Source organism: Alexandromys fortis, unplaced genomic scaffold (genome assembly GCF_014885135.2).
Source record: "Alexandromys fortis isolate MF-2015 unplaced genomic scaffold, M_Fortis_MF-2015_v1.1 scaffold_21, whole genome shotgun sequence".
NCBI classification, from domain to species: Eukaryota; Metazoa; Chordata; class Mammalia; order Rodentia; family Cricetidae; genus Alexandromys; species Alexandromys fortis.
This window is the reverse complement of record NW_026067905.1, coordinates 8088345-8160433: the sequence shown is the minus strand read 5'-3', so window position 1 is coordinate 8160433 and position 72089 is coordinate 8088345.

Genomic DNA, 72089 nt, shown 5'->3' with positions numbered 1-72089 from the left:
GGGAATTGTAGGTATCTGTGAGCCACCTCAAATGGGTACTGGGCATCCAACTCCTGTCCTCTGAGAGAGCAGTCTGTGCTCTTAACACTGAGCATTTGCTCCAGTCCAGATACGCATTTCTCTTTCTGAGTCTCAGGTATAAATCCCTACAGGAAGCTCAAGAGTGTTAACTCCTGGGACATGTTTTGCTTGGCTAGAAAAGTTAGGTGTAGGACTGTCTCCTCAGTGGCCTGGATGAAGCGGCATACTCCGTCCTTACAATTGGCCCACTGAGAGGCAGTCATCAAAGCACACAGTATTTCTATTTGCAGCCATTAAGTCTCCATGGGCCAAGGAAAAGCATCACTTCCGAGTCCGGTGGGCAGAGCGCAATCACTGAAGATTGAGCTAAGCCCGGCACGGAATGCTGACCAGGTGAGAATGTGCAGCCTGCTGTGACTAACTATGCCAGCTCACACAAGACAGCCAGCCTCTGTGAAGGGCAACCAGCGCAGCTTAAACGCTAGCATCTTACTGCCCTCTCCTGGGCGAGGGGTCAAATCCACAGACGTGTGAGTCATAACTAAATCAAGAGCGTGAGCCCCGAGAGGTGGCCAGTCTGTAATCCAATCTTCTACAAACCTTGGCGGGGGTGTGGGGGGGAGGAATCTGCCTTCCCCATCCTCCCTTTGCAAGCCTCTCTCCCTACCGACCCTCACTTGAGCTCTAGCCTGGTTCTGCTGTCACAGTGTCCACTGATGGACGCAGTGGGTGGGGGAAAAAGCCTGGAAGTTCCCACCGGGAAACTGGACGGGATAGATGTCAAGACAAAAGTCCTGCATACCGAAACATCCCCCAGAACTAATTTTTATGCAGCACCCCCTCATTGTTTCTCAGCCTGCAACAGTCCATCTGAGTAAACACCTCCCGATCGGTGGTGTCCACCATGTAAAATGCCTGCAGCCATAGCCCCATACACGGGCTGTTTGAAAACTCACCTCTCCAACTGAATGTTTATAACTTAGTTTAAGTCATGTGGTTTGTTGGTTGTTCTTTTTAGTTATTTGAATATTCAAGAGCTAGACCACCCGTCAAAATTGGTGCGAACTCCATTCTATAGGAAGTAATTATCTTACGACTTTTAATAGCTATACAAATAGCACTTTAAACAGGGACACATGAGAGTATTAAGTAAAGCAAAATGAAGCAAATTAATTAACAATGCCCTGATATGCCTAAATTAGTTATTCCCCATTCTTTATTTTATTCAAAGTATAAAGTTCAGCACAATTTTACATAAATGAAAGGAAATGGATGGGAATTTATGATACTGTGTCTTTAACAAATACAATGAGAGCTTGAAAGGAGCTTTTCATCCTCAACAAATATTGACCCAGGGCCTACTGAGGGCACGGTACTGTCCCTGGGAACAGAATGCAGTCTCACTGAAGTCTCCTTATGAGGTTAAATCACAAAGCATCCGTGGAGCTGCTGTCAGAGCCACCTCCCTGGAACTGCACTGTGAGCACCACATCCCGACCCCTCAGGTCCCTGCAGAGACCCTCCCATCCTGTTCTATAGGGGAAAAGTCTCCCTTAAAAGGAGGTAATATGAGACTGGGTGGAGCCAAAGACGTAGGGAGGGGCCTGGGCCTGACTTCTCATCTTGTAGTCATCACTCTCCTCTCACTCTGACAGACTGGTGGCCTCCGGTACTTCGAGAATATTCATTTCAACTGCTAGCACTCTCAGGGAGTTGTTTTTTTTTTTTTTAAACTTGACACTTGACAATAGTAATAGTCAGGGCTATTATCACTATGATGAAACACCGTGACCTAAAGCAACTTGGAGAGGAAAGGGTTTATTTGGCTTACACTTCCACATCATAGATCATCACTGAAGAAAGTCAGGACAGAAACTCAAGCAGGGCAGGAGCCTGGAGCTAGGAGCTGAGGCAGAGGCTGTGCAGGGGTGCTGCTTCCTGGACTGTCCATGGCTTGCTCAGCCTGCTTTCTTATAGAACACAGGACCATCTGACCAAGGGTAGCCCCACCCAACAAGGGCTGGGCCCTCCCACATCAATCACTAAAAAAATGCCTTACAATTGGATCCAATAGAAGCATTTTCTCAATTGAGGTTCCCTCCTTTCAGATAACTCCAGCTGTGTCAAGTTGACATCACACCAGTCAGCATAATACATTATTTTTATTTATGTATACCTAGCTTTTTATTTATTTGGAGTTTATTTATTTTTGAAGTAGGGTCTTGGTGTGGGAAGGTCATTTGTCTATCTGTTGATTTCATTGGTTAATAAAGAAACTGCCTGGGCCCTTTGATAGGACAGAAAATTAGTTAGGCAGAGTAAACAGAACAGAATGCTGGGAAGAAGGGAAGTTAGGCATATGCCATGCCTCTCCTCTCTAGGGCAGATGCCATGGACCTAGCCACCAGATCAGACATGCTGAATCTTTCCCAGTAAGACACCACCTCATGGTGCTACACAGATTACTAAATATGGGTTAAGCAAGATATGAGAGTTAGCCAAGAAGAGCCTAGATATAATGGGCTAAACAGTGTTTAAAAGAATACAGTTTCCGTGTTATTATTTCGGGGCATATGCTAGCCAGGGGGCCGGGAGCCAGATGGCAGGAACGCAGCCCCCTGCTCCTTCTACAGGGTCTTATTATCTATTCTCAGTGACTTCAGCTCAGTATCTAGCTGAGTTCATGGTCACCAGGCCTCCATCTCCCAGATACTGCGGTTAGAAGTAGGCACTACCATACTCAACTTGGGTCAATCCTATCACTCCAGTATTTGAAACACAGGAAAAGAAAAGTGCTCAAAATGTAAGTATTTTGCTCAAAGTTGCAAAATCCATACAAGTATGATGGGACACAAAGCCAGTTGGAGTGAGATGTAAGGCCAGACTTTTATCTCCTGAGCTTGTTGGCTTTGTTCATTCTTTACATTAGAATCAACCAATCACACTTGCCATGCAAATCAGCCAGAAATTCAGAAGAAGGCACTGTAGGGGATAACTGATTACATAAAGGCTCACTAAGTCAGCTATGCTATACCCCTACTCAAAATCCCAAGTTCTTGTCATGGCCCACAAAGTCCTCCACGGGCTAGTGGGACCTCAAGAGTCTCACCCCTGCATCCCTAAGCACCCCTCCACACACAATCTTCTTGCTTTGCCTCAGAAACAATTTGTTCTTGCTTAGGTGTCTTTGCCTGTGCCATTTCCTCCGTCACTATCCACGTGACACTCATCCTCTCGCCATCAATGCCTGGCTGTTCAACCCATAAGGCCTTTCCCAGCAAATCTATGGAAAGCCAAGTCTTCCATCCCTGTCTAACTCTTACCTGGTGTCAGGTTTATTCTCAGCCTCTCCCAGGCGATCACATCATCGCCTGCTTTCTTTACTGTCTCTGCTGTAGAAGGGAAAGTTTCGCAGTTTCTATACCTGAACTTACATCACCTGCTCACCGCTGTATCGCTGCTACTACAACAGGTTATAGTCATATCAGACCCCAATAAATATCCGCTGGATCATGAATGAATGGATAAAGTATCCACATTTGCCCACGTTTCTGTGACTTTCAACTGCAAAGCAAACTAATGAAGGGAAACCTCAGACTTATGAGCCTACTCAAATATTGAATCATTTGCTCTAGACACATTTATGTTTTCTGCCACTCTCTAAACCCATACTCTCTGCTCCAAATTGTCACATATCCATAAGTGCTTTCAGTGGTTCCTGAAAACCATCTTTTACAGGGGAGTGCTGAGGAGAGGGGGTTATATCAAGGCCACTGCCTGAGCCACAGAAGTCAACAATTTACAACCTGGATTAATGGAATGGGCAGTGTGGTGTTGCTATACGCAGGATTCTTGGTCCTGCCCTCTTATAGAGGACTTATATTTTCCCTCTTATTTCCATGGCTGGACTCTAGCATGACTCTGTTATAAAGGAAGCCCTAAATCGTGCTTTGAGAGAAAGGACAACAGCAGCACCTGGTCCCTGGGCTTTGTCCATTACTCTCCCATTTCCCTAGTCCTTCCAATTTTGCATTCTACAAGTGGGAACAGTTGAGTCTCAGAAAATGTAAAGACTTAGGGGCGGTGAAGTGAACTCAGCTCTAACTTAAAACCAAAGGAGAAACATTTCTCGTAGTCTTAGGTAAACATGACATCTTTCTTCTAATCATGTAGCCAGTCTTTTTCTGTACTGTCAGCTCACAAAAATCAACATGAAGACGTATCATTAATTATGAAGGCAGGATGTTAGCTTAGGCTTGTTCCTAACAGGATCTTAAAACTTAACTTAACCCTTATCTGTAAATCTGCATTCTTTTAGGTGGTTTGGTTAACTTTACTCTGTACTGCCCATCCTGCTTCCTCTCCATCTCATTGGTGACTCCACCTTCGTCTTCCCAGAGTTCTCTCTCTCCTCTGAAGTCCTGCCTACACCTCTTCCTACCTAGCTATTGGCCACTCGGCTCTTTATTAAACCAGTCACAGTGACACATCTTAACATAGGGTAAGAATATTCCACTATATAATCAAGTTTTTTTTCCATGAAGTAACCATAAATCTAAGAACATGACATGTACTGTAGCTTGGTTTCTCCTACTGCGATGAACACCATGAAAAAAAAATCACAATTTCAGATCATACTCCATCCCTGAGGAAAGCTGCAGCAAAACTCAAAGTAGGAACCTACAGGCAGAAACTGAAGCAGAGGCCATGGAGGAGTGCTGCTTCTTGGCTTGCTTACCTTGCTTTCTGACACAACCCGAAACCACATGCCTGGGAGTGGTACTACCTCCAGTGGACTGAATTCTCCTACATCAACCATTAATGAAGAAAATGGCCCATGGACTTGTCTACAGGTTAATCTCATGGACATAGTTTACCAATTTACGTTCCACTTCACAGACAACCTATCTTGTGGAAAGCTGACAAGAAAAAAAAAGCATGCAATCTAGAATATGGGATATATGTATGAGAAGGAGAGACACAGACCTCTCTGGACTCTTGGTCAGACTCATTCATGTGGCACTTATAAACCACTGAGTTCTTCATCCGCAATGACTACACTTCTCCAATGGCTGTGACTAGATGAATAGGTTTCTCATTGTGTGTGTGTGTGTGTGTGTGTGTGTGTGTGTGTGTGTGTGTGTGTGTTACCAAACAGAGTTATTTAGTTTGGTTTCCCAGGTCAAATACAGTGATGATAAGAGACTGGAAATCCAAGTTCCTACAACAAACAGGGACAAGACAGAAGTCTAACAACAAAACAAAATAAATCCACAGGGTTGGCTAAGCACCTGCTACTCTTCTTGTCTGAGCTGCTTCACCCATTGAAAGTACTGTTTCTATGACAGCGGGAAGAGTAGAAAGGAAGAGTGGCAAGCATCTTTAGGAGGTGTTACAATAACTTACCTCGTCTCCACTCCCTTCTAAAGGCTGTTTCCAGTATCACCGCAGGTTCCTGTTACACTCCCGCATGTGGCTTCTGGAGTCTGACTCTGCCTGGGTGACCGTGGCAGAGCTCCTTTAGGAGATAACATCAGCTGCTAATGCCAGCATCTGCATCAGACCTGCTAGAACAAGGGCTACATCCCTCTGAACACAAAGATAGCAGATTCTTCTCTACGTTCTCTCTACCTCTCTCCCTCTAGAATTAGCTCTGTCACGGAGCCCAGGAGGCACACCAGGACCTGGGTGCCTGGCCCACAGTGAGATCTGCTGTCTGGGAGTCATCAGGGCTATCCTTTCTACGCTGGTGGTAGAAACACGATAGTTACTATCGCCAAAGACATGGATGTGAGGGGCCAGAAGCTGTGAGTTCTCTGCCTGCTTGATTTCAGAGACACAGAAAGATGCAATCACACTGGAGTATGAACCATCGACCAGTACACTTAATTCTAAGGAATGACAGCAGAGTCGCCAAGCAGGGCAGCCTAGGACACCAAACACCACATTGTAATAATGCAGCAGCACAAAGGAAGTGATGTCCAAAACTAATTTCGGAATGAGGACATCACCGCTATGGGTCATTCTAGAGGATGCTGTGGACCACTCCAGGAAGGCACTGGGCTCAAATACTGGTCAGTCAACAGAAGAATCAAGGGAAAGGAGGTTTGAAAGTTACTTTATACCAAGTCTGGTGACTCATGCCTTTAATCCCAGCACTCAAGAGGCAGAGGCAGGTGGATCTCTGTGAGTTCAAGACCAACCTGATCCACAAAGAGACATACATAGAGATCATGTCTCAAAAACAAAGGAAGTTACTATAGGTAGATCCTACATGAGCACCTTAGAAAAATAATTTCAACACCTCCCCAACCTTGTCCACCCAATGTCTGATTTTTTTTCATTCATCAGATCTCAGCCTCTCTGTGTTTATCTTGAAAGGTTTACCACACAGGAAGCATAGTAGCTCACACCTGTAATCCCGGCCCTCAAGAGGCTAAAGCAGGGGACTTGTGAGCTTGGAGCCAGTCTAGGCTACATAGTGAGTCTCAGAACATCCTGGACTATCAAGTATGACCTTATCTCAATTTTCCTTTCAATCCATGGCCAATAGTACCCCATTTGACAACTTGCTCGTTTCCTACTCATAGACTAAACTCCCTGCTGATGACACCAAACACATCACCATGGCAACTAACTATCATTGGCATACCTTGTCTGGTGGAGAATGAAATACGTGTTCTCCAGATTGACTCCATACACTAAAGTCATGAAACCTACCCTCCCTGGGGCTGTATGGTCTCTCCCAAGTCAGGGAAGCAACATACTTTTCAGTTGAAATTATTCTTTGACTCTCCTCCAGAATGTTCCAAAAAAAAAAATCTGGGCAGAGGTGGGCATTGCTTAGATCCCACAAAGCCTAGAAGTGCATCTCAGTGAATACAAAAGTCAAATATAGTCTAGGGAGATGGCTCAGTCAGTAAAATGCATACAGGTAAGGACCTGAGTTCAGTACCCCAGAATCCATATAATAAAATGGGGCACAGAGGCTCACACCTGAAACCTCGGCACTGGGGAGGTGGAGACAGGTCGATCCCCAGAACTCTGTGGCCATCCTATCTAGCCCAGTTAGTGAGCTCTTGCTTCAGCGAGAAACCCTGTCTCAGACATTAAGGTGGAGAGTGATTAGTGGAATTCTGATGTTAACCTCTGGCCTCTGCACATTACAAGCATGCACGCACATCTGCACAGATATGTGTGTACACCAGCCAAGTGAACTCTAGTTAACTATGGAAGAACATGATTGAGATTCACGAGGAAAGCGTAGGGAGGGAGCCTTGACTGTATATTTTTACTTAGAATTTACAGCTATTGGGTCTCCCTGGAGCCAGCAAAACTATCACCTTTAAAGATGAAAGAAGGGAGAAAGGGAGGAAGAGATGAAGGGAGGGAGGGAGGGAGGGAGGGAGGGAAGGAGGGAGGAAGAGAGGGAAAGAGGGAGGGAGGGAAATAGGGAGGGAGGGAATGATGGACAAAAGGAGGGAGGATCAGAGTGCACAAAGAAGAAGCTTTTGAGAGCAAAGCTCACCCAGACTTGCAGGGTCGCCTGGAGAAACAGGCGTTTTAGTGACGGTTTTAAGATGTAGGTGCCTTCTATCTCAGACACACATGTGCCACACTGACCAGCACAGATCACATCCCTGAGATCCTCAAGCAGATGACATTCATCAGAACTGAGCCGAGGTCATGGTTGAGGCAGCCCTTGCAGGTGGCTGAGTGAGAGAATTTAAGCAAATCTACTTATTGATGCAATGTTAGGGAAGGACGAGGTAGCATTTAAAACTAGTACATGGCCCAATGCCAAATTGTTGTTGAATGGACATAACCAAAAAAGGATAATGTTCTGGGGCAAATATAGTCACATTGCCTCATAGAGGGAAATTTTGTTAAAAAAAAAAAAACTAAAGAAAATCTCTGCTAGGGGGGACCCTTGGAGGTGAAGTGCTTTCTTTTCATAAGGATCAATCCAACCGTGCCCCACATGTCCAAATTCTGAATTCAAAAACGCACCTCGATGAAAGAACAACAAACCTTTGTTCTCCCTCCGGGGGAATAAAGATGCTGAAGTGTGTGCCTTGCTGAGACAACACCGTAAATAGCAAAGGAGCCCTACTTTCCTTTGTGTGCAGACAAAGCGCAGCCCTACTGATTTGGATCTTGGGGGATATATAGATTCGTTTTTGCCAGAGTCATCCGGTTTGGCTCTGATGCCAAAGATTTTAACACCGTTGGTGGCAGCAAAGCCAACACTGGTGACTTAACAAAGAGTGTTCATTCCAAAGCCACATCTCTAAAGGAATAGACCTGGATTCGACAAGGAGAAAAGCTCCTCTGGTTCCAGCCTTTCTAAAGATCCACCCTAAATGGAGGTTACATCACACCCACATTAAAGATGGCACAGTCAGATTTAGACTCAAAGGCCATGGTACTCGGGCATCAGGATGTAAAGAAGATTGCTGGTGAGTAGATGCGATTCTTTGGGCAAATGGACTGTTTAGAGTCACCCTGTAAACCAATCGAGAGTGGCTCAGGAAACCCAGGGCCACACGCTAGTCAGAACAATGCAAACCGTAGTTTTCTTTGGAAGATCTAAGTGCTCAGGAAAGGAGACGTCAGTGAACTTACTCCTTGGAGGGCACCCAGAGACCAGCACTACCTTCCTCTATCTCAACTCCCCAGCACCAACTCATATCTCGCCCCTGCAGCAGGCAATGTGACAGTAAGGTCTATGTGGGAGGGAACTCTATGAAGTCCTTACTTTAACACCAAGAGCCTTCCAGGACACAAATCAGGACTGAGTCCATTGAGTAAAAGACCCAAGATTTCCAGGGGACAGAGAGGAGACGCTGGTTCATTTTCTCTCTCCTAGACAGCAAGCAAACCTCAGCATGGTGAAAAGGAGTTAGCAGAGGAGTTAGCTCAAGCACCCAGTCACCATGGAGAAATCTCCAAGCGTTTTCAGTTGTCTGCTGCACCTCCTAAGTTCTTCCCCATCTTCTGGGATGGGTGGTGACAACTTCTCGTCCCTTTCCTGCCCCCTTGCTAGGGCAGCTGAAGGTTTCTGAGCCTCAAGCTGGGCTCAATAGGAAGCACAGCAGGGTCCCCTGATGTCTCAAAGCTGTGTGGACATTCTGCAATTAGCCCCTGATCAAGAACATTGGACATGGGGTGCCTAGGGGGTGACAAGGGGCTGTGTGGTCTTAATCTTCCACAATAGCCTTGGCATATAGGGTATTAGACATCCAGTAATGGTTACAAGAATAACAACATTTTATTGATATGCTTCTTCTAGTGTTATATGGTAGGATCACAAACTGCCAGGTTTCATTCAGCCTAGTGAATACAGATAAGCACCGAAACAGGATACAGCTTGAAGGAAATCGACAAGAATAGTTCAACTGCAGATGTTTTCAGGCTACACTGCTTGAATACAAAAGCCTATAACAGACAAACCAATCGAATCCATATGTATTATGAACTCTCTACATGAAAGGCATAGGGTTCTTATTATATTAATTGAGGAGAAACCCAGAAGACAGAAACAAAAGGCACCAACTCTTAAGAGGTAGGCACTTGAATTATCTTTGATCATGAAGCTGATTTCAGAGCTCAAGTGGAAAATTGGAGAGGTGGATGGAGAAAAAAAATAGGTGTTCCCATCCTAAAGGAATATATCGATCGGTTTATGATTTCTATGAAAGCTAAGGGGTGTTTAGTGCTGCAGAAGAAAATATTATAATTATATGTGAGAAGCAGATTGTGAAAATAGAGCATCACACACCAGAAGTTACTAATTAATGAGATTGTAAAGCATCCCTGCTTGATAAAAATAATTATTGAAACAGACTAGATAAATCAACCCATGAGTGTTTCCTGGGGCTCCAGTCAAGCCCAACCCCATGCAGTCCAGAGGTGAAAGCGGGAGGTGTCTGGTCTGGCTACCTTGTGTTCACATTCTAACTTGCCCACTGGTAGACTATAAACCTTATGGCACATAATCCGACCTCTTTTTAACTTGTTTTTCCTTTTGGAAAACTAGGGTGATAGCAGAGAGTAGTAAACACCTAGTTTAATTGATATGACGTTTACCTGAGAGCATTACGTAGGAAGAAAATCAAGCCCAATGCTATCATTTGGAACCTGATCCATGAATCAGTGCTGCTGCTGATGCCCATATTTGCCTCCTTTCCATCTACATCTACAAGTTACTTGCCTGGGGATCCAGTTGCCAGGTCAGTCAACAAGGAAGAAATATGGGAACAGGAGTGCCAAGATTCCAGCACAACGGAAAATGCCTCCGCTCCCTAAACCGTAGGCCATCAATCTTCATAAAGCATTTCCCCTTCAAATGTATGGGCAGAAAGAAGTTTAGGTACAATATCACTTTGGTAAAGACAGTTCAAACAAAAGCCAGATTTTTTGTATTGTTGTCCAATACCAGAAACAAGCTTGGCACCGCGGTTGTGATTGATGGGCTTGGCGACATGTGAGGCTGGGGGGAAAGGTCTAACTTTGACCAGGACAGAGAAAAATGGATGGAATTTAGAAGTAGTTTCTGGAGATAATAATTTCAAATAATTTCCGCTCCCTTGTGAACACTACAAGAAGAATGAGGTCAAAGAGAAGGCAGTGGCAGGGTTTGCCAGTTAAAACTAGAGGACAGCTGGATTTTGAATTTCCGTGAGAACAACCAATGAGGACTTTCAGGACAGGTATGCAAATGTTACAGTATTTGCAATGTATACAAAAAAAAAAGGTGTCATTAGAAATTCAATTTTAATTGAGTGTTTTAATTCACTAAGTCTGGCCACTTTACAACAACCTCAATGCTGACTGGTTATACTCAGTAATGAAACTGAAATATTGCGAGAAAACACAGAGCGGGCCCCCATATGTCTCTGCCTAGTAGACAGGCTTAAATAACCCATCACAAGGAAAGATGAGAAGCTGGGAGCCAGAATAAAAAAAAATCCAATAAAAAAAAAAAAACGTGTACCCTTACTATAAAGGGGTAGAGAGGTCTCCTAGAGCAAATTGGTTTGTCTGGTTACAAAGATGTTCAAGTCAGATGATCCAGGCTGTTTGTGGAAAGTTAGCTATATTCAAAGTCGAGCATGTGCTGTTCATGGTTGGTAGATTTCTATAATTGATGCCATTTGTCACAACCCTTGAAGACGTCACAGAAACTAAGTTCACACAGCACATGCTCCCCAGAACACTAACTACATCATCGTGGCGCCATCATCCAAGATAGAGTAGCAGTCTGTCTATCTGGCTTTCTAGCCCATGAGCCTCTCAAGAGACAGGGTCTCACCTATCAGTGAAACCCCAGGCCAAAACTCCTGTCTTGCTATTAGACAATCCAGCAATGAGAAGCTACAAATTGACTTTGCTGGCGAAAGGACATATGAGAAAAATATTTTTGATTATAATATAATAATTTATTATAATAATATATTTTAAGGTGGGAGAGAGAACTTTCTTCTCAGTCATTTCCCCCTCAATAAATCTATGCTTATCTGTACAAGTTTTATACAGCATATACATGTATGTATGTTGTGTGCATGCATGCATATATAGTGTACATGTAGATGCATGTATGGGTGGTGTGTGTGTGTATATGATACACAGTTATGTGTGAATGTATGTTTACATGTATGTTTCCTTGTGTGGATCTGGGAAAGAGGCCCAGAAGTTGATGTCAAGATGTCTTCTTCAGCCATTTCTTCACACTTTTTCTCAGACAGGGTCCCCCAATAAACCTGTAACTCTCTGCTTCAGCCTGACTGACTGGAAAGTGAGCCCTGATCTACACCCTGCCCCAGTTCTGGGTTACAGGTGAACACGGCCATGCTTAGCTTTTTCAAGGGGTCCTGGGGTCCTTAGACTTGGCCAGCAAGTGCTTTACCCACTGACCCATCATCCCAGCCCCCAGACCTTTCTTTTTAACAATGGTAGATCACAGTGCATATACAGCGGGGGGGGGGGGGGGGGGGGGGGGGGGGGGGGGGGGGGGGGGGGAAGCCATCAAAAAGCATCACTGGGTTTTCTTTTTCTTTAAAAGTGCGGGTAACAGAAGAGGCCCCTATGTGTGCCACAAAATAAAAATAAAGCATGTTTTGAAGCCAACTTTATCTACAGAGCAAGTGAGAACAGTCATGACTATACAGAAAAACCCTATCTTAAAGAAAGAAAGAGAGGAAGGAAGGAAAGAGGAGGGAGGGAGGGAGGGAGAGAGGGAGGGAGGGAAGAAAGGGAGGAGGGAGGGAGGGAGGGAGGGAGGGAGGGAGGGAAGGAAGGAAGGAGGGAGGGAGGGAGGGAGGGAGGGAGGGAGGGAGGGAGGGAGGGAGGGAAAAGGGAAGGAAGGAAGGAAGGAAGGAAGGAAGGAAGGAAGGAAGGAAGGAAGGAAAAGGAGGAAGAAAAAAGAGAAAATACTCACAAGTATATGTCAGGTACACACATGAAACAGACTACAGCTTCCTTAAATTAAATGATAAGTATGAGGAGAAAAGTCAGCATCGTCTCTTTCTAAAAATATGCAGATTTCTGAGGCACTCAATTATAGAATCAGCTTTTAATAACAGTCACGTGGTCCTAATAAAGTTGCAACACAACACCCCTACATACTCACTCGTTTTTATGGTGTCCACAGGAAAACTGAAAATTGAGATCTGGCCAATCTTCCCATGAACAGCACCACTGAATAAAACCAACTTGTTCTCAAAGCCTGGTGCAGTGTGGGAAAGTCTCCACTCTCCCGAGGAGGCCCTTCTCTGCCTCACAGAACGTTCCATCCTCTCCATTTACCTTCCTGACCTTAAGGCATCCCTTCACAAAGCACCTCCCCAATGTTCCAGCCCTTACATTTCCTCCCATCTTCCTTCCTGACAGACTGCTAGAACAATCACTGACTGATTCACACAGGGTGGACCATGGATCTAAAGTGTATGATGTGTGCTCTCCAGTATGACTGGAACTAGTCATGGATTAGAACAAATGAGAGGTTCTGTTCACTTTTAATTTTAGTACATCTATTTTTGATATCTGTTTTATGAGTGTTTTTATAGCATGCACAGACTATTAGAATATATATATATATATATATATATATATATATATATATATGCATTGAACAACCATCCTGGTCACTGGGGCTACAATTTTGTAAGGCTGCATTAAAAAAAAGACAGTGACATGAAATACTTGCTTGTTATGCTCCCCCAATTCTGCAGGTTAGAATCTGGATGAGGACACAACCAAGTGGACTTGATTAGTTTCATGGCTTTTCCTTAAGTAAAGAAGCAAATGTCTGAAAATAAAGTGGCCCCAAGAACTGGGTCTTGAAAGTATCTTCTGCTATTTTGAGGAGTGAAGGTAAGAGCTGAAATAGACTATGATGTAGCCTAGGCTGTCCTTTAACTTGTGAGGTAGCCAAAGCTTACTTTGAACTTCTGATCCTCCTGCCTCCATCTCCCAAACATTACTAAAGGTGTGTGCAACCAACCCCACATGGCTGGAATGTTTCAACTTACAGACATCTGGCCCCAACTAAGACCAACTGTGGACCTACATACGGTCTAGGAGGTATCTCACAGCACAATATAAGGAACATCTGCAGGCCAGTAATTGGAAAGAATCAGGTGAGCACTTTATGGCCTCTTGAGACATGAGCACAGAAGTCACCTAGCATGTCTCTCTCTCCATACTTTACTTGTCAAAGCAGTTTCAAGGCCACCCAATGCAAGGATGAGGAGTGTCGCATACCTTGGAAGAAGAAAATGTGGGCTGAGATGTACCGTTGCTGTTGTCTTCACAAGTGTATCTGCTCCCAGTTTGCCTGTCTGTTCTGAGTTCTGTTCCCCTGCCCTTTCTCTACATTGCTACGTCTCTCGGGTAGCAAAGGCCCTGAAGATCACATTGCCAGGTTCCCTTGCTAAGTAGATTCTTGGTAGCGTTAAGTAACACATGGATTCCAACAGGGTTGAGGAGATATAGAACAGAGGAACAACTAGAATCAAAGCTATCCTTTCCCTCTGATTTGGCCAGTGTCTTCCCAGTGGCTGCCTCTTCCTCATTCAGTCTGTCTTTGCTCAGCAGCCACCAACTGCCAGGTTCCCAATGGATAGCATCTGCCTTGTTCTCTCTGACCCCAAAATTTACATTGTCTCCTCGCTCTGCAGATCTGGGGTTCCATATGTGGTTAGCCATTAGCTCTTCTGATCCCTTTATTGGACAAATCCCCCAATAGTTTTCTGGTTCCATAATTTAAAAAAATACCCATTTGGGGAATAAATAATCCAAAATGTTTTAGTGAAAAACAGGAGAATCAAGAATTATACAGACCTATACTGTTGTTTAAAGAGACCTAGAGTGGGAGTCAGTTGCCTGAGCTCAGCTATAGAGCAGGTATTGGCTATGAGCTTCCATATTCGCTTAGTCTGAGGGCCTGCCTTTGTGTCCTCAACCACCTGGTGAGTTGTACCTCTGAGCACTGACACACTCTGACTGCCTTTCATATATAATCTGTCCACCAGATTCAGGTTCAGCCTACATGACCTAACATCTGAACATCTCGCCTCGACCTTCAAAGTCATTTGACACGAGCAAGCAAACATAATTGGCTACATGGTATCACAAAGTGCGTTGGCAAAGCTAGGCGGACGTGGAGCCAGGTTCCTGGGTGTGGCTAGTCTCTGATGTCTCACCTGAGGTGGAAGCTGAGGACAGGGCCCACACACGAGGTTAGCAGGAGCGTTCCATTCGCCCGTCGGAAAGCTCTATTGTCTCGGATTCAGATAAAGCCACGGTCTGCAAATGAACCTGGCCAGCTGCGACGGAGACCCACCCAAAGTCGGGGCTGCCACGGAGGCACTGCCACACCACACCCCCAAGAAGAACTTCTTGACAGGAAGAAAAGTAACTTAAGACGTAGACAAGCATAACTTGTTACAGAAATAAAACTGGGCAACTGGGCTAGCCCATTCCTTCAAGGTATGCAACGTGTGGAGAAGGGGATTCATGTTGGTGTCCCTTTTCTGTTCCGTGTGTGTGTGCATGTGTATGTGTGTGTGTGTGTCTTGTCACCCAAACTACCCATGCCCAAAATTCCTATGACTCCTTCCTGTTCTAGGTTATAGATTGACTGTGGGCATCTTGAAATATTTGAAGGAAAGGAAATACTATAATAACTAGCAATAATGTGAGAATATACTTTTAAACACAAAACATCTGCTTAAGGATAAGAGAGATGGCTCAGCAGGTAAAAGCTCTCAGTGCACACACTTGATATGAACTCAATCTCCAGAACCCGCAGTGGAAAAGAGAACTAACTCCCAAAAGTTGTTCTCTGACCGCCACATGTGCACCACGAGATGTGTGTGTGTGTGCACATGCTCACACACACACATACACTAACATACGCTGATAACAATTAAAATAAAATTTCTGTTCAACCGTATATTACTTGAGGGTTTGTAAAAACACCATAGCTCCTATTCAGCAACACAATTAAGAAAAGCCTATTTCAAAACCGATGCCTTGAAGCTACAGGAAGGATGGCAAAGATCTAATCGAAGGACTGGATTCTCACCATGTGCCTACAGCAGGCCTATTTGACTCTTGCCTAAGTTAGCTTGGCATTTTGCATGCACAGTAGATGCCATGAGGCATCAAAATCCCAAGCTTTCTTCTGACGATGAGGAAAAGTGAGAAAGGAGCCGAGCTTTTTTCCACTGAAGCAAGACACGGCTCCCTGCTTATCTCATATTAGATACGCATCTGGATGATACTGAGTTAAGCCGGGTGGAAACCATCTCAATCTCACCCTTGAGCCTGCACTTAGCAAATGATACCTGGGAACAATGAAGAGACAAAGGTGATCAGACACCAGGCTCCGTTTGCAGAGGACAGTTCCATCCAGTTCACTCCCTGTATGCAGTGGTCTCTTAGAGATTCCATACATGGTGCGAGGATGGAGAAGGCAGCGCCCAACCCTAGGGGCCATTGTTGTATGGTCAGGTTAGAGCACTCTATTAATAACTTGGAAAGAAGACTGAAGGGTGATGCATGCCAAGGACAGCACAGAGTTGGAGGCCCAGGCCCAGGACAGGGGAATTCATACCGTGTTTGGAGGACATGGGAAGCTTCTTTGGGGAACTGGAATCCCAAAAGGAGCTTGGAGAATGACCGGCACTCTGACAAAGCCAGGGAAGAGGCCCTGACAATGACTATACCTGACTAAAGACCCAAGCAAAGCCAACGGATGCTGTCAAGGTCATGGGCATAGTACACAGAAGAGCTCGAATGCAGGCGGTGGGACAGAGCTGTGCAGGGAGCCGAAAAGACCTCTAAGAAGCATGATGCAATACCCAGGCACCTCTCAGTGGGAAGCAGGACTTCCCTCCACGCGCGATGATGAGCTATTAAAGCTTCCTGAGAAGACAGATATGATTAGATCTCTGATTTAGAAGACAACTCATGGCACTTTGAGTTATGTTTTTCAAATCCATATTCCACAGAGAAAATTGTGTGTGTGTGTGTGTGTGAGAGAGAGAGAGAGAGAGAGAGAGAGAGAGAGAGAGAGAGAGAGAGAGAGAGAGAGAGACTCTTATCAGGGCAATAACTCTCTCTGTCACAGCAGCCCTGGATGTGCCTACCCTAGCTCTGTTTTAAAATGCCTCGGCATGAAAACAAGTGCTTTAATTCTCCAGGCTGCTGCCTCCAACTGTTCCTTCCATTTGGACTCTGGGTGCACTGCATGCTAGCACATCTGTCTGCCCAGCGATGAGCTGCAACATCAGGAGCCACCCTGCAATGTCTCCTGAGACCCTGCTTGCACCTTCACAAACCGTGCAACTTCTACGTTCGTAGACTCATACATGGCAATGAAATTCAAAAGGTTCCAGGATTAAGTGGGGGAAAGCTGCATCTGTGCCCTTTAAATGGACGTTTCAAGGCTATCTCATTCTGGGGTCTCCTGAGCTTGCAAAATCACCATCCAGAATCTTCCTGCCTGAATTGTAAGTAGAGACTGAGTTTCCAAGAGATCCTTCCTCTACCCTTAAAGCACTGTGTATGAAGAAACTCGATTTATCTAGGCTAAAGACATCCCACTGGCAAAGGAGAGTTCAGCATCTCTTGCCTTTAGAAGTCATAAAAATGAGCTAGATTAAAAATCCAGATGGGCAGAACATATGAACCAAAAAGAAGAAGAAACTAGAGAAGATGAAGGTCAAGTCATCTCATGCCACAGTGCCACAGTGTTCAGCTATTGCTGACATCGGTTTGGTCTTTTTATTCTGTCATTTTTCTAAGGAAGCAACAGGTAGCTCGCTGAGGTGCTCTCCTGAGGAGCCAACCCCACCTAATACAGTAATTGGTACTTTTGAAGTCGTGCAAGCTACAGAAAGAAGGACATACATACCACATGTGTGTGTACATGTTCACACACGGATACACACAAACACAGGAGAGCGAAAGACAGGGGAATAAATGGGTTCAACCACAAAGTGCTTCTGAGTTACCTCTCCGTAGAAACTCAAGGAAGAGACCAGTGACCTCAGCCACGCTTGTTAATAATTTCCCACTGTGGCCATGGAGAGGGCCAACTGTCTCCCCACTACCAGAGAACCCCCTCTTTGTGCAGTTGGGAGAAGAAGACCCACACCTTCTCAGGTCCAGGCGCCTCCCTCCACAGCCAGTCTCTCTGGAAAGATGGAGATGATGACCACACACAGGTGCTGGGACTGAGCTTCTGCAGGACTGTCAGCAGGACAGAGGCCGGGGCTGGTCCTCTTGCCCCCACAGACGTTGCTCACAATGCCAAGTCCCCAAGGCAGCAGCAAACTCTCCCTGCTCCCTTTTGCTATGGTTTATTACTTTTTAATTGACAGATGAAATCGTATGCATTTATTTGTGTGAGGCATGATATTCTGATGCATATGCCCACTATGGAATGGCTAAATTGAGCTAATTGACCTCAGGATTATTTCATTGGGTTATCATTTTGTGCTGAGAACACTTAAGATCCACTCTGCATTTTCAATACAATATGTTGTTATTAATTATAGTAATCATATTGAATGCTGAGCTCTTAACCTAATCCTCTCATCTGACTGAAATTTACGTCCTTAGCCAACATCTCCCCACCAGACAGTCACCATACTGCTCCCTGCTTGTAGGATCAAGAAGTCTAGAGATGCACCAGATGTAATATTCTTTCTGCATCTGACTTGTCCATTTAATATGTTCACTCTAAAGGGGGTGGTGCTGGGCGGGGGGTGTGACTTACTGGTACAGCACTTACTTAGCACATATAAAACTCTAAGTATGATCCACAACACGGAGAGAGGAAAAGAAGAAAAGAGAGAAGGGAGCAAGGGAGGAGAGAGGAGAGGGAAGGGGAGGGGAGGGGAGAGGGGAGTAAGAGGGGAGGGGAGGGGAGGACAGGAAAGGAGAGAAGAGGGGAGGGGAGGGAAGAGAGGAGCGGAGGGGAGGAGAGGAGAGGAGGGGGAGGGGAGGGGGAGGGAAGGGGAGGGGAGGAGAGGAGAGGAGAGGGAGGCAATCCTGTCTTTTGCAACATTGGTGAACTCTTCTCTCCTCATGGCGCTCCTGGCTCTGCCGATGCCCATCTTCAGGATGCTGTGCCCTGAGTATGTTGCCATGGTTCTGCTCTATCCTGACACATCCTAGTCGCCCAGCAGGAAGGGAAATGTGGAAACCAACATTAGGCAACTTTCTAACTCCAGTAATTACGTCACACAACCCTGGTAGGCTAGAAAGGCTACACATGACTGTTGACATTTAAGTCAATTCAAGTTCTCTGGTCTTGATAATCTCCCTGGCACCCACTCCCCCTGGCTCCCTCTCCAAAGCTGCCACTTCCAGTCCAGCCAGACGTTGCCAGTTCTTCCTCAGAATGGGCGCCTCTGAGTCTTCATTTCCATCTCTCGTGGGCAGCACAGGTCTCCAGATTACACCAACAAGATCTAGTTGTACCTTAGATTAGCAATGAAAGAGAGTGTTTGCAATAAATAGAGGAGAGCACTAATTGGGATTAATTTCAGGCCAGCTTTACTAATAATGGGCCAATAATGGCACCGTGTCTGTAAACAATGGCATTGAATGAGACAGGTGATCCCTAAAGCCTTGCTGAACGAAGTAGGAAGAGGCAGCTGGGTACACTGGGAAAACAGGGTCCCTGAATCAAACATCAACTTCGTCCCGGGGCCCAAACGCGGGTCAGTTAATCTCCCCTGGTCTTCTTTTCCTCAGTCAGAACATCTACCTCATAAATTAAACCCCAGTTTCAAATCGTTGTTGGTGGCATTGTGTTAAGCAAGAGCTAGGCATTGCCCTCAAAGGTTATAGCGTGCCAAAGGAAGGCACTGGCTCCTAAGGCCACTCTTCTCTTAGCCCTAAGGAGTGGCTCCCGCAACGGGCACCCAGGATGTAGCCCTGCTCTGTTTTCCTGTTGTCACACCTCTGCTCCTGCTGGCAAACCCTTCAACAGAGTCCTTTTGCTGCCTGTGTTTGGCAAGCCTAGATTTGTATCCCCCTTCTGCTCCCCCTCCTCCCAGTGCCAACAGCATCGCGGCAAAGATGCTCAGGAAACATGCTACAGGTTCTTCCTTGGCTTTGAGAAGGGATAATTACAAGGGCATCACTTACTGCGGTCCTGTTTTATTCAGAACAGTTTGCTTAAATTTTTCTTTAAAAGAGAGGTAGTAACAAAAAAGAAAGAGGAGAGGAAATAAAACATACATATTCGGAGACATTTTTTAAAAAGATATTTAGGCAGCTAGGGATGCCGTTGATGGTAGAGTGCTTGACTAGCAAAGGTAAGGTCTCCAGTGTCATAAATAAACAAATAATAGACTTGGAGCTTCTTCAAATACATCTGGAATAGTAAATTAGGCTAAGTGGAGTCCAAATATAAGCCTGAAGAATAACAGGGATCATGTTTGTTATTCGGGACACCCTCCCAGGAGAGCTGAACGCAGGGCCCAATACTGAAAGATGTGATGGGTATGGTTTGACAGAACAAGAGGGAAGAAGAGCTGATATCACTTCAAAATGAAGAGAAGAGGCAGGAAGGAAGCATACAGACGGGTGAGTGCTGGGAGATGCTGGCTAGGGGCTAACACACAGGAAGAGAGCTGCTGGGGTGTGAGCCTGGTCAAGCAATGAGGGCTTGGTGGGAAATTTCCCTTTCCTAATAAGCAGTATGGCGAGCCACGGTGGATTCTTGAACAGAGGAAAACAGTGTTTAATGGAGACAATTCTAGCAGCTGTGTGGAGGGCAGAGGCAGGCAGGGAAGCCAGCGAGAGCCTTGTGCTAAGCAGGCGACCATAGAGATGGAAATGAGACTCAGAGGCGCCCATTCTGAGGAAGAACTGGCAACGTCTGGCTGGACTGGAAGTGGCAGCTTTGGAGAGGGAGCCAGGGGGAGTGGGTGCCAGGACAGTGTGCCTTTGCAAACAGTAGAACCGCTAGGAAGCGTGTGGCCATTGAAACAGAGCAGGGAGGAGAATGCCGGGTCTTTTTTCTCCTTTACTAGTTTTCAGTTCACGGATATCGTGCCAGGGGAGATTTTTTTATAAACCGCTGGAGGTATAATCACATGCTGGAAATGCAGATTTCAGTGCCCTCAAAATCAGTTCGTAACTGAAACCATGTGAGAAAATGAGACCTCTAAGGAACGGGGGGGAGGGGGAGCTGAGCAAATGGGAAATGGGAACTAGATTGCGTCTTGAGAAAACAGTGGATGGAAAGCCAGGAGGTATTGCTGGTTTCCTTGATCCCATGATCCCACCATAACCATTGGGGGCTGGTTACCTCTTTCCTGCGGGCACTACCCTGGGCAGGCTAGGATGTGTGTCTGCATGATAGTCTCTGCTAGATTGTTAGTCCTCTCCCTCTCTCTCAGTTGTGACAACCAAAAAACATCTCCAAATATTGCCAAATGGACCCCAGCTAAGAGCTACTGGCGGAGAGGCGATTATGGCTTTCAATTGTACCCGGCACTGTTCTGAGCGCTTCTGAGGTATTCATTTATTTAATTCTCAAAACAGCATGTTGAAGCAGCTGTGGCTGTTATTATTCCCCATTATTCCAAAAGGACGTAACCAAGAACCAGAGGTTAGGAGCCCTTCTAAGTTCCAAATACCAAGATCCGGCAATGCCAGGCAGTTTGTCTCCACGGCCCATGGTTTGCTCTGGTTTGGTTTGTTTTGGTGTTGCTGTTTGTTTTTAAAACAAAAAGCTCTACTGCCTTTTCTGTGAAGGTAGGGATCCTCTGTGAAGACAGGACTCTCTAGAACCAGGCTGAGTCGAGGGTACTCGGTAGATGGGTGAGATCCCAGAATCATGTCTGAGGAACTGGGACGGCAGGGTCCTGTGGAGGAAACGAGGACTCCAGAAAGAAACTGAATTGTGGTTTGTATCAGTGGGTCTCAGGGGAGAGTGAGAGGAGCTGTAATCTAGGGAAAGTCCTGGCCTGGACAGCTGTAAGGAAGAGTAACACCAACGGAGAGAGGACACTTCCCAGCCTGCAAGGGGCTGGTGTGCAAAGGAAGTGTGAAGGAACTCACAAACTGAAAATATTGACTATCTTCTTTGAGGACAGAAAACAAAATAAGGAAGAACACTGTTGACCATTTCAACTGAATAACTGAATAAATAATCACTCTATTAAGATCAGACAAAGTCCTTCCCTCCCGGCAAGCTGGGCTATCCGCTTAGGATGAAAAATCTAAGAACAGTTATTTCCCCAGCATGAGGAGTTGTGTGCATAAAATTACAGTGCTAAGAGCATTTATTTCATCAATTCACAAAATCTTCAAGAAACCGGAATCTAGGGGAATGGAGTCCAAGTGTGGCTGGGAGTCACAGGAACTCAGAGACTATCCTCCTCCATCACAGACATGGCAAGTGTGGACACAGGTGATGCCTGACTAGTCCACACCAGGGCAAGGAGCAGGTCAAGAAGATCCGAAGAATCGTTCTCAAGTCTGACTGGGTGTCTGACCTGGTGCATACACGGAGAGCACACATGCCGGTATCATGGAGCTTAATGAGCATGCTGTACAGTTTCCCATATCCTGCAAAGAAAGGGCCTCTCATTCATATCATCATGGTCTTTATCTTTATACACACACTCACACACATGCACACTCTCACACATGCACACACTCATACATGCGCGCTCTCACACATGAACACACACATACACACTTTCACACAAGCACACACACAAGCTCACACGCATGCACACTCTCACAGGCATGCACACCCTCACGCATGCACACAACAAGCACGCACTCACGCATGCACACTCTCATACATGCACACACTCGCACATGCATGCACTAACACATGCACACTCTCACGCATGCACACTCTCACATGCACACACTCACACATGAACACTCACGCATGCACACTCTCACATGCACACACTCACGCATGCACACTCACGCATGCACACACTCACGCATGCACACACACATGCACGCACTCACGCATGCACACACACATGCACGCACTCACACATGAACACTCACGCATGCACACTCTCACATGCACACAGTCACGCATGCACACTCACGCGTGCACACACTCACATGCACGCACTCACACATGCACTTTCATATGCACACACTCACACATGCATAAAACAGGCTCCTTCACGGAGAGCTACAGGGAAGAAGACTTCATTTAAACATTGCCCTCCTGCTGCATCGGTGCTGGAGCCCAGAAGCAGGAAGGAAGCAGGCAGACAGGAACAACGAGGCTCCTCTTGACTCTGCGCCCTCCTTGCTCCCATCCCTATTCTGGATACAAAGGGAGATCTGGACTCAGTGCCTGAAACATCTGTTCTCCAGTAGAAAGAGAAAGGTTGAAGGATTCAATCAAGTCCAGTATTTCCCACCAGCCTCTGGCTATTAAACTCAGAGTGTAACTAACTACACTCATTTTGTATAGAATAAGCCCTGAATTGCTTGTGTTCTCTAGCAGGTGCCCTGCCTGATACAAATAACCTAAACCAAAGCATTAATTCGAAAATTGCCTTACCGTGTGCCTTTTGAATATTTGACATTCTGTGACTTAGAAAATGAGCATCTCTGATCCCTTTCTAAAATGCCTATTTGCCACCATTTACAGGCAGAAATAAGACAAAGGGATTTACACCTACCAGACCTCCGCTCTGGAGAAGACTGTCCTGGATTGTCCCAGTGATGGCAACACCCAAGCAAGCCGGGAGGGGCTGGCAGCAGGCAGGCTGGCTGACCTCCACAAAGAGGTTGCAAAACCTCCCTGGACTGAGCTTCCCAGGGCGGCAGAGCAGCTGTCGCACGCTGACTCTCCCCCAGAAGTGTGCCAATCTTGCCACTGACTTGTGGGCTGGGGGAGGATGGAGCAGCAGGAAAAGGACACGGCCCCTCCCTGGGGATCACAGCTGGCCAGGCATTCTAGCCACTTGGGGGATGTCTAGAGGGGGAACATTTCCTGACAGTTCAATCACCCTGCATCTCTTGCATCTCCCTTCCTCTTATTTTTTTCTCTCCCCTTCCCTAATTTTTTTCCACCTTACCACAAGAAGGGCCAAAAAGCAAAAGGACCTATCACCCTAACCAACCCCCTCTTTCCTTATTTCTGACACTGTCTAGTAATTCAAGATACCAAGGCCTCAAATCTCTTTGCATAGGCCACCCCCTATTCCCAGATACTCCCATCACCTCCTGACGCGATGGAGTTCCGTGGCTTTGACGTCTCTGTCACAAGCAAGAACACACATCGATATGGAGAAAGAAAAGAAAATGCAGAACACCTCTAAGGGCTGTTACTCTTTTATCTTACCCTACTGAGAGCTCTAGTCTCTTACTCACAGGAGGTGGACAAGACAGGCAACCATGCTGAGTTTTCAATGCATAACCTGACCTCGTCTAACCTTCACCTAACCTGCTCTGGCTTCTAGCCAAAGAAACAGGTTCCCTACCCAATGTCACTCACGGGTTTAAAAAAAAAAAAAAAAAAAAAAAGCAGATTTAAGATTCCAAACTCAAGTTCCTTTGGCATCAAGTCCCTGCTCCTGGCTCTGGGGATTGGTACAGTAACCATCTTGCGCGCTAGATCCCAGCTTCTAAGATTCCAGGTTTGCCTTGCCAGGAAAGCTGCAGCAGGCCCAGTCTGCATGCAAACCCTGCAGACATGGAGTAAAACAGTCCTGGGAAGGCACAGGCTGGCCCAGCAGAAGAGAGGCGTGTCATCTTTCCCTCCCCGTTAGAAGGCAGCCGGGATCCCAAAGGTGTCTGAACTGCGTATCGAGCTTGGGGAGAGAAAGAAGAGCCTATTGGAAATTTTAAAATTCCTCTCTCTGGGGTCCCAACGGTGAATGAATCTTCATCGATGACAAGAATTTGCTCTCGAGTCCTCGGGCAAGAAGCACAAGGATGCGCACTGACGCCAAGAAGAGACTAGGTCAAGCCAATATTCTGTTGATTCCCATATTATCTGAACCATGTGAGCCCCTCTCAGGATCCTTCCTCCCAGCGCCCTGTGTAGCTCTGTCGGCCCGCTCGCCCTCCTCCAGGGTTGGCCTCCACACCTTCCGATACACCGTCTTCTCCAGATATGTCTTCCTGAGTCTCAGTCCTGGTCCTCCAGCTCTTGGAAGATAATTATTAACCCTGACCACCCTGCCCCAAGAAAGCCACTGTCATAGGTACTCCACAAAGAAACGCACAGGCTGCTTAGTTTTATTTAAAAAAAAAAAAAAAAGCCGTGGTTCCCAAGGAAAACTGCCCTCAACACCCTCCTCACTTTCTCAACCCACATAACCAGATGCATAGCTACCAGCTGTGCTCTGGGCTCATGTTCTAGAACCACACTGGCAATGAAACTCAGGGATTCCAAATCCCTTAATATTCCAACTGGAGAGAAGTCTGAGCCTGGTGGGAAAGTGGCCTCTTCTGGAAAAACGATCCAGAACGTTCATTTTAGGAGCTGCTGATCAACTGGATCTGTGACTCACAGGCAGTGGTAGAAGTGAGGGATGCCCGAAACAGAGTGGGGGAGGTCGGGGGATGGTGGAGTAGCCCATATAGGCGGTATGCTAAGCTACCCTCAGCCCCCATGGCTGTGCTCCTGGCTAGCAGCATGCACCCCCTCCCATTCTGGGGGCTCAGCCTTCTCTTCAGAGAGAGCGCGGTGCTTCAGCTGTCCCTGGTCACTACAGCCTGGACTCTTAAGAGAGGGTGAGCTACAATGCCCATCACCCCAGGAGAAGAACCAGTCTGATACTAGGTGCTCTGGGAGCTTCAGCGACTTAACTCTGCCGCCTCCAGCCACCCTGTTGTCCCCGCTAAGAGGTAGCATAGGGGAAACCAGACCTAACTGCTTTTATTTCCCCTTGATGTCGTAGGTCACTTTCCCTGAAGCCCCCCCCCAAACCCGGCCTCCTAGCAAAGTCATGGATCCCTCAGGATCTCGTCCTCAGAATTTTACCATTTTGATAGCTGCCATGCCCTGAGCTCTTCAAGGTGTTGGTAACTGACTGACTGGCTCCACAGATTCTCAGGTAGCCATTTGTGCTAATGATTTCGTAATTTCCAGTCGCCCCTCTTTTTAGAAAGGGGACATGCTGGTCTTTGGATATGTTTTCTCTGCCCTATGCAATTTTCTCCAGTGACTTCCTCTGGCCCTGCCATGGTCATTTGTCTGCTAAGACAGTTTAACATCTGTCACTAAGACCCGAAGCTGTTCATGATTTTCTCTGAAATGAATGTTTCGAATTCTTTCTAATACTAAATTGGTGGGTTTTGTTCCCTAACTCAAACTAGAATCTAAATTACCATCACACACACACACACACACACACACACACACACACACACACGAGGCATCATTATATATCAATAACCAGTTCTCAATTTTATTTCTGTTTTAATTTTATTATGTTTTATTTATTTAACTTTTCAGAGGACAACTTGTATGAGGTTAGTTCTGTTCTTCTGCCTTACAGATCCTAAGGCTCGAACTCAGCACACCAGGCTTAGCAGTGAGTGCCTTTACCCACTGACTATCTCACCAGCTCCCAGTTATATTGTTTTATGTTTTTGGTCATGAGCCTAGTTTTTAATGGCTGACCCATCTCTTCAGGCCAACCCCAGTTATATTTCTAAGAAATTAACAATAGTGCATTTCGTACCCTTGCTCTGTGGAGACAGATTTTGCTGTCTTGCCTTTATTTAGCTGCTAACATAATTTTTTTAATTTCCTAATTATTTTTTCTGAATATGAAAATAACAATCCTGTATTGTAGAAATTTTGTAGAATAAAGAAAAACATGAAGAGGTAAAATGATAATTATCTAGTTCCTAACCCTTTACATCTTTTAAATTTTCAATTCCATTTTTGAAATTTCTATTTATCTATGTGTACTGCAGGGACTCTTGCATGTGGAGGTCAGAGGACAGTCTGCTAGAATAAGGTCTCTCCTTCCACCATGCGGGTCCTGGGGTTTGAACTCTGGTCCCCAGGTTTGGCAGCAAATGCCTTTATCTGCTGGGCTGCCTTACTTGCCCAGTTCTTGTGCCTTTTACCTGGAATGCTAAACTTGTCTTTGCAGGTTTTACGGCCTTCAGCATTTCTGACTACGTCCACCAGCCCTCTGATATGGCTTTTCTTCTGACAGTAAGTTCTTTGTGCACCGGAGTGGACACCACCAGGCATGCTGGTCTACGGTGACAAAGGGCTCTCCTAAACTAGTGACAGGCACGGGCAAAACAGAGGGAGCTTAGTAGTGAGAGTGGAAGGAGCTGGGCATGAAATCCAGCCACTCCTCCTCCTTGGCTATGCAGCCTTCACAAACGTGATTTCATCCCTTGGTCTCCTCATGGGTAAAATGGAAATAGTAGTTGATGTCCAGGACTCCTTGTAAATAAAAATCATAATGTGCAAAGAAAGACATTTATAAGAAATTTATAAGAAGCTGCAAATGCTAAAGAAAAGCAGAAGTAAGTCCTGCGGCTCTCTCTGCCCAGTGTGCTTCGTCTTCTCCAGAACTTCACTCTCAGAAAAACCTGCCTTTCTATCAGTTTCTCTTAAGCCTTCTTACACTTATTCATTTTATTCTACATTAGATAAGTTCATAGTGAATTTGTCCAAGGTTTAATTCAACCTTTAAATCCTCACTTAATGAGTCCCTATTCTGCATTTTTCTGCACTAAGAACACATCTTCCAAATATTATAACAAACACGTCACATTGTGCTCGTGTTTTATCTTTCCAGGTATAATTTTATGAAACCCTCATAAAAGTCAACCCTCTATTAGATCTGAAAGCCTGTGGGCTCTACCAGCACCTACAGACTTCATCTATGAGACAATTGAGCATCACCCCTCCGTGCCCCAAAATGGCTCTGATTAGAGTGGTACCAGGTGAGGAACAGAGGTCGCCATGGTCACTAGGGCTCATGGAAGACTCGCTCTCACCAAGGCCTGCTTGAAGTGAAATAAGCAGAATTGCTGATGAGCCAGAATGGAAGACAGAGAATCCAGCACTGCAGAAAAGTGAGGCCGTCTTCCTCAGCAGCCTGGCGGTCTGAATCCTCAGGTCTTGCTCTCACCCTCTGCTTTCGGAATGTGCAATAAGAAAGGATGATGGCGCTCATGGCCAAGCACGTCAGAAGCCCAAAGGGGACACAAGTGCTGGGGACACAGCACACTTCAGCCCCTGCTCATCCCCACGACAGTTACAGCAAACACATTTCTAGACGACTGCCCTGGGCATGTCCTCTGGCTGATGCGCACACTGGGAGAAAGGAGTCCGCAAACACCCAAACAAACCCTCACCATGTTTAAAGCCCATGGTGCATCTCCTTCCCTCTTTCCTCTGTCCTCGTTATGTAGGGTTGAGCACACACTATGTACCTCCTATGTCTGGGACTAAAAGTCGCCAAGAAATGTTTACTGCAAAGCTGTAGAGAAGAGAACTTAGTGGGTGTCTCCAGCCTGACTCATGGACCCTGAGCCTGGCTCTCTCACTTATACTAAGCAGGTTTTTAACTTCTCTAGGTGTCTAGGTAGCCTAATCTGTAAAATGCAGACACAGTACTCATTTCGCATCCCTCCTGGGGTTGTTGGAAGGTTTACATCAGGTGATGTAAAGCCCCACAACATGCCAGCAACATTGACCAATGTGCGCAGAGCCAACCCTACGTTAGGCCCACACAGGGACACAGACTGGGTGTTGTTCCTGCCCTTCAGAAGGTGACAGGCATGGGGTGCAGACACAGCACAATACCTGAGTGGGGACTGTGGAACAAAGGGCATGGGGGTGGAGCAGGAAGACCTGGGGCAGAGGGTCCTGGAAGGTAGATCATGAAGATGGACTAGGCATAAACCACGCGAGGTGAGACGAGGGGACACCATACACAGAGTGACAAGCTGTGAGGCGAGGCTGCCTTTCAGACTATCCTCAGCTCCTGTCACCAATGCCATCTCTGCTCTTCTTGGATCATGTAAAGATGAAAGATAAGCCTGGGGAAAAAGTTCCACACATAACGCTGGAAAGATTAGTCTTGCCCTTCTTTCTGACAAGCATTTATCTAGTTTTCTAGATAAATACTGTGAAAGAGAACCTGGGAAGAAGACGCCGACCAAAGATTAAGAAGCTCGGGTCACAATGCCTGGGTGTCGCTGCTCTGTGTTCGGAATGTCAGTTTCTTCCCCAGTGCAGCCTTTCTCCCCTGCTGAATGCGATCTGTTCTCTAGTCCACCGCGAGTGGATGTAGCACATGGAATGCCCCAGGGTGCATCAAAAACTCAGAGCAGGACACAGTTCTTAATAATGATATTGCCATGTATAGATATTGAGCCTACGGTTTGAAAGGATTTTTACATTTTTCTCATTTGATCTACGATACAATTCCATGTCCTAAAGATGTCATTTTACAGACACAGCAGCAAGTTTTGTGAGGTTGCAAAGCTTGCCAGAATCACACACACCAGCCTGGTGGGGCCCAGTGGGACCTAGTCTCAATAATAAAATTTACACTTGTGGCAGAAGCCAACATGGAAGTGATATCCCCCGGCTGTCATTCTCTGGTTCTAACTTGACTCTCCACTAGAAGCAGAAGTTTGACATGGGCTTCAGAATAGAACGATGTACATGAAAATGAAGAGTCTTTAATATGTCCATGATTAAAGGAGCAGGGAGAAAAGGGCGGCTCCATGCTGGGGAAATTGAAGTCTTTAAGTCAGAATAGAGTATATTTACAGAATGGAAAGAGACTAAAATCGGTCTGCCCAACCCTATCTGTATATGAAAGAAGACAGCGCGCTGACCGACCAGACCATGAATGTCTCACTTTCATCCTTATCAAATTAAATTAAGGTCCAGAAATTGGCTATTTTGGAGGAATGCTTGTTTTCGTTTTAAAAACAACTTTGCCTTTTGCCAAGAGTGAAGCCTAAAGACGGACATTCTAAAAGAGATTTGCTTCTGCTGGAATGTCAAAGTCCGTCATGGTAGAGGTTTGGGGAGATAGCTCAGCTATGTGCTTACCTCTCAGTTGCAGGGAGCTGAGTTCGAATTCCTAGCACCCACAGGAACCTGTAATCACACTCCAATTACGGGTGGAGACGGGAGGATCCTAGAACTTGCAGGGCAGCCAGTCCGGCTGAGTCTGTGAGCTGCAGGGTCAGTGAGAGACCCTGTCTAAACAGTAAAGTGCAGAGAGACTGTGACACTCTGACCACCACGGGTGTGTGTAGACACACATGAACACACACACACAATCACGCACACACAGAGTCTATCATGCTAATGAGTTCCTCTGCATGCCACATCGTCCTGTATTATCACACAGCAGAAGCTGTCTGTAATTTAAGTGCCAGGGGTTAGTTAAACTCAGGAGACGAGACGTAATTTGGAAATTTGGCTGCAGCTTACATCTGGGTATCCCCTAACTCTCTAATCCTCATTTTGTTTGTCTAAGGAGCCCAAATAATAACACTGGCCTTAGAACGAGGATTAAATGAGATGAGCCAGGTCCACAGAACTCATGACATTATGGGCACACCACGAGTATCTTTGGCCAACTCAAGACCCCAGCTCCATAGAGAGCTGTCTCAAGAGAAGATATGGAAAGATTTTGTGTGACTGCCATGTTTGGGCAGACAGCTGTAATTCTCAATCCTTCGTTCCTCTACAAACACCCTATTTCTAGCTACCTAATTCCAGAACCTTCTCAGTCCTTTTCCTCTAACATCTGTCTCAATAACATCGAGGAAAGCTCCATCACTATCATAGGCTCCCTGCTATGGTCACGGAAAGATCACTCGTGAATCTCAGTGCCAGCTTTCATCCTGAAGCCAAAGAATTTTCGTAAACAGGTACAGGATAGAGGAGAGGCCGTAAACCTGAGGGACAATGATCCCATAAGTTCTAGAAACTCCAGGATTGGAAAAGGTGACAGTGTTGGGGACAGCAATGAAAACCCCTGACGAAGTTTGTTCCCAGAGCCGTCTCAGAAAGAGTGAGGCAAACTGAAAAGGAGTCTGGGCTCAAACAACTCAAGAAAGTTTATTTCTTCTAAGGGAGACCAAGAAAGGCTTCATGGTGGATACTCCCTTTGAGGTAGAGCTGGAGGAAGGATTTAAAGAACACAGTTAGACTTGGCATGGCTTTTGAAAGCATCTGGACTATATCCCAGCGAAGTGGGGGACTGGGGGAGGGGGTCCATCCCATCAGCATTGAAGAGGAAGTGGGGTGGGGTGGGGGAGGGGTCCATCCCTTTAGCATTAAAGTGGGGGACTGGGGGAGTGGTGCATCCCTTCAGCATAAGCTGTATCTAACTAAGCACGATTCTGTACACTCAGCTTCAGCCCATCCCACCCAAAGCAGCTAGATGTACTTAGACGGCAAAGAAACAACGCAGAGCGGATGTCGGCTCAGCGCCGCCATCAGCAATGCCATCTTTACCACCTTTTCCAAGTGCTAGCCATGCACAAATATTCTGTCCTGAGCACCGAGGACACAAAGTGACATCGAACACAAATCCCCTGTCATCATGGCGTAGTCAGTAGGCAGGGGAACAACGGTCTCACCAACAAAATTAATTTCCCTTCCCCACATCAGCTCTACGTGTTCCCCTTGTCAAACACCTGAATGGGCCACCCAATCAAGGAATGTCACGAATGTGCACATGTATTTACCCAGGGTAGTGTCTTTGAACCCCATCTTGGAAAAAGTCAGGATTTTGACAGTGACAAACATCTTCAAAGTACTGACATTTTCTCCATGCCCCCAGAAGGTTGCGAGCATTCCTGGGGTGGCAAGAGCCGCAAACCACGAGCATCCACTTTGGCCCTACAGAACTCACAGGAAGGAAACCTTGAGCCACATAGTAGCCGATGCCAGAACTAGGGCTGCAGTGTCTTCAGGTTCAGGATGCTCTGCCTATGAAAGGCCCCCCGGCAGAGGTTTTGACATTCGGACTTTGACTGGTTTTCCCCTAAATATTTCGTGCCCCCTGAACACCAGTAGCGTTCCAATCTTTCTTCTCTCCTCCCCTGTGGCTATTAGCAGATGTCCAAAAGAGAACAATGGTTTGTCTTTGAAAAGAAAACAGACCCATAAATCTGGATTCTGTTCTTGCCACTGTGCATTTAGCGTCACATTTATTTAAGAACAGGGAAGGGAGGAAGCCGAAAAGGAAGGATGCAAGAAAACTATTAGCCCAGCCAGCCTAATAATCGGTGATTAAAGTTACAGTCAGAAAAGAGCGACGTCTTAATGCCTCGTACCCTCTGCCTTCCCTCCATGCCTTTAATATCCCAGTTCAGGCACAGGGAGGGAGGGCCACGGGGCCTAGTGAATTCCAACTGCTCGGGATAATTGCACCATTCAGGGCCCCCACCAGTCAATCAGGGGCTGCTTACCCAGCCCCATTTATTAATAGTTTTCCTGCATGTACAGTGGTACAAAGGAGTGAAATGAGGCTTTCTCTGAAACAAGAAATGGGGCACCCTCAATACCATCTCAGTAAAGCAGCGGATGCTAGCAGAACCCAAGGCGGCTCACTCTACTTCATAGACGCACCTGTCCCAGGGCATCAGGAAAAGCGTCTGCCCTGTGCTTCCTAACCTGAAACACCAGGCCTGTGTTGGTGTTGGGAGAGATCAGACCTGGGGTCACTGTCCTGAATCCAACCAAGGTTTCTCCCTCTGTGAGCACTCTGTACATTCAATGACTTCAGATCCCAGGCTCTGGGACCCTCTCCCGGTTACACAACAGGATCTAACTGTAAAATTAAAATGCTAGATTGTGTCATGAGGAGAGATGCTTGTCAGTCATCAAATATGGCCCCTCATGCAGCCTTAGGGGCACATCTCTGTCACAAGTTTGAGGCCAGCCTATGCTACACAGTGAGTGTGAGGCCAGCCTATGCTACACAGTGAGTGTGAGGCCAGCCTATGCTACACGGTGAGTGTGAGGCTGTCCTGGTCTACACAGTGAGACTGCATATAAAATAAAACAAAATAAAATGGCAACACATTAGATTCCCCTAAGAGACATTTAAGAATAGCTACTGCTTCAATTCTGAGATATGTTTATGCATGTGTGTGTGTGTGTGCGCGCGCGCGCGCGTGTGTGTGCATGCATGCACTCTTGGGTATATATAGAAGTGAAGGAACAATTTCAGATGTCATTTCTTATACATGGTTCATCCTGTTTTTCAAGGAAAGGTCTTTATATGGCTTTGACCAAGCAGGTTAGGCTGGCTGGCCAGTGAGCCCCAGGACTTCACTTGTCCGTGTCTCCCCAGTGCTGGAATTACAAGCACACACTGACATTTCCAGCTGTGTTTTTATTCCTTGAGCTCTGGGGCTCAGCTCGGGATCTCAGACTTTGGCGGCTGAGCCATCTCCCCAGCCCCTCCCTGAGAGTTTTAACTTAGCAGTGTAGGTTTGGACCTGCGCATCCTTTTGAGATGTTGAGATGTTGAGCTTTTAAAACTTGCTTTCTTTTACACTCTGCTGCTGAACCGAGGTGAAGGGGAGCTGCATTACACCATTGCCTTAGAGAAAACCAAGGCCCCGAGTCAAAGCTCTGCACACAGTCATGAAGCCAAGAGCAGCACACATCCTAATGCAAACTTCCATGCCCCGAGACCACCTCCCTTCCATCACCAACTGATAATGGAAACGGAACCTTACAAACATTCCTGACACATAAAGGGAGCCCTGAGTTCTGAAGACTTGGCCTACAGTGAGCGCCCATCAGTGGCTAACTCAAGGGACACCCGTTCTGAGGTGACCAGTGGAGAAGAACTACGCAGGCAGTGAGGCACAAAAATAAGATTCAGTGGGCAGACCCATGGTTTCCCCCATGTTGCTAACCTTGGGACCGCATTCGTGTTTTAAAATGGTAATTGGTTGTGGGAGAGGGACATGAAACAAATACAGGGGTGCCTACCAGCATCATGTGTGTGTCGTCTCCCCCCACCCCCATAGCATGCACACACACACACACACACATACACAAATCATATGCATCACTGTATGTGAATTTCATCATTTTAACATATTGCACATTTGATGCATTTGGTGATTTGGGCTACTGTCCAGAATAGGTAGTCACTGCCCAAGCATCAAATGTACATAGGTATGTGGAGTGGGGGTGGGGAAGGGGTGTGAGGGCTTTCTGATCTCTGACCCAGATGCTGTAGGGGTGTGAATAGACCATGGCATCCGAGAATGGGAGCCTTGCTTTAGAAAGTCTGGTTGCTTTTACAGAGAACAAGCTGTGGGAGGAAGGATTAAACACACCACATAAACCACAGGAAGAGTTCTCCCCATTTTGTTAATAATGTAACGCTTTTAAACAACATTATTTCACGAAGTCCTGCAACTCCAAAGAAACCAGACCTAATTTCCTAAGATAACACAACCAGTCAAAGTCATGAGCAAGTCTCCATAAAGACAAAGGAGAACTTGAAAACTTGATATTTCTTTTTGGAAGAGACATAGATTATGAATTATGAATGGCTGAGCCAGTGAACAGAGACCCAGAGAAGAATGTGAACTGGGGGAAAGGGCCAGAGTAAAGGAATCGGACACACATTGTCCTCGTCACTCTGTCCTCGGGTGATCTCCTCTCCCTTAAATACCCATCCCCAAGGGAGAACAGGTCTACCATTCCCCAGGTCCAGCCTGGACTCCGTTCTGCTCCACTCTCCCGTGCCCAGGGAAGGAGCAGCTTTATTACTGCTTCTACTGCCTGCCCCTCCAGTCACCTTAGAACGCATGCCCTTTAAGTCAGCCATTTATCCTCCCGGTATCTTCATGCCCACAGCATTCTTTATAGGCAATGGATGTTTTAAAAGTTTCCATCCTGAAAGCTAATCCTGGTGGCAACTGTCTGTAGCACCAGCTGTTCGGGAGGTTAAAGGGGGAAGATCATGAGTTGAAAGCTATGGTAGGCTACGAAACGAGTTCAAGGCCAGCCTAAGTACGTGGTCTCAAAAGAAGTGGGTTTTTTATGGGTAAGGGAGATAGGGGATGTATACAGTGATAATTACCTCACATACACAATGCCCTAGGTTCAATTCCCAATACTGGAAAGATAAAAATAAAATCTTCAGCTAGAGCTTCATAATAAGCTTGTCCTAATAAAATGAATACACTTCACCAAGTATAGAGATTGGGGGAGAGTAAGAAAGGTAGCGGAATGTGGAACCCGCAAGCCGATGAAAAATAATATAGGAACCATCCATTCAAATTCATCTTCCTTTAAGCACCCATGCTACATCTTAAGCAAGAGGTGACCAAGATGTCTCCCATAGTTCCTACACTCAGGCATCAAACAGAGCAAAAATTTCTACAGTATCAGGATATTCCAGTAAATGTGTTGTGAGGTTCCTGGGAATAACGGGCCCCTCTGTTCTCATTGCCCTTTTGTTAGAGAAGGCAGCTAGTGGATGAATGGTGCAGCCTTCTACCTCGCTACTCGAGAAACGCATGGGGCCGGTCCGGTCCTTCATTCCAAGTAGCCAGGCCTGGGCTGGGATCCAGCTCTCTCCTTGGACACAAATCAGCTAACAGCTGTCCCTTTCTTTGTAATGGCCATCAATAAAGTTAGTTGCAATCCAGTGGTTTAAAATGAAAACTCCATCATTTGCTCATTCTAGAGGCAGGTCTAACAAATCGGGTGAGGAGTCATTAACTATAGACTCACCAAAGCAGAAATTAGAGAGCCTCAGCCCTCACTCGCCCCTGGTCGCTTGTGATCAGAGAGTCGTAGCTGGAGAAGCAGCACACGCCTGTGCTGGTCATCGGGGATGCAAGACACAGAGGATCTGTGTCTACTCCAGTGGTCCTACACCGACGCATGCTCCTTAAATGACCTTTCCCTCCTCGCCTCCAAAACTCCAGCTTATCCTTCAGGAAAGACTTCAACTATAAGCCCTTCGGTGAATCCCTCGCGCTTCACCCCAGCGCACTTTCGCCTGTAAAGGTCTTAAGCGTTTGATGGTTTCTTTCCTCATTCTGTGTCCTTCGAGACCTCCAGGATATAGGTTATCTGCTATGAGAGGACGCAGAGCCGATTCCTTTCCACAGCTTGATTCATATTGGCTTTTTATCAAGTGTTTATTGAATAAGTGAATAAGAGCAAAAATCATGAAGATAAATTAGATTAAAAGTCAACAGCAGTGTGAGGGAGAAGGGAGGAATGAGTGTTAATAAAAAATAAACTAAGAAGTGGAGAAAATGAGAAGACAACCCTGACCAGAAAACATACACAAAGGGCAAAAAGGTCTACATGGATAGAAGAAGTATAAACAAAAAAATATAAGAAGCAGGTAAAATTAAACATATAGTTGTTTTCTTATTAAATTAAAAAAAAAAAAGCAAAGATGCTGTAGGGCCAGAAAAGTAGAGAGAGATTCAATGTTCACCATGATGGCATTCAGACGTACAGATGGTGTGGCCCTAAGCCTGTCATACAAGAACTCTGACGTGATAAACTCAGAATATCAGGCCTCTCCCACAGACCTATCGAGCAGAGTGTGTATTTTTGTAGCACCCCCTGTGACTTCTGGATGCAGTAAAGTGTGAGAAGTAGTGATGGAGCCATCTGAAGTCCACAGACAACCGCCACCTCTTCTGCGATCGATGGTGTACTGCAGGAAACATTAGTAACAAAAAACTATGTAACCTTAGGGAAGTCACTTCCTCAGATCCCAGCTTCTTCATCTATGAAATAAGAAGGCCGGAGTAGATGACTACTTAGCTTCAAGCTCTTGATGCCATCTCGGAGCCTACACGCACCCCATTCTATACCATCAAAAAAAAAAAAAAAAAAAAAGCAGCTAACAGCATCAGTGACCGATAGTGTGCGTCCTCTCCCTGCGCACTCTCCTGAGGTTTTCCAGGTTTCTGTCATATGCCTGTCTCCGCACTGAGTACAAACGATTCCAAGATTAAAATACACAACTCTCCCTGCCCTTGAAGAGCTCATGAACTTCTTAGAAAAGGAACAGGGCAAAGGTGCCTTCCGAGCCTCAAATGCGTGCTAGTAAACACAGAAAGGACAAACAATTACAGTGCTTGGGGCCGCTGTGGAAACTGCTCCAAGGGGACAGCACAAACATTAGGTTTCTCCCCTGCCAGCCTCAGCTGATGGGGACTTGAAAGTGACAAGACGGAAATAAGATACTAGAACACAAAGCAAAGAAGAACGGCCCTAGAACTCACACCTCTCTGGTCTACAAACCTCGAAAAGTTCGTCCTCCCAGTGGATGGGAGGAACAGTCACAGAGAGGCAGCTGGAGTTGCATCTGATTGCATCCAGACCTCAGGAACCCACCTCCTCAGAGTTCTGCATGCTCCCTCTACTGACTGCATTCTGTTCCTCTCATCTTCCCATCTGGAAGATAATGCCAATTCAACCACTAATCTCCTCTCCCTGGAGCTTTCCTCCACGGCTATGAAGAGGAGAGGCGCTTTAATAAATGTAAACAATTCATTACACCAGCAACTCTTCTGATCTGTATTTGTTTACAGGGGAGCGGTGCAGTAGCACCCAGTTCTGGGTAGGGTCATGGAGACTGAAAATAGAGTTCACTGAAAGGAAGTAATTCTTCAGGAGAATGTAAAATGGCAAGGAAAAGGGGGGGGGCAATCTTAACTTCTGCAGCCTCTACTCTTGACCCCCATCAAGACACCCGAGATGAGCAGGAGGTCATTTCCCAGCTTCCTTGTTAAAGACAGAGGCCCCTCATTTGGGACACCTGCTTACAATTTACACAACCGCCCGGTCAGCCCTGGGTCCCTTCTCTTCTCCGGTTCTAGATGCTAATTTGAGGTCAGGGCTTCTTTCCCCCCACTTCCTTCAGTGTTTCATAGTCCACGAGCATCAACTAAATGTTTGCAGTAGCCTTGTAATGCTGGTGAAGATGTTACCTTCATTTGGTTCTTGAAGAAGACATTAGAGGGAAGAAATCCTTTCCCTGGACTCATCATAGCCATACAGTAGACGGAAAGACCCTTCAAAGGTGGTGCTGTGCCCCAGGATCCACTCGGTCCTGCTCCTCCCATCATGCAGCAGTCACTTGGTCCTCTCGCTCTTGTCTGTCAACCTCTATCCCTGTGTTTCTCTCTAAGATGGCCATTGACCCTCCCCGTACCCGGATGGATGGTGTTGAAGGTCTGACAAAATGGCCAGAGTTCTAAAACCATCTTCCTGGAGACGAAAGAGAAGCCCAGGGATAAAGTCCCCTGCTGCCCACCCTCCCTCCAGAAGAAGCCGCTCTTCCTAGCCAGCCTTTGCAAACCCAGTACCTGGTATGCAAAGTGGCGACGAAAGGAATTCTCTCTCCTCCTCTGCCTCCTCTCCTGTCGCTTTCACTCCTTACTTTCTCTGCCTACCTACATCCACCCCTGACAAAGATCACACAGCCAAGAATCTGCACATGGGCAAGCTTCCTAGAGCGGGAACCAACAAGAGAGAGAAATTAAGCCAGTCAGCGGCACGCTCCGCTTCTTTCCCTGCACACTGGCATCTGCCATGCCCTTCTGTCCCCTGGCCCATCACGCACCACCATACCTGGAACCCAGAAGTAGAACCACATCCTTGTTAAAGCCACATCCTTGGTCTTGCGTTCCTGAGTCGTCATGTTCTATTAATTTTTCCCTAGTTACCAATCACAGGCTCTTTGATTGCAAGTCAATTTGTCCTTCTTCCCAACAGCAGTGACACTACTTCCCATGCCACCCACGCCACAAGAGTGATGCCAAAAGGCAAGAAGACAAAGAAGAACCCAATCAGCTCTTTATGATGGGAAGCGAAGAGAGCCAGAACAATGACCCCAGGAAGACCCAGAATGTCACTGAACCACAGTCATGGGCACTGCTCACAATGATGGGACTCACAGCTTCCTCACCAGAGTCCCCAAAATGGCTTTGAGTTCCAAGTGACCTCCGGCCACCTGTGGCAGTGCTTCCTTGACCCCTAGCGAGTCTTTTCCACCTCTCAATTCTCTCTAGCTTTCTCTTCCTCAGCACTCCACCCTTTTAACCTCTTCTCCTTTGCCTAGTGCCTGGGCCAGGGCCAGGGCCAACAGTGACAGTTTGGAACTTGACTTCACCTTATTGACGTGCATGATGAAGGAATTGGCTGCGACCCTGCCCAAACCCCCTATTGATCTTATCACCAGGGAACATTCGCAAGACCTACTCCATTTCAGGGCACTGCCACAGGCAACCAGGATGCCAAAGAAGCCGTGTGCCCCACCGACACCCGCCTCTCTTTGTCCGTCCGTGCATCTGAACCCTGGGCACATTGAGCTCCCGTCCTCACCCATTCCTCTCTTCTATTTTGAAGTGAAATTAAGAGTTTATCCTCCCACTTGGGAGGATGAGACGTAGATAGAGAACCAGCCCAGGTGTCTCTAAGGTGAGCACACACCAGATAACCTCAGCTATTTGTAGACGTGGTGAGAACAGGGTTCAGACTGGGATCCCACCCTCTCCCTCGCATTACACCATGGTTACAGATTAGTGTTCCAGCAATGAGAGCTCAGAGAACGAGGCCGAGGGGAGAGGAACAGTAGATTTAGAAAGCATCCTTATCCATCTTTAACTGGACAATAAAGAGCTATCGCCTACTGTCATTTGGAGTGACTGCCAAGGACTTTCCACGACTTCCCATGCAACCCTTTAGTATTTTTAGATTGTTTTTAAAGGATGATTATTTTTTGAAATGACTTGGTGGAGGGGGCAGGGGATGTATTTGGAGGAGGACTATTGAATGCCCATGGCTCAACTCCATATTTTTGAAGACCTTTTCCCAACCTCACTCCCACCTGAGACTGTCTGTGGAGTTTGGAAGGTGCGTGGTCATGTGGAAAAGTGATGAGCAGCCAGACCCCCATCTTGGTCCTCAAGCCCGGGATGATCTGATTTTCTCAAGAGTTGTCTTGGCTCGCCTGAGTGGCCAGCAGAAGGGCTGTTAGCTAAGCTGCTTCCATTGCTCCTGCTCTTTCTCTTGTCAAATGCTGCCCAAAAGATTGGGCATAGTTCACATATTGTTATATTCTTATAGATGTATTATATATGTGATACATATTTCACATGTAGAACCATCTCAAATATTGCTAAAACGGATGAGAGGATAAAAATTAAAATATCAAGCCTATTTTTGCGGGTACAGGGCGAAGACACGCAAGCAGCACATCTCTTTGTTTAACACAAAGACTCACGTGTCGGGTTCTGCACCCCTTCCACATGCACGGCGCTTTAGAACTCTGCAAGATAGCCATTTTGCGAGAGTGTGGAAGTAACAGTTTGCTTGGAGGATGTGTGGGTATAAATAGATGTGTGGACAGAAGGAGAAATTTACAGCTCGGAAAGAATAGCTCACGGGGAAAGATACAAATGAAAAGCAGAATGTTGACAGGATCCCTTCTTTTCCAGTTTAAGGTTGAAGTCTTCCGTCTGCAGAATCCAGGTGTTCTAAGACCAAGCAGGTCCCCCTCTGCACCTGCCCCTCTGCAATAGGGCTCCTGGGGTCTGTGGGCCTAGTGTCAACCCTCTCTTCAGACACCAAATAGCTTTCGGGGCAATAGCCCTAGTAATCCCAACCATTATGCATGCATGTATGTATGTATTTATGTCTTTATGCATTTATTTATTTTTCCAGAGCATGTAAAGGTAAAGACAGGAGATAGAAAAAACAGAAATGAAGATGGCAAGGAAAAAGACTCAGCTCGGAGAAAAATATCTAGATGCCCATCAAGGTTTAACATTAGCTCTGGGTGAATAAAATGCTGTTTAAATAAGCAAAGCATACAGGTCCTGGCTGGCTGTGTCTGCATATAGACATATACCCCTTACGCCCTCCAACATCTTGTGTGCCTGCATACACCCACCCCCACCACCTTCCCAGAAAAAAACAAAAAACAAAAACAAAAACCTGTTTGATGACAGAAGGAAAAGAAATAACCTGGAGATTCCCTTCTTTGTCACAAGAGTCTTTTCCCCCCAAACAATATTATTTTGATAGCATGCTATTTTTTTTTCTTCCAGGAAAAAAAAAAAAAAAAAAAACACCATCTGGGGGACTGGAAAAGACAGACAAAAACGAAGCATCCCTACCCCAGGTGAGAAGAAAGAATAAAATAGAATGTGCCCTACCTTGGTTTGTAGAAGCCAAACCTCTAGGCGGACAGATTAAGGGAGAGAGCATGTTGGGAATATCCAGGGTCCTCTTCTCGCTTGCATATCCACATAAGAAAGACGGAGGATAAAGGAACGGAAGAGATTTAAATTCCAATGTGGCGTAAATTTGGTTTTAATCTTGTGTCTTGAAGAGATGCAAATTCAAAGAAAAAAAATTAATGCAAAGGGGAATCTCAGGGTGTGGAAAGCAGCTCACAATGCAGAATCCAGAGTCATTATTCCGTGTGCATGTGAGGTTAGTGGCCCGAATATATAAATTTAAGGAGTCTTCTGGCAATTACGGTTTATTTTTTTTTTTTTTTTTTGAGCTTTAGTAGAGAAGTCTCTGTGTGAAGAAGCTCGGGGTCGGCTCCGTCCCTCCGTGGAGCATGGTCATTCCCAAAGCGTCCCCTTCCTAAGGGGGAAAAAGAGGAGGTCAGGGTTTGATTCGCGTGTCCCCCGGAGGGTGAGCAAAATGCATGCCGGAAAAAATATATATGTATATATCAAGTCGTTATAAGAAAAGGGGGGAGGAAACCCTGCATTTCCCACAGAGTGCACGCGAGAGGAATTGAAAACAGCTGGCACCCATCTATAAATAATTCAGAAAAGGTCTGCCTATACCATTCCTGGGACAGGCACGGGTGAGAGGTGGGGAAAGCCAACCTGAATGGAAGAGAGGGAAAGGGGGAAGTGGGAAGCAAGGAGGAAGGCAGGGAGAGGAGGCTCCACACAGCAGTTCACACTCACACACTCGCGCGCGCGCGCACACGCACACCATCCCCACTTAACTCGCCAGCGAGTGCGGCCCCCAGCCCCATCTGCAATGCTGCTGACACGTCTGGCTCGCTCTCTTCATCCTCCTCTGGCTGGAGAGCCTCCTCCCACCCCGGGCTCGTGCTCAATGGGTTCCGATTGTGCACCGGCCGCACACTGGGCATTTCTTGGAAGGGGCACACTGACACGCGCGTACACACGCCCCCGACGCGCACGCGCCCCCGCGCGCACTCACACTCACCCCCGTGCACACTCACGCCGCCGCCGCCGCCGCGCTGGTGTGCAGCGCACCAGGCTGCACCTGCAGCCAGTGGATTGGACTGGAGGGTCGCAGCGCGTGGCTCCCGCCGCGGGCACCGCTGCCCAGTCTCTCCACTAGAAGGGATTAACCCCCTCAGAGAGATCAAAGGCGGTCCTACCCCCCTTCTCTCTTCCCCAAAATATCCTTTTGTTAAAAAAAAAAAAAATAGCCCTATCCAAATTACCAAGTGCCGGGTGCTGCTGGATCGAAAAGCTGTACCCAACACCAGGTTGGTTAACGGTGCCAAGGTTTCGACCCTTTATCTGCCTGATTTCTCCAAATCCCCAAAATTGAGACTCCAAAGCGATCATTTACGTACCGGCTCTGAGCGCCTCCGCGGTGGCAGTGTCCGGAGAGGCGAGGCGGGTGTTGAGGTTTGAGGGGTTCCCTTTCCTGCAAGGCAGGATGGATGGATCAGTCTCCGGGGTTGGGAAGTTCACTAGGACTCTTTGCAGAGCCGAAGGAAATGCATTCGGACGCCAGCCCCGCTGGATGCCGAGGATGGAGAGGCAGCCTGACCCGAGGAGCGCTTCTCCATAGAGCCAAGCCCTGAGATTTCCTAGAGGTGAAGGAGCCCAAGGAAGTGGTGCTGGAAAGGGGGTGGGGGAGGACCTTCCTTTCTCAAAAAAGAGAAGAGGGGGGTGGAGAGGCAGGAGAGCCCAGATTCCAGTTGGTGATGATGGGAGCCGGGGGAGGGGAAGCGGGCGGGGGCAAGTCAAACGTTCGGCAGCAGGAGAGGAAAAGCAGGGGAGGAGGGGGAGAGTAAGAAAAATGGGTATTAATCACCGGCGACGCTGGGAGGGCGGGGACATCAAAGGTCTTGGTCTTGATTTGGGTCTCACACTCAGGAACGTGCCACACAGGCGCGCGCTCGCGCGCGCACACAAACACACACCCTACCTCTCACACTCGGGCTCAGGAGGAGAAACCTAAGAGGCAGGGTGTGTGTGCACGCGCGTCCTCTTGCTTACCACCCCCCACCCCTCCCCACCCCCAAACCCCCTCCATCACCCCCTCACTCCTACTGCTAAGACTCTCTTGGCTGAGGCTGCTTCTCACGTCATGAGCTGGGGGAAGTGGGGTAGCAAGGGGGTGGGAAAAGCTTATCCCGAGTCCGTGGCGCCTCCTCCTGGCCGCGGCAAGGAATAGCAGCGATGTAGGGCGGCTTAGGGGTGAGGGGACGAGAAGGTGGCCCCCGTGGACCACCGCTCAGAGCTGTGCGAAAAGCTCAAAGGCAGCACCGCAGACGGACATTGAACACCGCCCCCCCCCTCCGGGGACGTGCGGTCTGGGTGCTGGGAGCAACTAGAAGGCTGAATTCTTGCCTTCAGGGAGCTTAAGGTCTGTCTTAGTGCAGGAAGATAAAGGAAAACAGGGAACCAGGTGAATGTAATTAAAGGCTGAATAGTACAGCATGGTGTGTGTGTGTGTGTGTGTGTGTGTGTGTGTGTGTGTGTGTGTGTGTGTGTGTGTGTGATTTTTCTGGCTGCTCGGGAAGATTTGAGGACTTTGGGGTTCTTTTTTGAAGTATATGGCGTATTTTTTAAAGATCATGAGAAAAGATGATAGACAAATGAATAATCCCCATACAAAATTATTTTATAGCGCTGACAAACCCAGCTTCTCAAAAAAGGAAAACGGCATCCATTTCTCTCCCTCTTCTTAAGTTGCTTTATGTTTCGGGAGTCCTCGTGACCACTTGTAGTGTTATTTATTTTCCAATATTACTATTCTTGTAGATGCATCCTTCTTGTCTCTTCTTCAATGACCCAGAATATGAGGGTAGGGTGAACTTTATAGCGGTGAGACAATGGGCTTCACAACCCTGCGAGGGTGTGACCTGAACCCACAGGAAACAGTGCTGTGTGGGGAGCAACCAGGGACCTCTGGTCCCTAGAGCAGGCTGCACAAGGAAGACCTGAGGCCAGATCTCAACCGCGATGCTGCCCTGCTCCCTGGACTTTCATGCTTGCTCTTGGAATGTGATGTTTTTAAAACATGCGAATGGAAAAAAAAATACCGCGTGTTCACAAGCCAATTACTCTCCCTGTGACGGTTTTGATTCCTTCCCAAGACAGGGTAAGGTTAGTCGGCTACCCTTCGGACAGCTGTGGAAGGCTCCGCTGGCAGCACCCAGCAGTGGTCGCAAGCTCTCTCTGGGTACCTTGCTAGCCGCTGGAAGAAAGTCCAGATGCCCAAAACCAGTTCCCAGTGGGTCCTTCAGAAGCACTCTGTCTGGGTCTTCCAGAAATGGTCATCTCCTTCAGAACGGGATCCACGCCTCCGCAAGTACTCCCGTGAGCTGTCAATCTATTTTCTAAATTTCCTTTTCTTTGACTTGTCACCTCCTAGGCCACCTGCCCTTCCCATCCTCCTTTCTACAAATTGCATCTTGCTCTCTTTTGTTTTCATTCTCGTCTTTGCCCAAACCCAACATTTTCATTTCAGCCTCTTCACGTTTGCTAGCGGAGAGCAAAGAAAGAACTCACATACCCCTTGCCTCCAATGCAGCCCACTCTCTCCTTTGGGAGTCTAATTCAAGGTCTAACCTCCTCTGGGCATGCTTTTTAGTGACCTAAGCCTAAATTGATTTCTGTAACAGTTTCCGGGATTTGTGAGTGAGCGGGGACATTTGCCCAACATCACACTCGGATTCTACCTGCCGCGTGTAGAGGTGCAGAGCACAGTTAACTCCCCTGGTTATCTCGGTGACCGAGAGATACATCTTGCCTGTATCATCCAGGTATGTGACATATTACTCGTACCACACACTGGGCGAAGAACTGGCTAGCCAGAAAGAAAAATAATAGCCCTGTAGCCATTTGCGTTGAGCCATGCAGTACTGTTGGCCATTCCATCATGACACTCTCAGTCACAGGAAGCAGCCATATTGACCTATAATAAAAAGACGATTTCACGAGGCTCACCTGAGAATTGCATTCTTTGGTATATTTCCTGTCTTCCCAATGAGTTGCTTAGTTCCTTTTTTAAAAAATGAATTGTTCTGAGAATTTCTTACTGTACTTTATAACATTTCCAGCCCTCCCTGTCGCTTGGTTCCTAAATGTGTGGGCTTATTTAGAAAATTAAAGATTTTTCTGAGGTCACTTTCCTGCGTGGTTTTTCTGATGCTAGGACTAAGTCACCCTAGAAACCAAGGGAAAGGTGCTATCCCTTCTCCAAAGTGTCCATTCGCCGGAACCAAGGGTCAGTTCCCTTACACGCCCAGCCTTCCTGGAAACCACTTCTGTTTCTTTCGGAACTTGGTTGAACTCAAGGCCCTGCACTTGCCAAGGAAAGAAAGGCTCCACTACTAAGCTATAACCCAAGCCCCCTTCCTACTTTTATTTTGAGACAGCCTCAGGATGTCACCCAGGCTGCGCCACAGTAGCCCAGGAAACCTCAAACTTGAAATTGCCCCACCTTGGCCTCCTGAGGAACTGGAATCCCACACCTGAGCCACCCAGCCAGGCTTCTACCATCCATGTGTGGAATTCTCACAAAAATCCACGGACTTCTCCAAAAACTACCTTGGGACCACTCAGACGCGGGAATTTGTAATGTTATTTTCCCTGCTTTGCAAGGAAGACATTTGCTTCCTCCTATTCTGCCTACAAGGCAGGCACTATCTCCAGGAGAAAATGGGGGATTGCACTTTGAAGCATTGTGTATTGAGGAAAATCTCGTGCCTCGGGCTGCTAAGGACGTAGTTGAATGTATTCTGCCAGCTGACTGGACTCAGAGAGGGTTGCAGAAATGCTGCAAACACTTGTCCTTCAGCTAATGGGCAGACATAAAGTCCATACCTTGCAGGACTATGTGTGTGTGTGTGTGTGTGTGTATGTATGCATGTATGTGTGTGTATGCATGTATGCATATATATATATACACACATATATACACATGTAGATATGGCGATGGCCTTCAGATCAAACACTGGTGACAAGAGACAAGCCTGGAGCTTATAAAATTTAGGATGCCTGTTTAAGAGAAAGATTTTTTTAAAAAAAAAATGTTGTGAAAGTGAGTACTTAAAATGTGGAAATAAATCACAACAGTTTAAAATTCTTTAATATTCATAAATGTTATGAAACAAAAAAATTTGAATACCAATTCTTGTGCGGGAACTGCCTGACACTCTGCAGCACTGGCTTTCATGTTTAAAACACATACCGTGGAGCATCTATTCACATAACGGTTTAAAGTAACAGGTCTATGAAAGTAATCGAATAACAAAACGATCCAAGCTGTTCTTCAGCATGGCCGTTGGCAGCTGTTTTTCACTTTGGAGATAAACTGAGACTAATGACTGTCTTATTGGTAGGCATGAAATACGCTTTTTTGGGAATTGTCAAGTTTGGGAAAGAATCATCAAATTTCATTTTTTCTATGGTTGTAATGTTATAAGTATTTCAACTTGTCTTAACTAGCCTTAAATTATCTTGAACTGAGAACTTCGGTTTTTAACGGCTTTACAGGCTTTACGTTATCATTGCCGGTGTCAGGATTTTATCTCAAATCAGACAGAATTGAAATCTTTTGCTCCTAGGTGTCCTAGGTGAGTCACCCCACCTCACTAATTAGATTATCAAATAATACTGGAGTCTGCTCATTATTTCTGTTCCGAATTCTCCTTTCTTCTTCGGGAACTCCGGTTTCCAGGTGATTGGTGTTGGAGGAGGGCTGCGACTCCCTGCCAGATTACTTTCTGCTGATGGCGGTGCTCAGCCTCAGCTCTTGTTCTCCGTTTTCTTGATTTCCATCTGAGTTTTCTCTTGGTTCTTTAATAAGAAAATGTAGCTGACGGACAGCGGGACTCTCTCACGATGGCCCAAGCAACCTTTGAGCCCTAGCTTGTTTTATTAACATGTCCCAAAGTGTCTTTCCAAATCATATTTGAAGTAAAAAAAAAAATCAGCCTTTAAATTCTTTCAGTGAACTATGTTCAACTTTCTTCATTTGGATTTCCCTTCCAAGCCTATAAAAAACTTTAGGAATTTAGTGTTGATGAGCCCATTTTGAAACTTTTGAGACCCTTTCATGTGGGAAATATTGCTGGCAGATTTTTTGAACAAAACTCTAATTTGCTGGGTATGCTTCAAATAGACACATTAGGGGATGAAGAGATGGCTTGGTGATTAAGATGCTTAAATTCTAGTCCAGAGGACCTGAGTTCTGTTCCCAGCACACACATGGTAGCTCAAACCCACCTGCAACTCCAGTTCTGGGGAATCCAATGCCTTCTTCTGGTTTCTGGGCACTGCACATACATGGTGCATATATGCTTAAACAGACCCACACACACAAACAGTAAATAAATTAAGTAAGTAGATAAGTCTGTAGATCCTTTGTAAACCAGGCATAGCCATTATAGTGCAAGCTTGTACTCTCAGCCCTGAGGAGGGGGACCATGGGCCGATCCCTATAGATCCCTTGAGCAGTCATCTTTGGTTAATTGGCAAACTCCAGGTACCAATGAGTGAGGGATGAGGGACATTGTTAAAAAAAAAAAAAAAAAAAAAAAAAAAAAAAAAAAAAAAAAAAAAAAAAACAAGGTGGGTGGCTTCCGAGGAGGAGCTGCAGTTCTGAAGCAGCGCTTGCTTCAGTCCGTCCACTCTTGTTCCTTAACCTAAGAAACAGCAGCCTTCGGGTTTCTGACGAAAACACTTGAATGGTTGTTTTTAATCTTTGAGAAAGTAATTTGTTAAAGGCTCAGTTGAGAACATGCATAGGAAAGCCTGTGCTAAATCTGACACGTCTTCCTTTGCTTGCTGTTCTCGGAGAGCACAGGAAACAGACAGAGAATTCGCTTTTTTTGTTTGTTTGTTGTTTTTTGTTTTTCCAGATAGGATTTCTCTGTAGCTTTGATGTCTGTCCTGGCACTCATTCTGTAGACCAGGCTGGTCTGGAACTCACAGAGATATGCCTGGCTATGCCTCTCAAGTGCTGGGATTAAAGGTGTGCACCACCGTGACCGGGCTCAGAACATTCAATTGTAATGCTCCTCCCATCATTATATTTTTCTAAGAATCTCTATTCTGTTCTTATCATAATGATATTAACTATTCAACCCAGACGATCGTTTTCAGATGGATAGTTAAACAACTCTCACCCCTTGTCTGAGGACTCACTTGTCCTGGAACCATGAAAGGCTTACTCATTCCCTAGTGTCTCGAATGGAGTCTGTTGTGCGCCTTTTTGGGGCACCTTGCCCCTTAACTGTGCCCTCTTTGAAAACTTATACAAAGAAGCAGAGGTGGGGAAACAAAGAAGGCCAAGAGAGATGTGTGGTGATATTTCACTTGTATTTTAATAAATCAAGCTGGCCTGGAGTTCAGAGAGTAGAACAGCCACCCTGGTCAGCCTGACAGGCCAGGCAGTGGTGACACACACCTTTAACCCCAGTAGCCACACTAGTTTGCCATAGAAACAAGGCGGTAATGGTGCACGCCTTTAATCCCAGCCCTAGAGAGGAATATAAAACGGGAGGAGACAACTCTCAGTCAGTCTCATTCTGAGATTCCTGGAGGCAGGATTACCATTTCCGACTGAGGTAGAGGTAAGAGCCAGTGGCTGGTTGTTATGCTTTTCTGACCTTCAGGTTGAACCCCAATTTCTGTCTCTGGGTTTTTGTGCTACAGAGGTGGGTAGATGCTAGGAAAGAGGAAGACGCAGGTATGAAGTGTCCAGTGGACCTGGGGGCAGGGGATTTGCTCTGGACATTCTTTCTACAATCGCCCACCTCCTGCAGGAAAATGGAAGCAAGTCCTTGTTAAGCACAGTTAGACTTGGCATTGCCTTACTGGTGTGGCTTTTGTTTTGTTTTCTTTATTGTTGATGTTTTCTCCTTTAACATACCAAAGACACAATTATTTCATGTATATGTGTGTTTGTACGTATGTATGAATGCATAGCACGTGTGTATAGTGCCTAAGGAGGTCAGAAGGGAGCAGTGGATCCCCTGGAAATAGAGTTTGTAGGTGGTAGTGAGCTGTCATATAGGTGCTGAAACTCAAAGCCAGCTCTTCTTGAAGAGTAGTAGGCTGTGCTCTTAACTGCTGAGCCATCTCTCCTGAAGTTAGTTAGTTAGTTAGTTAGTTAGTAACTAGTTAATAGAAATTACTTAGAATCTTAATTTTCATCTCTCTAAATATCTGTGTGTGTGAGTGTATGTGTGTGTGTGTGTGAGTGAGTGAGCAAACCACAAAAGAACCCCACTGTCATGATCACACAGACAAGATATTTACTCTCACATTATTCAAGCTGCTTAGGATACATGGCCTATTTTTTCCCCATCATCAACAATATGGATGAGAGATGTCATCACTCTCAGAAGACAAAATGTGAGATGTCTTAGCAGACGCCGTCAGATAATGATGCAAAGAATGAAACGAAATGGAGATGGACTAGACTCCTCGACTCTTCCCGGCCCCCTCGCCCTCTGCGCGGTTTCCTTCTCTCATGGCAGGATTCTTTCTGCGAGTGGTACCAATGACACCGTGAGCACTACCAATGATACCGATATATGCTTCCACGTCACTCTGTCTCCTCCCGAGTGGATCTTCACTCTCAGAGCAGCCGGCGTCATCCCCCCAAGGAGGCGCCCTCTCTTTCTCAAACCCTGTTTGGTAGGCCAACCCATCTCAAGAATAGCTTATGTGGGTAGTGGTGCCTGCTCACCTCTGGAACGCTTACCATCCTGCACCATTCAGTCTCAGTGGACAGCGGGAACCCACGTGATGCTCTATTAACAGAAATGTAAACCAAGCAGCCTACAGATCTGCTGCTTGAGTCTGGAGGATGAGGTGAGATGAGGAAGAGGGCCTGTGGGGAGACTGACAGGCCGTGAGCAAGCATAAAGTGTGGGGAGGACATCTCCGGGCGCCCTGGAAGAATTCTGAGGCTTCCATCTGAAATGGTGGAGGTGATCCCCCCCAATCCACACAAGTCAACAGACCCAGTGCCCTGAGAGGTTTGTGATGTAGACTCCCCAGGAGTCCCTGAAGCCTTCTGAGCACCTCCAGCAGTGTCTGGATGATTAAGTGAAGGACTTGGAAGAGGCCTGAAGAAGAAGGTAGGTAAATATTTAAAAAAGGCTTTTCTGTGATGCTGAGACTGCTGTCATACGGTGACCCTACTTGAACTTCGCCACAGGATGCTCCCCGGTGGGCAGGGTCTTCAGAACCCAAGTCAGTTCACCCCGTCTCACTTGCAGATTCCAATTTTAAGACTGGTTTTTAAGTTTTAATATCATCCGAATTGTGTGAGTGACAAGTTTACAGTAAAGGAAACCATTGGGCGTCATTCCCCCCAACCTCCTCACCACCTCCATTTCTACTCTCGAAAGGCCACTTGCAGCTCTATCAGAATTTCTGGTAGACTCCCCACAATGAGAAATGTCACACTGTGTTACTGCCTACCTTCTTAGTTCATTATCTGCCGACATCTACAGAAAGAGGGGTCTGCTTCCTGTCTCAGACAAAGCCCCCAATGGATAAGCACATTTCCCATCTTGATGCCCTCTCATACACAGACATCATAACTATAACCAATAGGCATTGTCTCCAACCATTGCATAAACATCCTTTGTCACTTATTTTATTTGTTTACCTTGTCCCCTTAGCCCATTTTCATGTAGAATAGTTCCTGTCTGATTTACGCTTCACATGGCCTTACCTTCTGCTTTGTTTTGCTTTGCTTTGCTTCACTGAGGCAGTCTCACTATAGAATGCAGACTGGCCTTGAACCTGCAACCCGGCTGCCTCTATCTCTAGGGTGCTAGGAATATAGGCTCATGACAGAACACCTGGTGATGCTGGTATTCTTAAATAATGTGGGCATATTAGTTACCTTACTCATTGCTGTCATCCACATGACAAGAAGCGATGTTAGGAAGGAGAGATTTGGTCGGGCTCACAGGTTGGGTTACCGTCCATCATGATGGCAAGAGAGTGAGGCATCCACAATCAGGAAGCAGAGACCGACTGACATGGCTGCTTGACTCCCTTTCCCCTTTTCTTCAGTACAGGACCCACATTTAGGAGGCTCTTCCCACCTCAGTTAACCCAGTCCAGAAACTCCCTCCCAGACATGCCCACAGGGTTGTTTCCATGGTGGTTTTAAATGCCACCAAGTTGGCAAGATTAATCACCACAGCCAACATTATAGGCTAGGGCAGACCCGCCTGACTTCTTTTCCTCATGAGTAGATTAAGGATAATATTTTCTGGCAAGGTGATATTGCCAACATCCCTGCTGCATCATCTCAGATGTCATACAAAGTTACTCCCAAGACTAATGATGCCAATTTCCATCGGGGGTTTGGAGGGGACTGCCAGGTGTCAGCATTGTAAAGGCTCATCTTCCTCTCATTAACAAGTCATCTATCGGGAGACAATCTGAGGCCACAATCTACGTTCTCTGGTTGCCTGATAACTTGAGGAAAGAGATTATTGAGAGATGAAGCTTCAGACTGTAAGTCTGTTGTTGACAGTCGTATTAAGGCAGCATTTGTGAGCAATGCTGAAAGTTTTATATATACAAGTGTATAGGCCTACAAGCAATGGCATTCCAATGACAACAGGCACATCAACGGCCTAGATCCTGGCTTCTAGTAACAGTTCTGGTGGGAAAAAAAGAAGAATGTTTGGGGGTGACAAATTCCAGACCACTAGTAAGCTAAAAAAAAAAGATGCCTCGCTCAACTCAATGACATTCCTTTAGACTGATAAGAAGGTGCCAAAGTGGTGAAGGTACCCACAGAGAGGGCTGACCTGGACCGAGTTAGGGAGTCTGCATGAGACCGACCTAGGCCCTCTGCATCTGTTAGATGACAGTCATGTAGCTCTGTAAAGCTCCTAGCAGTCAGATCAGGACCTGTCCCTGTGCTTAGCTGGCTTTTGAGTACCCCTTCCCCATGCTGGATTCACCTCGTCCAGTCTTGATGCAGGGGAAATTTTGTCCTACCTCAACATGATGTGCCCTGCTTTGTTCAAGTCCATGGGAGGCCTGCCCCTTTCTGAATGGGCATGGTACAGGAGTGGATAGGGAGGGGGAAGATGGGAGTGGGAGGGAGGGAACAGGAGGAGAGGAGGGAGCGGGAACTGTGGACAGTATGTAAAATAAATGAAAAAATGTTAATTAAATAAAATATAATTTTTTAAAAGAAATGTGTCAAAGGAGAGCAAAGACTGGGCTTAGTGGGCCTCATAAGCCAATTTGGGACTGTTATAACATTTGCAAAAAATGACCATTTAGATTGAAACAGAATCAATCGATTCATTCGAAATTTCCAAGGGTGAGCACAGGGAAGAAAATGTGTTCTGCACAAATTCTCGGTCTCCTGTCTGAGGAAGGAATGGTGGGATTAGAAAAGGGCCATCTTACAATGCTTCATGTAACGGCTGACTGTCAGTAAGCACTAATAAACAGGCAAGGTACAATCGCAGCCTCCTCTGTCACCTACAATATTGTCATTCCTTGTCTTAAAACAACAAGATGAATACTCCCTCACATCCTACAAATAAAACTCTTCCTTCCACTTGATCTGTGTTCACTGGAGCGTTTCTTGCAAATCCTCCAAAGTTCCTGCTTGGGCAAAAATTTTCTCTTAACTGCTGGTTGATTGCTGGGAGCGCTAATTTGCCGATAATTTTGTGATCATTTAGAGGGGGAAAATTCCATTAAGCACTATCTAGGAACAATTTATGAATTTCTCTTGACAAAAAAACACTCCACAAGTTTCTTTCTACAGATGAAAGGAAGGGGCCTTCCTCTGTGTAGCTATGGGGAAACCATCATCCTTGCAGGGTGAAGACTTTTCCAGTATAGCAGGTTTGAAGTCACTTGTGTTTCTATTAGAAACCCCTTACCCATGCTCTGTAAGTAAACCCCATAAATTCATTGATTCCCCAAGGGGGAACGTCGATGGATTCAAACTTTGGCTTGCTGTTGGAACTTTAGAATGACAGGGGCAGAAGTTAGCTCATCTCACCCAGGAAGAAAATGATCACAGCTTATTATAGAGACAGAAGGAAAAGGCTAAGACCCCAGCATAGTTAGCTATTCTTACTAGAATGTGGAAGATTGCCTTTTTCGTCTGAACTGTTTCTTTCTTCCTCTAACCACAACTTTTGCCTCTGTGGCTCTATATGATAAACACACACTGCAACTTGGGAGGGGCATTCATCCCTCACCTTGACTTGGGATTTGGCCACATGACTCACTTTCGCCAGTAAAATGAAGCAGGGATTGTGGAGCATCCATTCCATATCAAGAACCAAGGAAGCCTGCCCAGCTCTGCATGAGATCTTACACCTCTGGCACAGCCCTGGACGAGCACGTCTAGACTGTCCTGTTGGTCCTTGTGGGAATGGATGCCAGACTTTGCCATCTAAGGGCCAGTTAAGCCAAGGGCCCAGGCTGAGTTGAAGCAAGCAATATGACTTGCTTCATCTCAACAGGTTGACCCAAGAAGATAGACTATTCTTGTCCCACTCTCTTGCCAAGGTACTGGCTGAGGAGTCACTTATATGAGCAGGTCTAGTTATTCCCATGTGCGCCTTCCTACCCTAATCAGGTGAGACACATCTAACCCCAGTCCTGTTGAAATAAGAGCGGCGGGGCTGCGTCCCCAACACCCCGGCTGCTTGGCTAGCTTATGTCCAAAATAACAACACACAAACTGTATTCATTTAAACACCGCTTGGCCCATGAACTCTAGCCCTTACAGGCTAATTCTCACACCTGGACTAGCCCATTTCTAATGATGTGTGTAAGCACCCCAAGGTGCGCTTACCGGGAAGATTCTAGCCTACATCCATCCTGGGTCTGAGCTTCATGTGTCTACCTCAGAGCGCAGAGCTATCGTGTCTACCCGGGAGAGCTGAGCATGGCATCTCTGCTCCAGAGAGCAGAGCTGTCGAGTCTCTCTGGGAGCAGAACAGAGTCTGACCTCACTTCCTCTTCTTCCCAGAATTCTATTCTGTTTACTCCTCCCACCTATGCTTTAACCTATCAGGGCCAGCCAAGCAGTTTCTTTATTGCTCAATGACCTTCCTCCATCACAGTCCAGTCGTTATGAAGGGCTTTTCAGTTCAGCAAAAACAGGCACATTCAGTGTTTCCTGTCTGTCTGTCTGTCTGTTTTTCTGTCTAACAGTTGGCCCTGAGCCCAAGATTATGTTGCTCCCTTCTCCCGAGTGCTGGGATTATAGGTGTGCACCACCACCACCACACTGAACTCCTCAACCTCTTCTGGATGCTGACGATTCTTCTCCCTATGTAATTCCTGACATTTTATGATGGATAGCCTAAATTAGGTAGCTTACCTTGAGACCAGAGCCATGATAATTAAGGAACTACCCCTATTTTCAGCTTCAGCAGGGGGGAAAGAAGAGCCATACAGAGAGAAACTGAGTCACCCCAAGTGAGTACACCGCACTGTGGGTAACCTTTGACAACCTACAGATCTTTAGGAATAAATGCTTGCTGCTTTGATCCACCGCATTGCAGACATCTATTGTGCGTTGGTTTTACGGTGCTATCTAACTGATTCGCTGAAGGCTAAAGGAAAGCGTTGATCTCAGAGGATGTGTCTAGTTCTGAACGCTTGGTAAAGGGCAGTTAGGCATTCCAGACTGAGGAGGAAAGATGCTATGATTCCAGAGAGATGTTAGTGCAGCAGCAGGAGACAAGATGGAGGATTATGATTGTACAGGAGGACCTAGTCTAACCCTGAAATTAAAATTGACAATAATATGGGCCACATCCAATGGAGGGAAAAGTACTCAAATTGAATAATTGATTTCCAGCTACATGCTGAGAGGGAGATCATTGCCTTAGTGATCCCTTACAAACTCTAAATAGCCATGCAAGTACATATTGGTATTCCATTTAAAGATGAAGGAAATAAACAGAGATTAAGCAACTCCTCACACTTTACCTCAGACAAGAGATAGAGCCAGGGTTCAAGGTCAGTTTATATGAAAAAAAAAAGAGATATCTGGCAGGAGTAGTGGCTTACATCTTTAATCTCAGCTCTTGGGAGGCAGAGACAGGGAGGTCTCTGTTAGCTCAAGGACAGCCTGATGTCTGGAGTGGGTCCTAAGCGAGACAGGTATACAGCAAAGCCCTGTTTCCAAAAGAAAAAAAGTGTGCCCTTCTTAACACTACTGTTCTGTCTCCCAAACATTGATATGGGGAGACAAAAATCAGGAAGCTGTCACTCGCAGAAAAGAACGATGAAGTGTGACCCAGGAGGTGGGAAAACAGATGGGAGGAACATCCAGAGTCATTATAAACAGTCATGTTTATCTAAATTGCTAAAGTCAAACTGCGATACAGTAACTGCCTGAAGACAACTAGTGATGGAGTGGGATCCGATGCTGTTTTTCATTGTTCCTAACTGAAGGGGAATACTGCCTTCAAGACAGTATACAAAGGACAAGCAAGTCTGGAAGTAATAATCAAGCGTTGAGTTTGAGAAGCTTTCTAACTAGCAATAATGACATTAGTAATAACTAACTTCGCTGTGCACCATCCTAGAGCACTGTGTCAGCACTGTCCGGGAACCAACTCACCTCCTCACACAATATATAAGCCAGGGTACCCACTGTGAGCCAGGGTACCAACTGTGAGCCAGGGTACCCATTGTGAGCCAGGGTACCCATTGTGAGCCAGGGTACCCATTGTGAGCTAGGGTACCCATTGTGAGCCAGGGTACCCATTGTGAGCCAGGGTACTGATTGTGAGCTAGGGTACCCATTGTGAGCCAGGGTACTGATTGTGAGCTAGGGTACTGATTGTGAGCTAGGGTACCCATTGTGAGCCAGGGTACCCATTGTGAGCTAGGGTACCCATTGCCTATTTTGTCAGTGTGCTAAAATAACTTGCTGATGCAGTGTAAAACAGGAACAGTTTATTTTGGTTCCTGCTCTGGGGATAATACAGTTCACCATGGTAGGGACGGCATGGCAGCAGGAAGCTCCGTGGAAGCAGGAGCATGTGACACCTGCTTGCTCCCATCCCAGTCTATCAGAAAACCAAGAACCTTCAGAAAGGGGGCTATAAAACATCAATGCCCACCCTACTTCCTCCTGTGACCCACTTCCTCCAACAAGACCCTGCCTTTTAAAGGCTCCATAGCATCTCCCCCAAAGTGGCACTGTCTGGGGAATAGGTGTTCAAACACTTGAGCCTGTGGGGCACATCTCACATCCCAGCCATAACAAATAGGTATTATTAGCATCTGTGATTGTTATCTTAACGCCCTAATTGTTATCTTGACACAGCCTATAATCACCTGAGAGGAAAGTCTCAGTGAGGGATCGTTCAGATTGTATTAGTCTGTGACATAATCTGTGGGAGACTGTCTTAATAAAGCTTATGATGTGGGATAACCTAGCCCACCATGGGCAGCAGCATTCCATAGGCAAGAGGTCCCAAGCTGCGTAAGAGTGGAGAAATCGAGCTGAGCACAAGCAAGCATGGATAAGTGCATTTCTCTCTGATCTGACTGTGGATGCCATTAGAAGATCCTGCCTTGACTTCCCCTCAATGGTGACCTGCAACCAGGAATGAAGAACTATAACCAGCGCTTTCACCCCAGGGTCCCTGGCTGCTGAAGGTGTTGTGTCATAGCAACTAAGATGAACCTGGAAACTCACTTCCCTCATTAATAATAAGAAAACCAAAGAGCTTAAGGAACACATCCAAGTAGCAGTGGCAATTGGGCAGGAACCCAGGCAAAAGCACCCTGGAACAGTTGACAACTATACTGCGAAATCAATCTAAAAGTTCTTCAAATCACAGGTGGCCTTGGCACCGGCAGCTGCGTTAGGAGAATCAAGGTCACACTGCAGTAAAGACCCCCTAAACAGCAACAGCTTAACACAGCCCCAAACTACATCTTTCTCTCTCAACATCCACTGCATTTGCAAGCAATCCTCCAAGACACGGATCTCCATGGGTTGACAAGACAGTCTCTGGTGTATCCTATGTCATGTTTCCAACAAGTGCAGTACCAAGATGCTGCAGAGAAGGCAGAAGGATAATATTTCTTCATTGGCAAGTCATTGTATTTGGACAACTCTCTTCTGCCCACATCCAGGTCCGTGGCCAAGTCCAACTTCACAGGGCAAAGGATATGCAATCCTGTCTAGAACAAAAACAGCCATAAATACTGTGAAGCAGTAGTGGTGTCTGCTTCCTGACTTCTGCTTCTGATAACATACCAGCAATTCTGCCTTAAAATGTAAGGTGAAATCGCTAACTCAGAATGCATCTGGATAAGCTTGCTTGCTGTCCTAATTTCTCTCTCTTCTTATGATGCAGATGTCTGTGCTGTATCACTGTTGCATCCTTGTCTAGGGTGGATGGTCTAGGATGCATGGAAAGAGCCAAATGATATCACCTCTATGCTGTGCAAACTTGCAGACAGGAGAATTATCCCTTTTTATCTGGCATTGGGATCTACCCTCACCTTCAGTTAGACTTCAGGAGGCCATTTAATAGTCATGGAAACACCTAGACAAAAGGATTCTACAAGACATTTTGGAAAACTGTTTAAGATCTGCCCCCTGTGTTGTGCAGCTGTCTCCTCTGAACTGAAACATTCGCCAGAGGGATGAAGGAGGTGATTGTGACTAAGGGGGCTCATGGAAGTTAGAAAATTCACAAGGCCCTTCCCCAAGCTTATAAAGGCCATAAAAATAACTGCTAGAGTCGCCTTCCCCATCCTCCTGAAAGGTACCCCTCACCCATGCTCCTGTAGGCAACCCCAAAGAGACCATTTATCAAGCCAGACTAGAGTGGAATCATTTATTTGGGTCTGTCACTGGTTTCCTATCTGGGATGCGCAGACATTTGTTCACTTTGCCCCAGGAAAGGCTGCCAGTGCACCACCTCAAGGAGCTCCAGCTTAAGGGAAAGGCTGCGCCTGTGAAATGTTAATAAACAGAGGAAAAAAATCAGAAGATGTATGACCTTGAAGCTTCGTGATAGAAATACTATTTCAGAGATCACTGAAGAAGAGAAAGTGGGTGCTTGGGAAATGCTTGGAGATAGAGGGGTAGTGAACTCAGATGTATGCAGTACCCAGGAGTGCAGACGGTGTGACTGTCAGGAACCAAAACCCACAGCAACAAAGCTTTGAAGTTCAGAGTTCAGGGGGAGAAAATTAAACACTATAAATCCAACAAAGCACATCTTCCTGAGGCTAGGTGTCCTGGTGCATGCCAATAATCGCAGTTTCGTGAGGCAGAGTAAGGAAGCTTTGAGAGTTTGTAATGGGCCCAAGCTACAGGGCAAGATCATCTCAAAAATAATAAAACAAATACAAAATTCTTATAAACATTTGGGTGGTGGCCCCTGAGAGTCCTCTGTAAGCTGTTAACAAATTTGTGCTTTTAGAAAGTAAATTTCTGGAGCAGGAGAGGTGATTCAGTGGTTAAGAGTTCTTACTGCTCTTCCAGAAGACCTGAGTTTAACTCCCAGCACCACAAGGCTGTAACTCCAGTTCCAGGGATCTGAGGCCCTCTCCAAGTACCAGATATATGGTGCACAGACATATGTGCCAGCAAAATATACATACACCTCAAAATAAAAAGAATAGCTTTTTTAAAGATTTAAGAAGTGACTAACAGTGGCAGGGTATAACTAGAAGTATTTATTCTCTGTCCCCCTTGGTCCCCCTGGACTGGTTTCTCTCTGCCCACCTGTTCCCTAAAGAGGCAGAGGCTTCATATCAGTTACAATTGCCTGGCCAATGGCTTAGGCTATTGTTGGCTAGCTCTCTCTATATAAATAAACCCATTTCTCTTAGCTTATATTTTACTATGAGGCTCATGGCTTGTTACCTCACATCTTGGTTCTTGGGTAGCTACATGATGTCTCCCCTATAGTGATATTTTAATTATGTTTTAATACATAAAGCGTGTCTAAAGATCAGAGGAGCAAAACTAAGCCACTAGAGGTCAGGCAGTAGTGGCACACACCTTTAATCTCAGGATTTGGGAGACAGAGGCAGATTAATCTTGTGACTTTAAGGCCCTGGGCAACACAAGATCAATGCTGAAACAAATTCTGGTGGTAGTGGCTCACACCTTTAGTCCTAGTACTAGGGAGTCACACACTTTTAGTCCCAACACTAGAGGGAATAGAAAATGAGAGGAGAAAGAGGCTTAGCCTGCTTCGTTTGTTTTAGTCTGCAGTTGCCTAGCCTTGGTAGAGGTAAGACTTCTCTAGTGGCTTGGCTGCTTTGCTTTTCTGGTTTTCAGCTTGAATGCCAATTTCTGTCGATAGATAGATAGATAGATAGATAGATAGATAGATAGATAGATAGATAGATAGATAGATAGATATGGAGAGAGAGAGAGAGAGAGAGAGAGAGAGAGAGAGAGAGAGAGAGAGAGAGAGATCCCTGTATATTTGTTTGGACTTCCTGCCTAGCTTTACTCCACTAAACCATTAGCCAAAATAGCTTTATTCATCAACCAATAAAAGCAACACATATGCAGAAGGACCTCCCACATCAGCAGAGCACATGGACAGACAAGACAGAAGGGAGGTGGGAGGAAACAAGCTTCGGGGTCTCTCTGTTATCTGTGAGAAAGTTTGCCACAGTCCTCTCAGGCAAGTTAGTAGGGTCTGACACCCAGGTGACTGACTGAAATACCACGATCGGTTCAGCTTAGAGGGTCGGGATGGATGAGACTATCCTATTCTTTGAAGGCACATTTCATTGCATTGCATGATGGAGTTGTAGTGAAAATCTTAACTGCCTAATAATGTCAAGAGCTAAAGGGGAAGGAGAGAGAACAATTAACTAATTGAGACTGGCTTAATTATGACGTTCCCGTGAACATGCTTGTCCTACTATGGATTTTATAGGTTTTTCTGAAAACATTACATTTACCCTTGACCCCAAGTCTCTTAGATTGATTAAGTAGGGTTGGGGAGATGGTTCGGTCGGTACAGTACTTGCCACATGAGGGCCTGTGCTTGGATCTCCAATATCAATGTAAAATGTCAGGTATAGTGGTGGTTACTTGTAATCCTAGAGCAGGAGAAAAACAAGAGGGTCCGTGGAGTTCGCTGGCCAGGCCATCTAACCAATTGGTGAGATCTGAGTCAGTGAGAAACCCTGTCTCTAAAAGATAAGGTGACAGGGGAAGACACCCCAAATAAACTTATGGCCTCCACTACTCACATATGCACGTGCATGAACCACACACCAAAAACAGGCAACGAGCTAAGCTGGCCATTCACTCCCATGTCCTATCTTACGATGATTCCTGTTTTATATGAAAGGGACTTAAATTTAGAACTGTTAATAAAGAGTGTCTTGTATTAGTTATTTTGACTTCTTTTCTTTAAGAACACCATTGTCCATATTTTAGCTTTAAAACATTATCTTAGATGGGTGTGGTCACTCATAATCCCACCAGTTTGGAAGCTACGTCTAGACAAGCACAGCAAGTTCAAGCTAGCCTGGGCCACACACATGGTGCATTCCAGACCAACCTGGACTTCAGAATCCTGAGGCCCTGCAGCAAAACATAACAAAAAGAAGGTTAAGACTTCAGCTTAGCTTCTTATTATTTGCTTCCACCTTCACAGATTTGTATGTCTATGACTAAATTTTGGGTTATTATCTATAATCATGTTATTTATGTTCATTTTCTCCACGTGCATCTACTTTGTTTAATTTTCTGGATGTTCACATAGTTCACACAGTTTTTAAGAGCTGAAATTCACTAACCCATCTTTTAAGTTTGTTTCTATTTTTTACGAGGAATAATTTGCTGTAAGTGTAGGATATAAGCATATGTTTTAATCTTAAGATGTACAGGGGTGGGACCTTCCTCAAAATGAGACTGCCAGTCTTATGCAATGCCTTCATTTCTAATTTTCTCGAGGAATAGTCTCCTTTCCGCTTTCCCGTGTCTCTTTTCTTCCAGGTCTGCAAACTTAATATTCGACTATTACTTGAGTTATATTTGTTTGTGGACAAGAGGAGAAATACCTCTTGCAAATATGATATGTGTCATAGCCCTCTCCAGACATGCTGAGTTACTGTTCATTACATCATCTGTACAAATGATTTTCTCCTCTTAAAAAAATAAAGTTTTTATTCTTCTCTCATACATCACATCCATACTGCAGTTTCCCTTCCCTTCCCTCCACCCCTTCCAGTCCTTCCTCCCCAGCTCCACTCTCCCCAAGATCGCTTCTCCTTCGCTTCCCTTCCAGAACATCGCCTAACAGGTTGCAGTAAGACTTGATACAAACCCCCTTATCCCAACTGTACATGGCAACCCAGTAGGAGGACATCCCAAGCCCAGGAGAAAGAACCAGAGACATGCCCCACTCCTATTGTTGGGATTCCCACCAGAAGACCAACCTGTACAACTATAAGGTACACGCAGAGGACCTACCTCGAGCCCATACAGGTTCCTTGTTTTTACTTCAGTCTCTGTGAGCTCCTATGAGCCCTGTCTCTGTACCCTATACTCCTTCCTCGCATCTTGGGTCCCCATGACTCTACCTAGAGTTTATCTGTGGATCTCTGCATCTGCTCCCGTCTGTTGCCGACTGACGCCTCTGTGATGACAGTTGGGCTAGGCACTGATCTAGGAATATAGCAGAGTATCACTAGGGATCATTTCATTGGCTTTTCCCACTGCCAGTTGTGTTTAGTTCTATCCTGGGTGTCTGAGCTGTCCTGCCACTGGTTCCTGGTTACCTAGGCAGTGTCCCATAGTGGGCTCCCTCTTATGGCATGGGTCTCAAGTCATAGGTCAGCCATCCCCGCAAGCTCTGAGCCACTATTCCCCCAGCACATCTTTGCAGGCAGGACAGAGATTGCAGATTGAAGGTTTTGTTTTTGGGTTGACGTCTTAGTCCCACTGGTGGGAGCCTTGCCTGGTTATAGAAGATAGCCAGCCTGAGTCTCTGTATTCCCCCATTGTTAGAAAACCTCTATAGGGTCACTTATCCCTGGAGATAGAGACAGAGATCCACACTGGAGCACTGGACTGAGCTCCCAAGGTCCAAATGAGGAGCAGAAGGAGGGAGAACATGAGCAAGGAAGTTAGGACCGCGAGGGGTGCACCCACCCACGGAGACAGTGGGGCTGATCTATTGTGAGCTCACCAAGGCCAGCTGGACTGGGACTGAAAAAACATGGGATAAAACCGGACTCTCTGAACATGGCGGACAATGAGGGCTGATGAGAAGCCAAGGACAATGGCACTGGGTGTTGATCCTACTTCATGTTCTGGCTTTGTTTGGACTTCACCTTCCTAGACCTGGATGGAGGGGGGAGGATCTTGGACTTCCCACAGGACAGGGAACCCTGACTGCTCTTTGGACTGGAGAAGGAAAGGGAAAGGAGTGGGGGGAGGGGGAGAGGAGTAGGGGGAGGGGGGTGGGGGAGGGGGAGGAAAATGGGAGGCGGGAGGAGGCGGAAATTTTTTTCAATAAAAGAAAGAAGTAAATCGTTTAAAAAAATAAAGCAAAGTCTTTAAAGAGACAGCATACATAGATAAAAGGAGTAAAGAAAAATAAGCCACGTAAAGATGGGAAATATGTTTGTTTAGTTTAGCAACCTGTACAATGAAATGTCTCTCAGTACTTAGCTCCTTCACAGTCAAAAAATTAAAAGAAAACACAATGATATACATAATTCAGAGTCTCTCTATATTTTCCACAGCCATGTGGCAATACACAGATTAATAAAAATGGGTTAAATTAAGATGTAAGAATTAGCCAATGAGAAGCTAGAGCTAATAGGCGAAGCAGTAATTTAATTAATACAGCTTCTGTGTGGTTATTTCGGTAGTCTGGGCAGTCAGGAAATGAACAAACAGCCTCCGACTACAAATTAGCACCCAACAAAGCTACAATAAGTATGACTGAGCAAGTGTCCTTGTGGTAGGATGAAGCATTTTTTGGGTTTATATCCAAGAGTAGTATAGCTGGGCTTGAGGAGAGATTGACTCCCAATTTTCTGAGGATTCACCATGCTGATTTCTATAGTAACTATACTAGTTCACACTTCTACCAGCAATGCAGAAGTGTTCACCTCATTCCATATCCTTGCCAGCACGGAGCTAGCTGCCACTTGTGTTTTTGATCATAGCCATTCTGACATGTGTAAGATAAAATCTCAAAGTAAGTTTTGATTTGCATTTCTCTGGTGGCTAAGAATATTGAACATTTCTTTGAGTGTTTCTCAGCCATTTGAGATTCCTCTGTGGGGAATTCTCTGTTTAGATCTGTAACCCATTTTTAATTTGATTATTTGGTTTGTTGATGTCTAGTTTCTTGACATAGTTATGTATTTTGAATATCAGCCCTCTGTGAGATGTGGGGTTAGTGAAAATCTTTCCCCATTCTATAGGCTGCTGTCCTATTGATGGTGTCTTTGGTCTTACAGAAACTTTTCAGTTTCATGAGGTCCCATTTATTGTTAATCTTAGTGCCTGTTCTACTGGTGTTCTATCCAGGAAGTTGTCTCCTGTGCCAATGAGTTCAGGCTAATGCCCACTTTCTCTTCTGTTAGTGTCACTGTATCTGGTTTATGCTGAGGCCAATTGCACTTGAGTTTTGTTCATGGTGATAGATATGGATCTACTTGCATTCTTCTACATGCTAACATTCAGATAGACAAGCACAATTTGTTGAAGATGCTTTCTTTTATCTATCATGCATTTCTGGCCTCCTTATCAAAAATCAGATGCCCAGAGGTGTGGGTGTTTGCATCTGGGCCTCCAATTCCATTAATCCACCTATTTTTATTTATTACAGTTTCTATTACTGGAGCCCTGTAGTAGAGTTTAAAATCAGGGATGGTGATACCTCCAAAAGTTCTTTTATTGCACAAAATTTTATTGCTCTCCTGGGTTTTTTTGTTTTTCTATATGAAGGTGAGTATTGTCATTTCAAGGTCTGTAAAGAATTGTATTGAAATTTTGATAGGGATTGTATTGAACTGCTTTTGGTAAAATGTCCATTTTTACTGTTAATCCCACCATTCCATGAACATGGGAGAGCTTTCCACCTTCTTATATCCTTTTCAATTTCTTTCTTGAAAAATTTGAAGTTTTTGTTGTACAAGTTTTTCACTTGCCTGGTTAGAGTTACCCCAAGATATTTTATATTATTTGTGGCTATCGTGAAGTGTGTTGCTCCCAATTTCTTTCTCAGTCTGTTTGTCATTTATGTATAGGAGGGCTACTGATACTTTTTTAGTTAATCTTGTATCCAAACACTTCACTAAAGATGTTTATTAGCTATAGAAGCTCCCAGGTAGAATTTTGGGGGTCGCTTATGCATACTACTATCATATAATAAGCAAATAATGATACCTTGGCTTCTTCATTTCCAATCTGTAGCCCTTTGATCTCCTTTTGTTACTGCTCCCACTAGAACTTCAATTACTATATTGAGTAGTTATGGAGAGAGTGGAGCCTTGTCTTGCTCCTCATTTCGGTGGAGTTGCTGGTTTTCTCCTCTTCTTTAGCCAATCATTGTAGAAAGAAAAACTATCAATTTTATGTGTCTGTAATCTCTTCACTACATTTACATTTCCACATTATAGCTGTTCCATTTATTTTGCAATTTTCACTATTACAATATCCTAATTTTTAGATTTTTTTCTTTTAAAATATTAACTAAACAAATACAGAAACCTGTGTCATAGGCTTCATTGCTATGAGTGGAATGCTGATCAAGTCTACATTTCCTTATATCATGGCTTCATGAATTACCTGTAGACCAATATTAAGGATGTGAGGGCTAAACCTGATACATAAGCAGGATTTATACTTGTGTGAAGTTGATGAATATAACTCACACGTCAGAACAGAGATCATATGGCAGGTGGTGCCACATGGCAGCCTAAAGTCACACTATCATTCCATATTAGTGTACAATACTTTCCTGTAACATTCTGGAACCACCCTAGCCAAGTGTGGTAGTTGAAGGAGAATGTCCCTCATAGGCTCATATGTTTGAATACTTGATCATCAGTTTGGTACAGCTATTTAGAAAGAATTAGGAGGTGTGGCCTTCTTGGAAGAGATGTGGCACTGGATGGGAGACTTCTCAGTGTCTTTCTCTGTCTGTACTCGTAGATTAAGTTATAATCATCTGTTCCTGCCAACGTGTCATTGCTCTGCCATCATGGATTCTAACTAATCCTTTAAAACAGTGGTTCTCAACCTTCCCAATGCTATGACCCTCTAATATGTTCCTCATGTAGTGGTGACCCCCAACCATAAGATTATTTGTGTTGCTACTTCACAACTGTAATTTTTCTGCTGTTATGAACCATAATGTAAATATCTGTGTTTTCCGGTGGTCTTAGTCTCTGAAGGGATTGTGAACTATGGGTTGGGAGCCACTGCTTTAAAATGCTAATCACAAATTAAACACTTCTTTTATGAGTTGGGTTGGTCATGATTAAAACAGCAGTAGAAGATTAACTAAGACAGCAAGATCTTGTTGGAAATAGAGCACAGCCACAATCCACTTTGTTGAGAGAAATACCATTGATCATACATTAATCTTACATTTTTCTCTTTCCTCCATAGTACCAGATACCAGTCTCTTCCAAGTTAAGGGAACAATAGCATTTCATATTGAGGACGTCTCTATTGACTTACAAAGTCTCATCCCGATTATAGAAGAATACCACATCAGATAGTTTGCTGAAACGTTTACACCCTATGGAATTCATTTCCCAATTAAACGCATTACTCTCGTGGGTTTAAGACTACATCTGTACAATAATAATTTCCAAAGATCATTTTCATTGCTGGAGTTCCATACATAATTATATAAATATATTAGATTAACAATAACAATGAACTGTAAATTGCTTTTCCAACCTCCAGACTCAGCCCCAACCCACATAGCATTCTACTCATGTGTCTCTCATTTTAAAATCTTTCAACTTTCTCCTCACCAACAGTAGTAATTCTGACATGATCAGCATGGGTGACGTGGTCTTATGGAGGATGTTTGCTGTTTGCTAAATCTCATCACTAAACAGTGGATGATACATATTTTTGATTTGCTGGCAGCAGGGAATGCTGTATCGTTCACATCCTTACGTTGGCTGTCATGTGGTCAGTAAGACAGCGCTCATGTGGCTGAGTGGAAATTGAAATACAGTCTGTATGTATGCCCTGTCTGTCTTTGACCTTATGAATAGATAACTGCACCAACCCAATTTCTGTATTTTGTGCAGGGCAGCTAACATCTAACATATTTCGGTTTTGATGTTGTGATGCTCCTAACACCATTCATCATTGTATGTTAATCCTTTTATCATTTTTGCCTTTTAATATTCTATGGAAGGTAACCACGTTAAATATATCTTATGTGACATATGGACTACATCAGAATCACATGTCATACTACCTATAATGACAAAGAGAAAATCAATGGCTTTAGCCCACATTTTCAGCTCAAACAAAATAGGAAATATCTAAACCAACTGAACAGCTGATGAATACAATGTTTTGCTGACCTCTTCATATTCAAGTAACTACTCCTTCAAAATGTATTAATATTTACACATGTAATTTTTTCTTTTAAAATGGTGTTAATTACCAAGCAATGAAACTGTCTTAGCCCTCTCCAAATTGTGTTCCAAAATCAATTCCAAGACTCACTCTTTCCCTTCCACAGTTGGATGACTTTCCATTTTAGTATTTCTTTTCTTAAATAAAACATATGCAAAGAACTATCACGTTCTAAGAGAGAACAGAATACCAGAAACCCTCTTCTTATGCTGAACCTTTTGAATATTCAAAGCCATGTCTAAGATGACTCCTGCATGGGTGTATGTCATAAAAGACACATAATGAGGCTGATTCTATATTTTGCAGGGTTTGGGTTTTCTTGACATGTTCTCTTTCTTTCCTGTGTTCATCTCAGCAAGGCAGGTGGCAAAGGACGGGAGGAGACGGCAATGTGGGCAGATGTGACTGAAGAGAATGAGCTTCTCCCTGCTCACTCTCTGTCTGAACTCCATGACTGCTGCCAGGTCCTGGAGTCTGTGACCATGCTTAGATTAAAGACCTCATCATCCCTCCACCAGGAATTCATCCTTATACCTCCTTTACTCAAAGTCGTTTCCAGAAAACTTGAAGAATTTTGTAGATAAAACTTTCTAAAATGTTTTCTCTAAACTTCACTTCTTATTTTACTGTCAAGATAGAAGCTTTGAGCTCAAGTTCTTACAAAGAGATAGGCAGAATTTGCATGTAGAGCTGGAGTGACCTTTGAGACTAAAGGTTGTGTTCTTAACAAAAGGGGTATCCCTGTGTCCTTGGGAATTGTAATACCCCCTGCTCTTGACCTATTATTCTCTGCTTCTTTGAAGCACTCTGGTCTCACTTCTGCAGATATTATTTTATTTCTAGTAACTCCAACACATATGTGAAGTGAAAGGATGCATTATGAAGGTCATTGGAGTCTTCTATGCTTGGTTATAGGATTAATAATTTTAACATCAATCACTCCTAGTATATGTTTATGGAAATTTTAAACCCATGTGCTTAAAAAAACCCACATGCTTTAGCATCATCCTAAACTTTGAAAATTGTTTCTTAAATATAGTCAACTCCACTAGAAATGCTCACACACACACACACACACACACACACAGAGAGAGAGAGTTATGAATCTACTTGCAATGTCTTTGTTCCATCTCTACATTTAATAGTAGACATTGATTAGATATTTTTTAAAAATGAATGTAAAAAGCCTATTAAAAAGGACAGTTGTAGGATGTAAATTTAAGTTGCAAGGTTTCAGCATTGTGATCAAAATGGTTACATATCACGGATTATAACTTATGTTCAATGAGTAAGTCCAAATTTTAAGAACAAATACATAACTTTTAAGAATACAACAGTTTATTAGTTATTGCAAAAGAATTGATTAATGTCCAGTTGTGATGGTGCATGCATTAATCCCAGCAGTGGGGAGGTGTTGAAGGGAGGCTGCTTGTTCATTTCCTGACTACTCAGCCCCAAAATAATCACATAGAAACCTTATTGTTTAAATCACGGCTTGGCCCATTAGGTTCTTATTGGCTAACTCTTACATTTTAGTTTAATCCATCTCTATTAATCTTTGTATCACCACGAGGCTGTGGCTTACCAGGTAAAGTTCCAGCATCTGTCTCCAGAGAGGTAATATGGCTTTTCTCTCACTCTTCTTTCTTTCTCCCAGCATTCAGTTTAGTTTTTTCCTGTGTACTTCTATTCCCTGCACAGGCCCAAGACAGTTTCTTTATTAACCAATGGTATTCACAGAATACATAGGTGAATCCCACATCAGGGAGGCAGAGACAAAAGAATCTCTTTGAATTCAAAGGCAACCTAGATTTCATAGCAAGTTTCATGCCAGTCAAGGTTACATAGAGAGATTCTGTCTAAAAAAAAAAATGGTTAAAATTCTGGTTATGGAGTACTGATAAAAGTTATTTTTTCTTTGACATGTTTTAGAAGAAAAAAACAGCATCACATGGGCCTTTTTCTCCCACCAACCATCTTTACCACCATCATTTGTTTTGTTATCTGAGGTCAACCATCGCTCAGACTCCTGAGGAAGCAAAGAAGACAAGGAGGGCATTTCCCAACTTAATGATCTTAGGTAAGTTACCAAGTGATAGATTTCACTCTGACAGTTTCATTCTCATATCTATGATTATCCTTTGTTCCTGCCAGTCTTTCCTAAGGCCATATATCCATGATCCCCTGCTGGTCCCTCTGGATCCCTCATTTAACACCTCTTCCTCCCCTCTTCTAGTCCCACTTTTTTTTTACCTGTCTTATAAATAGATCTCTCTGTGTATATGCAGTACCTAACTTTAAATCTAGAGCCTCCTCATTTGATAAATATGCAATCTTTGTCTTTCTCTGTCTGACTTATTTCTCTTAACATGGTGATGTTCAGTTTCATCTATTTTCCTGAAAATGTCATAATTAGTTCCATTTTTCTTTACAACTGAATATAATTCATTGTATGAGTACCACCCTTTTTTATCCATTCATCTGTTGATAGACCTCCATGCTGGTTCCATTTCTCAAGTACTGTGACTAGAGCATATATCCCTTGGGTACATACTTTGGAGTGTTGTAGTGAGGTCACATAGTAGTTCACTTTTGTGTTTCTTGAGGAGCCTCCACACTGACCTCCATAGCAACTGCTCCAGCTTAGACACCTATAGCAGTGTATAGGGTTTCTTTTTGCTCTACCCTAGCCATAATGATGGTCATTATGATAGGAGTAAGATGGGATTTCAGGGTAGGTTTTAAAATATTTGTTGACCAATAATGAAAAAAAATGGTTGACCATTAGCATTTATTCTTTCAAAATGATCTGTTCAGTTCATTAACTCATTTATTGTTTGCATGAGTTTTGTGCATTTCCATTGTAGAGTTCTTTATATATTCTGAATATTAAGTCCCCGTCGTGTGCACAGTGGACAAAGACTGTCTTCAACTCTGCCGTTTAACATTGACTCCTTGCTGCACAGTAGGTTTCTAATCTCATGGGCTCCAATCTGTGATTTTCTTGGATTATTTCCTGTGCTGTTGCAGTCCTTTGCGAAAGGTCCTTGCCTAGGCTTGCGTCTTGAAGCAGCTCACACATGTTTCTATTTAGCGCTTTCAGGTTTTCAGGTCTTACATTAAGTTCTCTGATCCATTCTGAGTACAGGGTGAGAGAGACATAGTTTCTTTTCTTCTTTTTCAGGTGGACATTCATCTTTCACAACACCATTTGATGAAGAGCCTGCTCTTTTTGTCCTGAGGTTTGATTTTGATATCTCTGTCGGAGATAATATAGCTATGTCCATGCAGGTGTCTTCTCCTGGGTCCTCTACTTCTTTTACACAGGTCTGTGTGTCTGTTTCTGTGCAAATACCATGGTATTTTTTGTCACTATGGCTTTGCAGTATAGTTTGAGGCAAGGTTGAGTCTGGTAATCCATTTAGCATTGTTTGTTCTACTTAGAAATAAAGTGATTATTTTGTTTCCCTATAAATTTTAGGATTTTTTTCTAGTTCTGTAAAGAATGTCATTGCAGTTTTAGTGGAGATTTGCTAAATATGTAGATACTTTGGGTAATTGTATTAGTAAGTATTCTCTAGAGGTATAGAACTTATAGAATAAATATTTATTTCTATCATATATACGATGGATCGTTAGAGAAAGAAGAAAGAAAGGAAGGAAGGAAGGAAGGAAGGAAGGAAGGAAGGAAGGAAGGAAGGAAGGAAAGAAAGAAGCTGGATTGCTAGATTGTAGGGGCTTTATTAAAATTGTTTACAGGCTGTGGTCTAGCTAGTCCAACAATGATTATTCTTCTCATTGTTAAATGTCAAGTTTTCACTAAGGCCGAATAGCAGCCAAGAGCTGGTTCAAAAAAATAGTTGTCTGCAGATGATGGTAGAGCCTCACTCCAAAATCTCAAAGGTCTCTTCTGTGATTCACACAGGAGACTGCCAAAGGCTCTGAACACTATCTCTATCTGCCACTGACATCTCTAGTACTATCAGGTCTGCTGGATCATATGGACCAAGTGGTAGAGCAGCCTGCACAGCAACCTGAGCCTGTTGGAGAGACTTCTCCTCTTCCAGACCCCACATAACACTAGCAGCTTTCCAAGTCTCTTGATATATAAGACAGAGAAACACATCCAAGTGAAGAATGTACTGTCTCTAAAATCCAAATAGGCTCTAAAGCACTAAATGCTGTGCTTCTGTCTTGGTGCTGAGAAGAGCCAGGTAAAATAACTTTTCCTTCACCTTAGAAGGAATATCTCTGCATGACCTGCGTCATTGGACTCCTCAGAATCTCACTGAGATTGAAGGCCCTTGAATTTGATTATATTTTTCCTCATCCTCTGATGCCTACATGTGTTACAAACAAGTCCAAAGTGGTTGCTACCTCCTGCTCACTTGGTCTAATCAGCATAATATCATAAATATAGTTAATCAATGTGATATTTTTTAGAAAAGACAATCAAGATCCCTTCTAGCTAAGTTATGATCCAGGGCTAAAGAATTATCCTTGATGTAAAAACTGTATAGGTATACCACTGATATTACTAACCAAAGCCAATTGTGTTTGGTGGTCCCCATGGACAGGTACTAAGAAAAGGGTATTTGCTTGATCTATAGCTGCATACCATATACCAGGAACTAGCTTAATCTGCTCAAATAAGAATACAACATCTGGTATCACAGCCGCAATTGGAGTCACTACTTGATTTAGTTTTCAATAGTCAACTTCCATTCTCCAAGATTCATCTGTCTTCTGCACTGGCCAGAAGAGAGAGCTAATGGGAGAAGTGTAGGGACCCTCCACCCTGCATCTTTCAAGTCCTTATAGTGGCACTAATTTCTGCAATTCCTCCAGTAATGCAATCCTGTTTCTGATTCACTATTTTCCTTGGCACAAACAACTCCTTAAAGGTTTTCGTTTTGTCTTTCCAACCATAATAGTCCCCACTTCACAGGTCAGAGAACCAATGTGAGAATTTTGACAGATTCTAAGTATGTCTATCTCAATTACACATTCTGGAACTGGATAAATGTTGTGGGATAATCCTTCTGTACACTGTGAATATGTATCTTTCTCACTGGTTAATAAAGAAGCTGATTTGGCCTATAGCAAGGCAGAACAAAGCCAGGTGGGAAAGCCAAACTGAAAATACAGAGAGGAGAAAGCAAAATCTGGGGGAAACTCAAGTCAGTCACCCAAGAAGCAAGATAATGTCACAGTTATAAGAAAATGTATAGATTAATAGATATGGGTTAATTTAAGCATAAGAGCTACTTAGCAATAAGCCTGAACTATAGGCCAAAGAATTTGGAATTAATATTAAGCCTCTGGGTGATTATTTAGAAGTGGCTGTGGGACAGGGTGGGACAGAGAAACCTCCCTTTACATATGGCACTCCACTGTGGCTCACATACATCCACATAAGGCATGAGAAAACTTAAAAAGGATTCTACACACACACAAACAGAGTCAGACACAGCTTCATGGTAGCTGCATTTTCTCAGATCGGTTTTGTTTGCTGGTAGCAAACAGATGTAGTTTCTTTAAGAGAAAGCTTCCTGCCTTGGTACTAGAGGTATGAGCATCTCTTTTTGGGAGGTTCTGCTACAGAGCACTTGATTGGGGTTTATTTTATTTTATTTTATTTTTTGGTTTTTCGAGACAGGGTTTCTCTGTG